Here is a 72,089-nt window from a genome sequence, read left to right on the forward strand (position 1 = left end):
AGTGGCTGATTCAACTTGCGAATCAGAGTATATAGCAGCAAGCGAGGTAGTGAAGGAGGCTATATGGCTAAAGAACTTCATTGGAGACCTTGGATTTGTACCGGCTATAAAGGAGCCTATGGAGATTTTCTATGATAGTGAAAGTGCAGTTGCCTTAGCCAAGGAACCAAGGGATCATGGAAGATCCAGACACATTGATAGAAAATATCATTTCATCAGACATCGAATAGAAGAAGGACTCCTTGTGGAAAAGAGGATATCATCGGATGAGAACCCAGCAGATCCCCTCACGAAGGGACTGGGTAGGGTTAAGCATCTCCAGCATGCGAGGCTTAAAGGGTTGAAGGATGATATTAGTTTTAGTAGTTATATAGCTTTGAAATTTGTAAAATATAATTGACATTTGATGATACAGAAAAGATGTTGTTTATTTATAAGTATAAGTGTTTCTATCTTTTGTCAATCGTTTACTATCATTTCATTTTGCATGTTTTGACTTCAAGAATAATTATGTTATGGTATATCATATTATTCAAATTCTCCACAATCAGTCATATGTTAGAAGTAGATATGAATCAAGACAGTCATGAGTTAGCTTGTAGATGTCTAAGTTGTTGGATATATCAAGAGGTGCTACAACACTCATGAGTACTTATAAGTTCTGAGTATTGGATTCAACCCACGCTCACTTGTATCACTTCATGGAATTTATATCGAGTGATCGCGAGACGGTAATATCATATAAGTCTTCAAACCTAGAGATATGAGTTGTTGACTATAAGTTGGTTATACATTGATTATACGAAAACGCATTGGTAACTCGATGTTATAAAACATGCATTTGTGTATAATTCAACCAGTAGTAGAACAAGCATATGAGTCAAAGTTTATATGTTCCTTCTTGGATTAGCAGCGATATCTAGGCCCCTCGATGATTTTGTTTTGACCTATGTATTGGGCCTGATCAGAACTAAATTGATGTGTTCGATTAAGTTCTATGTCAAACAAATCGAAAATCGGAAAACAAACTGCTGGACAATACGTAAGACATTGTTCCATGTATTTGTCCGACTGATATCTAGAATAAAGGATTATATGATCACTAATCTTAAATGTCTCATCATCATCATCTCAGTTCCGCGAGACCTTGAAAGGGCTACGATTGTTGATCGGTTCCTGAAGTCATTCTTGCAAATATAGTTATTAGACTTATCTAAGTGGGAGACTATTGGATTACGTGTCTAAGTTCATAACTATTTGTGGAATGTACTTGACTCGGTTGGCATGGTCCATTTGGGTTGCATGGAATTGCAACACTTTGATAGACTAAAAGAGAGAAATGACACTTAAGGATTATTAATATATATTATAAGCTCTAATATATTAATAATATTATTTAATTAGTATTGATCAAATAATTAATTTGGAATTAATTAAGTGATCAAAAAGAGATTAATTAAATATATGGTGTTGATTGTGTAAATCATCCATTCTTGTATAGTGGGCTAGTGATCAATGGTTTATATGAATTGGGCTAAAACCCATAAGGTGCTCCATGGATAGTCCATGGGAGTTATAAACCCATGGATCATGGAATATGGAAAGCCATGACAATTAGGGTTTACATGGTGTAACCCTACTTGTGACTATATAAAGACCCAATGTCTAGCAAAATCATCCACTACAAGCAAGTACTAGAGGGCTAGCCGAATTTTGAGTGTTAGTGAACTTCTCTCAAGGTTATTCCAAGTGCTATGGTGTTGTATGAGACATTTGAGGCATCACACTTGAGGTGCTAGGCTCACAAGGTTCTCAAGGAATCCCAACAACAAAAGGTATGTTCTTCTACTAGCTATTATGTTTAAAAGTTCCTCATGCCATGCTAGTTAGGTTAAGAACCTTGGAAAATCACATTTGCATGTATCTTAGTAAAACATAGATCCAAGGTTTCTAGGGTTGCATGTACACCTTAAGAGTGTTAGAATGCTCAGAACCCTGTAGTTTAATCAATTGAATCTAGCACCAAGGGATGGATTGGGGTACCCCTATGTACGGAATTGGGATGAGCGAATAAGTCAACACAATAGTGGAGCTAGAGATAGTGGAGGTGGAGGAGATGAAGACGAGGATGAAGATTAAGTTTTTATTTTTGTTTATTTGGTTAAAGTCAATTTTTTATTTGTTTTTGTGTGTTTGTGTTTGGTTATTAAACTTATAATTAGAACTTTTAGGATTTTATTGGTTTTCTTTTCCTATCACATTTTTGTTTTTGATGTTTTCAGTTGAGAGTTAGGAAATGCATGCAAGGGTATAGAGTCAAGGCTAACCAAGCAAGAAATCGAGTCTAGATGTGAGAGAAAACAAAGTTTGAGTCATGTTATGAGTCTGATTCAGAGAAGAGTTATTGAGTGTGTATTTACTGAAGACAAATGAGGGGAAATGTCATTCTGATATTGCCCACATACCTCAAAAACGGACCTGGGAAAAATACAATTTTTTTCTCACTCAGCTGTCTACTCGCCTAGTGCACATATTGGACTTGATGAGTCTAAGTGATATTTCACGATTTTTATACCAATTACGCTACAACTTGCCGAGTTTACATAGCTACTCGACGAGTTGCTCATTCTTCTACTATCAATCTTATGATTTGATGACCTTTAATACATGCATCGGCTATATTCTTTGAAGATCATTTACTGAGCATTTACGAGACTTTTTAATTCTTGCACAATTAGAACTGTACCCCACAAGATGAATTACACCCAAGACATGGATGAGCTGTTCCCATGTCTAAAGTCAAATGAAGAAGGAAGCTTTAAATAAAGAAGATCAACCTCGCCACTACTATCCCATGGGAGTTTGTTCCAATTCCCTCTTTACTTTGTTATTTTCTTTATCATGAATAATATGAAATGGGGACATTTCATAAATTAAGTGTGGGGTAGGGGGTTGGTTACACTATTTAAAATTTTAATTTTTTTTGCATTAAAGTTGCTAGGACTAATTTAGAAAATTTTGGTAAAGCAATTAGGAAATCATGCTAGTATTGTGTTTGATGATTTTATGAGGAACCAAATGTTTAGTTGAGCCTATACACGTTATAATGCATTTGTGGTCCCTTTTATTCTAGTGAAATCATGGGACAAAAACACAACCTTGCTTAGTTTGAGGGATGCAATATGTTTAGCATCGTGTACTTGAAATGTATCCACGAAGACTAATATCTTTAACCAATAAAGGTTGAAGTTGAGTGCCCCTGCTTAAGCATGTAGGTATTGAGTGAAAAAAAAGTGAGATACATGTAAAAAGAGAGAGAGAGAATTACAAGAAAAGTTGTAAGAATTTTGGAGCAATCAAAGTGAAGACAAAATATCAAATTTCTAAAGAATTTCAAAAGTTGAAGATACCAAAAATAAAAAAGATGGTGAATTCAAAGAAATCAAGATCAAATCATCAAAGAAGTGAAGAATTCCAAATAAGCTCCATAGTGGTATCAAAAGGTTGTAATTTTATAGATTATGTATGCTTGGGTTGCTTGACCAAAAATACCTTGAGGTTAGGAATTTTTCTGCGGATGGATTCAGAGGGATGCATAAAATGAACATTTTTCAAAAGAAGTGGACGAGTGTTTATGAGGATTGTTAGTATTTACAATTGAGGGGTCCTTAGGAAAAAATTTAGACACAAATGCATGTGTTGCAGTCATGGCATAATGGTGGGGTTTGATTGGAATTGTTTTATGTGATGCTAGTATGTTTAAAATTCAGTTTTGCTTGGGGGCAAGCAAAACTCAAGTGTGGGGTATTTCGATATGTGCATATTTAGCTATATATTTCGTATAGAATTTTATTACTTTTTGGCTAATTTATTGCAATTTATGGACAAAAGGTACTTAATTATGTTTAAATTATATTTTCAATCTAAAAGATGTGCTCAGAAGCAAAAGGAAGCGGGAAATGCAATTGGGAGCTCGAGAATTGAAGAAAGAAGAAAAAGAGTAAAAAAACCATGTCTACTCGGCGAGTCGAAGGTCTACTCGACGAGTAGACACGGACATTCGCGAAGCATACAAAATACCTTGCCGTACATGGGTTTTTAATGAGGGACTTGGTGAGTCGGTTACTGGACTCGACGAGTAGCCTCCGTTTTCTGAAATCTATAAATAGAACACATAAGTCTGAAATTTGGAGCTTCTTTGGAACCCTTGGGGATCACTTTGTGACTGAAGGTATAGCTGGAGCTCTGGAAATCGTGGAACAACACTAGCTTTCAATCTTGAGAAGATCAAAGGTAATTTAATTTACTCTTTACTTAATCTCTTGTTTAAACTATGTGCGAACCTCTAGATTTCATTTTTGAGTTACTTCCTGCTGTAATCATGAGCTAAAACTCATATCTTCTATTTAGGGTAGATGGATTTATGACTATGGTTTAATTTATGATTGGATTAATTGCAAATTGGTGAGTTTAGTTTTGTTAAGCTTGTCAAAGAACCTTATGTGTTTAACAACAACTATTTTATGTTAATTACCAAGTAAATTAAGTTGCATGATCGTCTCTTAATTGCTTATCTCATATGATTTATGTGAAAACATTGTTATATGCCTAGGAATAGCAAACGTGAAACTAGGGTTAACTAGAGAATATGTAAGTAAATGTGTGAGCTTGTATGATGAACCATCAACATGAGTTTAATTGAATTAGTAATTTGATTAACTACCTACAAGTCTTGCTTCATCCGAATCAATTAACTAGGAAACTAATTAGTTTAACCAATTGGCCACTGTTTGAATTGATTTGTTTTCTAAGGATTAGTATTAGCGAACGTAAACCTAGTCACTTTAACCGGTAGCCACTTACAATTAATCCATTGCACTTGCCATGAAATCAACCATAGGAGTAAATAAATTGAACCTAAATAAAATTCTTCTCCATTATTAAATTTAGTTGATTATTTATTTGCTTTAGCTGTTAGTTTCTTAGTTTGATTTGTAAATAAATTGAACCTAAATAGAGTCTTCTCCATTATTAAATTTAGTTGATTATTTATTTGCTTTAGCTGTTAGTTTCTTAGTTTGATTTTTGTTTAATTATTTAAGTTTCTAGTCTTGCAAAACTAGAGAGAACCTTTCCCTTTTATTACTTGTTTTAGATAATTCTAGTAATTAGCTTAATTGATGTTCCCTATGTTCAATACCCTATTATTTCAATTATACCACCAATTGACAGGTCCACTGCCTTTGTGTGTCTAAATATATTTTAAAAGTAGGACTAAAAGTAGTGCATTTCACACACATCAGTCTCAAATGTCGATTTCTACTCAAGGCCCCATCAGAAATCCACCCCTTCAACGTCAGACGAGTGAGGGGTACTACAATCTTGGAGAAATCCTAAATGAATCTCTGGTAGTACCCTACCAAACCCAAGAAACTCCTTATATCCGAGGGAGATTTCGGAACCTCCCACAGTATCACAGCCTCGATCTTGGCCCGAATCGACCAATATCCCATCCTGGCTAATGAGGTGTCCAAGGAAATGAACCTCTTGTAACCAAAACTTGCACATCGAGAACTTAGCAAAAATCCGTTCTCACCTAGAAACCCCAAGAAGCTCACAAAGATGCTCCTCATGCTACTCTCTGGTCTAAGAATACACAAGGATATCATCAATGAACACAATAACAAAATGATCAAGTGTAATGCCTGTGTTTCTGGGCTTTCCATTTTTAGAAATGTAATGGTCTAGGTTAACCTTTGTAACCCATTTTGAAATAATAGAAGTGTATTATTTGAGTATTATGTGTTTTGTGCTTAATTGCTTAATTATGTGGTTTGATTAATTAAGAATAAAAATAAGCGTTAAAATTTAAGTGTAAAATAAACTCGATATCTTTAGATAATGTTGTAGTAGTTGAAACAAGGTTTCCAAAGATATAAAGAATGCCGAAATCCGAGTTATAACGAAGAAGTTATGACCTGTCGAAGTTTCGCGACAGAACCGGAACGACCCAGCGCGACCCAGCACGATGTAAATAGTGAATTTAAGGTAGATAGATATCTATCCTTAGTGATCTAAATGAGAATTGAAGATCTCATCGATAGTAGTGCAACGACGGAAAGACGGACGGAATCGGAGTTCAGATGAAGGAGTTATGAATTTCGAACGGAGTTTTCCTGTCCCGGCCTACTAAAAATAATATATAAGTAATATACTTATAATATATTAAAAATAAAGTCAAAATTAGCCAATGTAGTCTAAACGAGAGTTGTAGATCATGATCTCACCTTCGCGGCGATATAAAGAACGTCGAAAACGGAGTTCGTATGCGAAAGTTATGAATTTCTGAAGTTCGGGGCGCGAAACCCCAAAACTGTCAGAGACCACGACGTGGCAAGCAGTGCCACGACGTGGCAAGTGTCCTGACACCTCCGGGAGGCCCCCAGATGCAACTTGGGATGACGCATGCAGTGACGACCAAGCCCACGACGTGGAAAAAGGTTGCCACGACGTGGCAAGGGCCAAAATTGCCCTATAAATAGATTTGAAGGGCCAGCCATTTAGGGTTGCTATTTTCTCTCTTCTCTCTCCTGTTTTACCTCGATTTGCGTGCCAGAAGTACCCCGAAGCCCCGGTAATATCCCCGAGTCCCGAAGCAAGTCCCGAGATCCCGAGAAGTGCGGTTTCCGAGCCGAAGCTCTGCCCGCGAGAAATTCGACTTTTGTAGAGATCTTCCAGATCTGCTGAGGATTACTACTTCTGCAAGTTGTAGTTTTGTCCGATCATCTTCTGATCAAGTGAGTGTGTAGTTACTTTCTTCTAACGCATAATTATGAAGTATTTTATACGAAATACGTGTTATGTGTATAGTTTTGTTGTTATGTAAGTGAATGTATATTCACTCTCTTTAATCACATAGATCTGATTTGTTTTCTATGAAATACGTGTTATGTGGGTATGCCTCATCTGTTGTGTGGAATATATATTGAATGAAAATGATATATACAGGTTTTAAACTATGTATAAAAATATATATTTTTATCTACTAATATGTTGGGTAGGACATGGGTAGATAGTTGGTGTGTAATAAACAGATGAGAGGCCTCGATGTTGTTGTTGTTGTTGACCTAGTTATTCAGCGGAGTATGGATAACGACCACAGACTCCTTCTAGACAGTCTCGTGGAACGCTAGTAGGTTCATAACCTGTAGGTGTTGTGAACGATGTGTTCACCGGTGTACTCTATCCCCCTCATGGTTGCCTTTAGGATATCTATTGTTGAGGAAACCCCTTAGCAGTAATGTCCATCCCAATGAAAATCCTAGATTAGGTCCCTTGAGATAGATGTTGTTTTAGGGACGTAAAGTGAGGATAACGGGAATGGGTAATCGGGATAGTGATTGGTTCATGAATTTAAATATAATTTATTTATTGTGGGTTGAAAACCCTATATGCTCACCAGGCTCCCAAGCCTGACCCACTCAGTTTTATTTGTATTACAGGAAGTGGCACAAGGGCGTAAGATGGACGAACCATCAAGTCATTTTGTTTACAAGTCTGTATATGTATATATTTGTTGAATGACTTGTAATGTTATTGTTTATGCTTAATGGTCTGTATCGGAACATGACACCCCGAGTTTTAATTATATAATGAAATTGCATCTCTTGATGAAATACTTTGATAAATATTATTTTATCATGTTTTGTTTTGGGAACAAATTCCGCAACTCTTTCTAATCAAAAGGATTTACTCTGAATTTATTTTAAAAGCATAAATGAAAATTGGTCTTTTCTGGCCGTGATTTTAGGGATGTCACAGTTGGTATCAGAGCATTAGTTTAAGCGAACTAGGAATTTGTAGGATTTCTAAACTTAAACTTAGGATGCTAAGTGGAAATTGAGATGTGTGTCTATTGGATTTTTGACACAAGCACTAGTTTATTTTAGGAATGTTGCCTAAAATGCTTTTATGTGCTAAATGTTATATGTTGCCATATATGATATTATTTGTTCGGATCTACGGTTTGTTGCCAACCGGATCTGAAGGTTTATGTGTTTAGGATTCTAAGCGTATGTATACGATATTAGAACTAGCATGTAATCGTTTCGGAGTGATAAGGATGATTTGAAATCTATCATGAACGAAGATCTAAATTTCACCTTATTCGGTGTGTAGATAAAAAAAATGGTGAGAACAAGGAGTGGCGTTGGAAACGCAGATGAAAACAGGAATCAACCGCCAGTGATTGAGCAAATACCTGTTGTAGCAGCAACACCAGAACAGATCACCATGGCTGGAGTACAAGCCATGATTCGGGCTATGTTAGCCGAACAAAGGGAGGAGATGCGGCAAATGTTGCATAATAATAGGGACGAACCTATCATACCTATTGAGGAACCTGAATTGATTCCCGAGCAATCGGAGGAAGGGAACAATAGTCGCATTATGAGTCAAGTTGGGACTCAAGAAGAACGAAGGAACAATCCGGAAAGGAGAAACAACAACGATGGGCGAATGTATAAGAATTTCTTGGGCGCCAAGCCTCCAAGTCTTTCTGGGAGCCCAAATCCTGTTGAAATAATGGATTGGATCTCCGAAATGGAGATGGTATTTGAAAGTTGCGACTGTAGCAACAAACAGAAGACTGTCTTTGCAGTCAGACAACTGAAGACTGGAGTATTAAGTTGGTGGAAGTTGTTGGCAGATACAATGCCACGAGGAGAAGCTCTGAAAATGTCATGGGAAGAGTTCTTGGAACAACTAAGGGTGCAATATTGTTCAGAGATAGATCTGATTGATCTGAACAATGAGTTCCAAAACTTGAAGAAGGGGAGGATGAGCGTAGAAGACTATGCTATGGCGTTCACTGAGAAAATGAAATTATTTCCGTACCTAGTGCCAACGAAACTCTCCAAGATTGAGAGGTTTGCTAATGGACTGCCTGCCGACTTTGGTCTGACAGTCAAGATGGCAACTACTCTGAAAACGGCTATTCGTGCAGCTAAGAATGTGGAGGCCCAACAGAAGGAAAAGGGTCTAGAAAGGATAGAAGTTGGTGAGAAGAGGAAGTTCGATGGAACTTCAAGGTCCAATAAGAAAAACAAGTTCTCGAAGTCTGGTTCGAGGGGAAGTGGAGGCGAAGCGAAATGGTGCGACAAATGTAAGAAAAAGCATCATGGAAAGTGTGAGGTAGTGACCACATGCTACAAGTGTGGAAAGCCAGGTCACTATGCCAATGAATGTACCCTCACTAAGAAAGTTTGTTATGGTTGTGGTGAGGAGGGACACATGTCGAGGGACTGCCCGAAGAAGAAGGAGGCAGCTAGACCCAACATTCTGCCAAAGCCAAAGGCGAGAGCATTCCAGATGACACTGGAAGCTGCTAAGGATGAAGCTGATGTCGCTTCAGGTACCTTTCTCGTTAACAATTTGCCTGCCCAAATTTTATTTGATTCTGGAGCCAACTACTCCTTTATATCGCATGAATTTGGTAGAAAACTAGCTTTGCTTGTTGATAGACTAGATAATGCATTATTAGTCGAAGTTGCTAGTGGCAAGTTTGTACCTGTTACCCATCGTATGAAAAACATCTTAATCGACTTGAATGGGAATAAGTTCTGCGAGGAATTATTGCCTATCGAACTTAATGGTTTCGACATCATGTTGGGAATGGATTGGCTCAGCGCCAATGATGCCGAGATTTTATGCAAGAAGAAGATAGTGAAAGTGAACCCGCCAGGGAAGGAATCGTTTATGGTATATGGGGACAAACACCGAGTGCATTCTAGAATCATTTCCCTAATGAAAGCCGGAAAGTGTTTGACCAAAGGATGTACATCATATTTAGCATTCGTGATTGATGCTAAGAAGGAAAAGAAGGTGATGCAGAGTATTCCAGTGGTGTGTGATTATCCGGAAGTATTTCCCGAAGATCTTCCTGGATTACCACCTGATAGACAAGTAAAGTTCAGAATTGACTTGTTACCAGGAACAACGCCAATATCAAAAGCACCTTATCGATTAGCACCGACGGAGATGAAGGAGTTGATGATGCAACTTCAGGAGTTGTTGGACAAAGGTTTCATTAGACCTAGTTCATCACCCTGGGGAGCTCCGGTGTTATTCGTGAAGAAGAAAGATGGAAGTATGAGAATGTGCATTGATTACCGAGAGCTGAATAAGGCAACAATAAAGAATAGATATCCGTTGCCGAGGATTGATGACCTATTCGATCAACTACAAGGTTCGAGCTATTTCTCAAAGATCGACCTAAGGTCAGGATATCATCAGCTAAAAGTGAAAGAGCAGGATATAGAGAAGACTGCGTTCAGAACTAGATATGGACACTACGAGTTCTTGGTTATGTCGTTTGGACTAACCAATGCTCCGGCAGCATTCATGGATTTAATGAATAGGGTTTGTAACCCGTTCCTTGATAAATCTGTGATAGTGTTCATGGATGACATTCTGATTTACTCGAAAAGCCAGGAGGAGCATGGCAGACACTTGCGAGAAGTGTTAGAAGTCTTGAAGAAGGAGAAGTTGTATGCTAAGTTCTCCAAATGCGATTTTTGGATTCGTGAAGTCCAATTCTTGGGTCACGTGGTCAACCAAGAAGGGATAATGGTTGATCCAACGAAGATCGAAGCTGTGATGAAGTGGGAACAACCGAAAAGTCCCACGGAGATCCGAAGCTTTTTAGGATTAGCCGGATATTACCGAAGGTTTATCCAAGGCTTTTCTTCGATTGCTACTCCATTGACAGCTTTGACCCACAAAAGAGCTACTTATGCTTGGAGTGAGAAGCATAAAGAATCATTCGAGAAGCTAAAGAAGAAGCTATGCTAGGCACCGATACTTTCTTTACCCGATGGAGTTGAAGATTTCGCTGTTTATAGCGATGCGTCTGGGGTTGGATTGGGTTGTGTTTTGACCCAAAGAGAAAAGGTGATAGCATATGCGTCTCGACAGCTTAAGGAGCATGAAAAGAATTACCCGACTCATGATTTGGAGTTGGCAGCGGTAGTTTTCGCTCTGAAAATATGGAGGCATTACCTCTATGGCACGAAGTGCAAACTTTTCACTGATCATAAGAGTCTCCAATACCTCTTTAATCAGAAGGAATTGAATATGAGGCAACGACGCTGGCTAGAATTACTCAAGGACTACGACTGTGAGATACTTTACCATCCCGGTAAAGCTAATGTAGTTGCTGATGCTCTCAGTCGAAAAGTCAATCTTGAAAGGAAAAGGCCAAGAGCGTTGAGAATTGAAGTTGTCTCGACTATTTTAGAAAGTATAAAGAAAGCTCAAAGCGAAGCTTCTGAGAAGAATGACCGGAAACAGGAACGTTTGGGCAAAACATTGGTTTTTGGTACAAACAGTCATGGATTGAAGGTGTTCCAAGATCGGATTTGGGTACCTAAGACAGGAGGAGTCAGAGATCTTCTGATGGAAAAAGCTCACAAGACCATGTACTCGATTCATCCCGGTAGCACTAAAATGTATAGGGACCTGAAACCCTACTACTGGTGGCCGACGATGAAGCTTGATGTTGCAAAGTATGTGGCCGAGTGAGTGACTTGTGCGAAAGTCAAGACACAATACCAAAAACCGTATGGGAGTTTAGAACCTTTAACTGTGCCTATGGGTAAGTGGGAAGACATTGCTATGGATTTTGTCACTAAACTACCCAGAACAAAGAATGGTCACGAAATGATTTGGGTGATCGTTGATCGATTCACTAAGAGTGCGCATTTCATAGCAGCCAGGGAGAAATGGTATATGGAAAAGCTTGCGAATTCTTATGTGAAGGAAATTATGAGACTTCACGGTGTTCCGCTAACAATTGTGTCGGATCGTGATAGTCGTTTCACCTCAAGGTTTTGGAAATGTCTACAAGAAGAAATGGGTACCAAGTTATGTTTAAGTACAGCTTACCATCCGCAGACTGATGGTCAAAGTGAAAGAACGATACAAACACTTGAAGATATGTTGAGAGCATGTACCTTGGAATTCCTAGGTAATTGGGATGAACAATTACCATTGGTAGAATTTTCCTATAACAATAGTTTTCACTCGAGCATTAAGATGGCACCTTACCAAGCTTTGTACGGACAAAAGTGTCGTACGCCGTCTTGTTGGCTTGAGGCTAGGGAAAAGCAGTTTATGGGACCGGAGATGGTTCATCAAACTGCTGAAAAGTTGAAAATAATTAGGGAAAGAATGTTAGCGGCTCAGGATCGTCAAAAGAGTTATGCTGACAAAAAGCGAAGACCGATGACTTTTGAAGTTGGGGATTCGGTTTTGCTTAAAGTCTCGCCGTGGAAGGGACTTATGAGATTTGGTAAAAGGGGAAAGTTGAGTCCAAGGTTTATTGGACCGTTTAAAGTTCTTCAGAGGATTGGGAATCAAGCTTACAAACTCGAACTACCAGAAGAACTGAATGGAATTCATAACACTTTTCATGTGTGTTATTTGCGAAAGTTCACGGGGGAAGTTCCCGACATGATTCCACTTTCGGAGTTGAGAATCGATGAGAACAAAAGGTTGATTGAAGAACCAGAGGCAATTCTTGACCAAAAGACTAAGAAGTTGCGACGCAAGATGGTCGAGTTAGTGCTTGTCCGATGGAAACACACGAATGGGCCGAATCTCACCTGGGAGACGGAGAGTGGCATCATGAGTCGCTATCCGCATTTGTTTGTTGAGGTGTGATTCCAGGGACGGAATCATTCTAAGGTGGGGAGAATTGTAACGCCTGTGTTTCTGGGCTTGCCATTTTTAGAAATGTAATGGTCTAGGTTAACCTTTGTAACCCATTTTGAAATAATAGAAGTGTATTATTTGAGTATTATGTGTTTTGTGCTTAATTGCTTAATTATGTGGTTTGATTAATTAAGAATAAAAATAAGCGTTAAAATTTAAGTGTAAAATAAACTCGATATCTTTAGATAATGTTGTAGTAGTTGAAACAAGGTTTCCGAAGATATAAAGAATGCCGAAATCCGAGTTATAACGAAGAAGTTATGACCTGTCGAAGTTTCGCGACAGAACCGGAACGACCCAGCGCGACCCAGCACGATGTAAATAGTGAATTTAAGGTAGATAGATATCTATCCTTAGTGATCTAAATGAGAATTGAAGATCTCATCGATAGTAGTGCAACGACGGAAAGACGGACGGAATCGGAGTTCAGATGAAGGAGTTATGAATTTCGAACGGAGTTTTCCTGTCCCGGCCTACTAAAAATAATATATAAGTAATATACTTATAATATATTAAAAATAAAGTCAAAATTAGCCAATGTAGTCTAAACGAGAGTTGTAGATCATGATCTCACCTTCGCGGCGATATAAAGAACATCGAAAACGGAGTTCGTATGCGAAAGTTATGAATTTCTGAAGTTCGGGGAGCGAAACCCCAAAACTGTCAGAGACCACGACGTGGCAAGCAGTGCCACGACGTGGCAAGTGTCCTGACACCTCCGGGAGGCCCCCAGATGCAACTTGGGATGACGCATGCAGTGACGACCAAGCCCACGACGTGGAAAAAGGTTGCCACGACGTGGCAAGGGCCAAAATTGCCCTATAAATAGATTTGAAGGGCCAGCCGTTTAGGGTTGCTATTTTCTCTCTTCTCTCTCCCGTTTTACCTCGATTTGCGTGCCAGAAGTACCCCGAAACCCCGGTAATATCCCCGAGTCCCGAAGCAAGTCCCGAGATCCCGAGAAGTGCGGTTTCCGAGCCGAAGCTCTGCCCGCGAGAAATTCGACTTTTGTAGAGATCTTCCAGATCTGCTGAGGATTACTACTTCTGCAAGCTGTAGTGTTGTCCGATCATCTTCTGATCAAGTGAGTGTGTAGTTACTTTCTTCTAACGCATAATTATGAAGTATTTTATACGAAATACGTGTTATGTGTATAGTTTTGTTGTTATGTAAGTGAATGTATATTCACTCTCTTTAATCACATAGATCTGATTTGTTTTCTATGAAATACGTGTTATGTGGGTATGCTTCATCTGTTGTGTGGAATATATATTGAATGAAAATGATATATACAGGTTTTAAACTATGTATAAAAATATATATTTTTATCTACTAATATGTTGGGTAGGACATGGGTAGATAGTTGGTGTGTAATAAACAGATGAGAGGCCTCGATGATGTTGTTGTTGTTGACCTAGTTATTCAGCGGAGTATGGATAACGACCACAGACTCCTTCTAGACAGTCTCGTGGAACGCTAGCAGGTTCATAACCTGTAGGTGTTGTGAACGATGTGTTCACCGGTGTACTCTATCCCCCTCATGGTTGCCTTTAGGATATCTATTGTTGAGGAAACCCCTTAGCAGTAATGTCCGTCCCGATGAAAATCCTAGATTAGGTCCTTTGAGATAGATGTTGTTTTAAGGACGTAAAGTGAGGATAACGGGAATGGGTAATCGGGATAGTGATTGGTTCGTGAATTTAAATATAATTTATTTATTGTGGGTTGAAAACCCTATATGCTCACCAGGCTCCCAAGCCTGACCCACTCAGTTTTATTTGTATTACAGGAAGTGGCACAAGGGCGTAAGATGGACGAACCATCAAGTTGTTTTGTTTACAAGTCTGTATATGTATATATTTTTTGAATGACTTGTAATGTTATTGTTTATGCTTAATGGTCTGTATCGGAACATGACACCCCGAGTTTTAATTATATAATGAAAATGCATCTCTTGATGAAATGCTTTGATAAATATTATTTTATCATGTTTTGTTTTGGGAACAAATTCCGCAACTCTTTCTAATCAAAAGGATTTACTCTGAATTTATTTTAAAAGCATAAATGAAAATCGGTCTTTTCTGGCCGTGATTTTAGGGATGTCACATCAAGCATCGGCCTGCATACTCGATTCATCAAATCCATGAATATTGCAGGTGGATTGGCGATCCTGAATGACATCACCACGAACTCGTAACGCCCATAACGAGTCCGAAACGCGGTATTCTCCACATTATCCTCTCTCACTCTGACCAGATGAAATGCAGTCCTCAGATCTATCTTAGAGAACCAAGATGCACCTTGCAACTGATCAAAGAGGTCATCAATTTGCATGAGGGGATATCGGTTCTTTACCATTAACTTGTTTAACTCCATATAATCAATGCACATCTAGTGTGAACCATCCTTCTTTTTGACGAACAAAATCAAAGCTCCCCACGATGAACTTCTTCCCTAGCAGCTCATGCAGTTGAGATGAAAACTCATGCATCTCAGGCGGTGCCAAACGGTATGACACATTGGCAATTAGGGTCGGAGCTGACAAAAGTTCAATCCTGAACTTGACCTGCCTCTCGGGAGGTACACCGGATAACTCCTCCGGAAGCACATCTACAAACTACCTAACAACTGGGACCTCTGATACTGAAGTCTGATCCCCAACACGCGTATCCACCATATAAGCCAAATAACCCACATACCCATGTTGAATATAGTGTCGAGCCGTGGCTGCAGAACAAAACCCTAAACCCATCCTAGTTCCCTCTCCATAGATAAACAGTTCTTCGCCACTTGGGATTCGAACTACCACACGCTGGCCCTCACAATCAATTATAGCACCAAAATGGCTCAGCTAATCCATTACCACAATCACGTAAACATCCCCCATGGGATAGGGATCATATAGGTCAGATAAGGCACCCCGAAGATCTCCAGAACACAACCCTGATACACTGATGCAGAAACCCCGTGTTCGTTGGCGATAGAAACTCGCAATGGAGACACTAACGCCCCAATGGGCATACCAAACTCCCTACTGAACGATCAAAATGCAAAGGACCAACTCGCACCCGAGTCAAACAACACTAGAGCGGGCAAATATTTCACTAGGAACGTACCTAACAGAGGCACATAGATAAGCACAACATAAAACATAATCAACAAAATAATGGATAGAAACATACTAGTCACAACGTTTGGATCTGTTCTGGACTCCTCGACAGTGAGCTGGAAAGCGCGACCTTGAGCCCTCGGGTGCTCCACCATGCCCTGTCTCCTATTAGTGATCCTCAAAGTAATCGGTGTTGGAGCCTACGCTGTCCTAGAAGCAAGCGAGGCATAATTGGCCTTCACATGGACAACCTGATCGTAATGGAAATAAAATCCTAGAGCTGAGTTTCGGGGACTACTGGCAGCAATCCCTAGCCACATGGCCTTGTCGGCCACAATTGTGGTGCCCAGAAGATAGACGACACGCTCCCTCATGAACCTTGCTGCACTTCCCACAAGTGCAGCCCTTCTGGCCCCTAGATCTAACATTAGCAGTCTTAAAGCGCATTGGCATAGGCTGCGACTGCGTCGGGGCCGATCTCTCTGCTCCCTCATATGCACCTTAATCTCAATCATAGATCGCCTGGCAGCCTGCTGCAACTCCAACAAGGAACCATAGTGTTGGGTGGATACAAAATGACGAATACCCATATTGAGCATGCTCAAGTGATGGATCATTTGAGTTTGTTCAGATGCAACAAACTCAAGGCAAAACATAGCCCTCTCTGTCAACATCTTGGTGATCTCCGTCATTGACTTCGTCCCCTGCCTTAGGTCCAAATACTCATGGTCCAACCTCTCAGGCTCTACCAGCAACACATACCTAGAATGGAACATCTTCGAGAATTGATCCCAATACATAGCAGCTCTATGTTCAGGAGAATATGAGATGGTAACAAGTCTCCACCAATCCTTCGCTCCGGACCTCAGAAGGTTTAGAGCGCACCTGACCTTCTGGTCAGCTGGACAAGACTAGGTGAAAAAGCATCCCTCAACATCAGATAGCCACATAATGGCTATGACCGGAACCTGAACTCCATCAAACGTCAAGGTCTTCGTATTTTCGAAGTCTCGATACTGAAAAACCCAACCTGATCCAACCCTTGCAGTCGCAACAGCCACGGTGGCTGTAACAACAACAGCCTCAGACAAAGTAGCATAACACTCATCAAAGTATTCGAATATGGAGGTATTAATAGACCCAAACATCTCTGGCAACCAAGATCAAAAGCGAGCGACAACCTCCTCCAGTAGGATCTCCCTAATCTTGTCTTCAGACGCAGCTGGCCCACCCTAACTGCCACCTCCCGATCCCAATCCAAACCTAGCCTCAAATCGTCTCATCGTCACAATATTGAAAATAAGCGAGGGAGATATCAGATACCGCACATATCATAACAACGGAACCAACTCCCAATCAAGCCCTAAGGATTGTGACTTCCTTGATATGCGCATGGGTCTTGTACTTTCAGCAGTATGGGAAAATAATACCTTCCACACCTTTCCATATTTGTCTCAGAGGATCATCAAAACCACCCTAACAATACATACTAGCATGATCACACGAGATCCTAACATCCTAGAGAAAGACTACACATCTCGATCCTGGCCAGGTGACCCCACACAATTCATCCTAGCACAAACTGCCACACGACCCTCCATTGGTGCCAGATAACTATCGCATGAATACGATCACATGCTACACAGTTTAAATAATCTTAGACTAAAAGACACAACCTTACAATTGTTGGACTCAGGCAAGAGCTTCACAGTAGGACCAAACTTGTTATCCTAAGATCATTTTTAGCATGTGACTTAGCGTATTCACACAATAGCTTGTTCACACGCAAAAGAGTCAAACAACAATAAATCAGGGATTTTATAAGAGATAAGGCATCATATATCAGGAAATTCTATCATTTAATTCCTGAAGATCCCTATCCTTATACTAGCATGTTGTTCTAACATATCAAAGCATAATCTCAAATAACTGTGTGGTAATTTGAGGTCTACTTATTGGCTCCGGTTGATCATACACATTGCATCCTCCATGATTATTTTGAAAACCATTTGAAAATTGTTTGAAAAATATTTTTCCTTAGTTTGAGACTGGATTCACACGAGTGCTCTTCCAATTCACTCAAATTAAGGCTCTAATACCAACTTGTACCATCCATAAAATTCATGAAAAAATTAAACTTTTAAAACCAACCCACAAGTCATCATTGTTTACAAATTAGTTTTCAAAACATGTTAAATATCATAGTTTTCCTAAAATCATAAAACAAAACACGATGAGGTTCACGATCATGCCTTTGCCATCCCGTGATCCTTTGAGGTACCTGAAACATAACCCAAAACTGTAAGCCCAAAGCTTAGTGAGTTCCCCCAAAGTACCAACAGATATACAATAACAACATGCAATGGTCCATAACTAACATACTAGATTACCCCTAAGCCCACAACATAAGTCTTGTTTGCCCTCGGCCCACAACTTATGTCTGGCTTGCTCCCCGACCAGACAAGTCCTCGGATTGAATATCACTAAGCCATCAGTACGAGTCTGGCATGCTCTTCTCGGCCCTAAGCTCGTATCTGGGATGCTCATGAGTCATCAGTATGAGTCTGGCATGCCCTCCTCAGCCCTCAGCTCATATCTGGATTGCTCCAAGGTTTGTTAGCTACCACACGGAGCAGTAAAACCTCAAACCAACCCACACAATATGTTGACATATAAGAGATAATCATACAGTATCATAGGTAGTCCTACAGATCTACCAGACTATCATATCAAAACTAGCATGCATATTTATTCCATACTCAACATATCAACGAATATTAGGTTATCAAACTAATGGCCCGGCCTTGGTGCCTTCACCCGTAAGAACAGTGAGGAAAACTCACCTCGCAGACTGAACAGAACTGATGAGGTGCGACTTTGAAATCTCAGTTCTCTAACCGATACATGTGTCCACCAAGTGACCAATTTCATCAAGAACCCAAAATAACCAAAATACCCTCAAGGTCCAACTTCGTCAAAGTCAACAATCAAGGCCAACAGTCCATGTTGACCCATCACGCCGTGTTCCCCTTGGCTACGTCGTGTTCCACGAGCATCCAAATAGTCAGAAAGACCTTAGCCAACACGTCGTGTTTACTTGAAAACACGTCGTGTTCGCCTGAGTTCCAATCAACTTAATACATTCTGCTACCTTTTCGACTTTAAGAGCTCCAAAGCTCAGATCTAGACCAAAATGTGATTACAAAGGGTAAAGTTTCCAACTTTATCCATTGGGACTACCAAAAAGGTCCAAAAACCTAAATCAAAAGCTTGATAAAGCAAGGGCTTAACCAAAATACTCTTAATCCTTAAGATCTAAAGTCCATCCTTTCCAGAAGTGTTTCTAACACCCAAACCATCCCAAAGGTTGGTGGTTTTTATACATACATGTCCAATGTATGACTTGAACCCATATTTGGTCAAAAATGAGGATTTATGACCTAATCTCTATGCATGGCATCAAAACTTGATTATAGACCAGATCCAAGACACTACTAGATCACCTTGACCTGGAGATTCATAAAGTTGCAGACTTTTATGAGATCCAACCATTAAAACATTCAAGAACAAAGAGAAAAGGGACAAAACTCAAGATATAACAATTTTAAATGATAAAAATCGGGTCTTGGACACTTACAAAGGTCCAGAAGAATGTCAAACTGAATAATGGGGCTTGCTTGTTGGATCTTTGCTTCCTTCTTTCACCTTCTTCCTTCAAAACACCAAACTAGCTTCACAAATAAGAGAGAAAATGATTACGTTTTCTTTAAGAGCTTAAGGGGCTGATGGGGGTTGAGGGTGAATAAACCATAGCCTCCATATTCCTTTAAATAGGGAGAAAAACCTGTAATATTATGGTTTCATTTCAGCGGTCAACTTGTCGTGTTCCAAGAGGAAACACGTCGTGTTGTCCAAATAAAACCCGCGCCTTGTCATATCCAGACACGTTGTGTTGGTGCCTCCAACACGCCGTCTCCAATCCTCAATTATACTAAGAGTGCTACCACTTCGTCAATTGACATGAAATAGAATTATAGGGATGAATTTAGAAGTACCTGGATATCAGGATGTTACAATGTTGGATCTAAGAAAGTGTCAATGATAAAACTATTGGGTCCCAAAATCCCATCCCCATTCCTTTACCCTTATTCTCTTTTTTGTTACAGGAACTCCAAAGACAACTATCGATTTTCTCATTCACTCATAAAATCAAGAATTTTCTACTATAGATATAATTACTTATTCTCCTTTGTCTTCTCCTTAACATTGCAACCCAAAAAACTCCCCATCGACTTTAAATTGTAGTCTTTAAAAAAAACAGTACCTTTGATATATTCAACCCAAACCATCAACCCTACAAGATGAATTAGATTTTGAAAACATAAACCATTTGATTTCAAACCCAGAAAAAAGAAAAATGATTCCAAAATACAAAAAACGATTTCCATCCTCACGATTTCGTAGTTTTCCAACTCTTACTGCGTTCGTGAGTTGCAACTTCAGTTTCGATTTCAATAAAACAACAATCAAATGTGTGGGGTTGACTTTAGTTTCGATTTCAATAGGCGAATTTGAATCAGAGCTTTTTTCTTTCTTTATATCAGTGATTTAGAATCTTCAAATCCTTAAAGTGATTATCGAGACATTGACTGAGATGGATTCGATCATGATGGTAAAGATGGTATCGTCGGATCTATCGATTTCGGACTTTTACACACCGATATTTCAAATGAATTGGAGATGAAGGTGGAGCCATAGCCTAGGGGTGAGCATTTGGACCGGTGAACCGGACCGAACCGGACCATTTTTTTGGACCCCGGGCCGGTTCTCAATTCTAGGAATCCATCAAAATCGATCCGGTTTTTACCGGGTTTAGAATCGGTTGGTCTCGATTTAAAAAAACAATTGTAATTTGTGAAAATTTTTAAACAACCATAAATCATTCGTTTAAGTCGGATTGACACGCGATTTTTTTTCAACGTTTAATTTACAGTTTGTAGATGCATTTAGACTATAATTTTTTTAATTTTGGTATTATATTCAATGAGTTACAGTCTTTCAAAGTTAAGCTATCGAAGCTGAAAATTTTCAGCTTTTCAGCCATATTTTTAAAATTTTGTGATCTGTGAAAATTTTTAAACAACCATAACTCATTCGTTTTAAGTCGGATTGACACCCGATTTTTCCAACGTTTAAGTTACAGTTTGTAGATGGATTTAAATTATAATTTTGTTGATTTTGGTATTATATTCAATGAGTTACAGTGTTTCAAAGTTGATCTATCAAAGCTAAAAAATTTCAGCATTTCAGCAAGATTTTTAAAATTTTGTAATCTATGAAAATTTTCAAACAACCATAACTCATTCGTTTTGAATCGAATTGATCTGCGGTTTTTTTTTTTTTTCCAATGTTTAGTTTACAGTTTGTAGATGAATTTAGAATATAATTTTGTTGATTTTGATATTATATTCAGTGAGTTAGAATCCTTCAAAGTTGAACTATCAAAGTTGAAATATTTCAACTTTTTAACTATTATTTTAGACTATAATTCTGAATTTTATGTATCTTTGACAGATAAATCATATGAAAGGGATCTTGATGGACTTGATTTATACGTTAGTTGATTTTTTTTGGAAAATTAATTTTGCAAGTTATAATATTATAACATCAATGTAGATTAGTTATGCATGAAATGGAAACGTAATCATTTTTTCAAGTTGTATCGTATCAAACATAATAACATATTCGTTTTAATGAGTTCTATTAAACCCAAAAACTTATTTTAACGACTTGTACTCTATGCAATTCAAGTTGTACCGGTCCAAACGGGTCTAAGAACCGGAAAATCCGGACCCGAACACAATTCATCCGGTTCAGTTCACGGTCCACAATATTCTCCATAACTGGTCCGATCCAAATGCTCACTTCTACCATAGCCCTAGCGGTGGTTTTAAAGCAGAAAAGGTCCAGGCTTGAAGCTAATAGTCGTCAGGGTGATAATTGGGTGGTAGGGCCCACCATACTTATTAATATTTTCCATTTTTTTGTAAAAGGTATATAACATATAATCAATAAAAATAAATAAAAAACGGTAACATAATATTTTTGTTATAGCAGAACTAGACGTTAACCAAACCAAACTATAACTAAAAAAAAAAAAAGGAATAAACTCGTAAATTATCTCTAACTTAGAGGGCAATTAATTTTAATTTACTCTTATATTAATAAAGAAGGTAATCAAAGGAAATTTTTGTTGGAGTGTGGATAAAGACAGTGACAAAAAAGAAGAGTGGGGCAGAGTTTAAAGACTTTGTCTCTCACAGAAGAAAGAGAGAGAAAATTCAATTCGGTGAAATTGGTATTTATTATTATTTAATGTGAAGAGCGATGGTGTCCGATCAAGAGATAGCAAAAGGGATTCAGATTCTTCTCACCCAATCTCACCCCAAATCATTCACTACTCTCGATCATGTTGTTAATCAGCTTGGTGAAAAACTAGGGTTTGATTTGACTCATAAGGCAGCTTTCATTCGTGACCAAATCAACCTACTCCTCTTCCACTCCCACTCCCACTCCCAATTCCGCAACCCTCCACCGCCGCCTCAACCCTCCGTTCCTTCACCGGTGACCACCTCTGGGATACCTAAAGACCAATTTTCCTTCCAACATCAACAGCCCCAATTTCATTTCAACCAACAACAGCCTCATGCGCCTCCTCCTCTTCGGCCTCAATATCACCATTCTCATTTTGCCACTGAACATCAAGAACCACGCCAGAGACACCCGGTTAAGCTTAACTTCGGTAACCCTGAGCCGCCGCCGCCGCCTCCTCCAGAGCAGTCACGACTGCAGACGTTACCGGAGGTGAAATATGAAGGATTCCCCATTCAAAATGCGGTTTGGAAATCGCCCGAAAAGATCAAGAAAGGGTACGGATTTCTACTTCTTCAGTTTAAACTATTTGTCTATGTCATTTTTCATTTTTATGCAATTAGGGTTATGTTGAAATCGGGGGAATAGCCTCTAAATTGACCATGTAATGTACACACAAGTTGAATTCCCTCTTCACTTAGCTTCTTTTCCTTTTTTCCTTGATTCCATAATAAAGAAAGAACATTTGATTCTACATTTCTACTATAAATATCCATGAATCTCCCCGATGTAATGAAGGGTTAAAATCAAGAAAAGCATCATACTTTCATCTCTTTGAATCTTCATCTCAACATTGTACATTCACTTTCTTTTCTTTCTACCTCGACGACATTGCTATAATGTTTTCAATGAACACAGGCCTTCAACCAACAAAAGAAGAGGTGGGCCCGGGGGGCTAAATAAGCTCTGTGGTATTTCACCTGAGCTACAAGTGATTCTAGGAAAATCATCCTTATCAAGAACCGATGTATGAATCCTACTTTCTGCATAAAGAATTTGCTGTATTCAAGTAAAAACACTCATATAAAGCTTATATCTTTCAGATTGTGAAGCAACTATGGGCCTACATAAAGAAAAACAACCTTCAAGATCCTGAAAACAAGAGAAAGATAATTTGTGATGATGCTTTACGAGTTGTATTTGAAACTGATTCCACTGATATGTTTAAGATGAATAAGTTGCTTGCTAAACATATCATCCCACTTGAACCTACAAGTAAACTTGCACAAAATATAATACTTTTTCTTCAATTTGCCTTTTTGATTTTAATTTAAATTACAAAAATGTTGATTTTTCAGAGGCATCATCTCGTAGGAAACCAAAAGTGAAGGTTGAAAGTAGCGATTTTATTCCATGTCAAGTTATAATCTCTGAAGCGCTTGCAAATTGTTTGAATATGCAAGAAAGACAAATGTCTCAATCAGAGGCTTTGAGACTTGTTTGGGAATACATAAAGGTTAATAATCTTGAGGTATAAAATATAAAATATTAAATAACATTTCAGATCCTGAAAATGTATATAAATGTAGGGATTATTTGATTGTTTAATGTTTAATGATAGGATCCTGAAAATCCTGTGATGATTATATGTGATGCAAAGCTTATGGAGATTTTTGGATGTGAAAGCATTTCTGCAATGGAAATACCCGAATTGTTGGTCAAACAACATTTACTAATCCAATGATCTATGTTGACTGGTGGGTATTTTAGTAATTTAGTCTTTTCTTATCTCGTTTCTTTAATGTAACCTTTTTTTTTTTACTATTTGTTTTAGGTATACAAGCGATTCATCAACTAATGATTTATGGTGTTCTTTGACTTAGTGAAGAAACTTAGTGGATTTGTGTTTGATTTTGTTGTTTTATTCTTTCCATGTGGTTTCTAATAGTGTTTTTACAACCCCTTTGTAAAAAATGTCTAACCTTGACTACAATTTTCATGGTTTGCAACAAAAAAAAAGTAGTCTTTTTAGGTAATATAAGGATTAAACGTGTAACAAAAACATAACCAAACAAGCAAATTACCTCAAACCATAGGGACCATTTGTGTAATTGACTCTATTTTTTACAACTCGGAACAATGTACTTATATTTTTATGTCTAAACGAATTCACGTATGTAGATATTATGGACTACAAATTGCTATCATTCGTAAAAATGTAAGTATATGTTGTTATTATGGGTAAAAAAATGAAAATAATATACATTTTTAGGATAAAAAGAATGTATGTTGCCTAATAATTACGACTCCTAACTCCTATAAAGCCTTAGAACAATGAAGAGTATAACAAAAGCTACTACGATGCATATTAAATAAATAGCCTTTTTGTTGTCACCCTTGAAGATTGCCTTTGAAGCCATTTGTCCCATTATGCTTGCAATAAATCCCACCATTTTCTACCAAAATATAATCATAGAGTTATTTTAACCATGGACATAAAGTTTATTTACAATTAAAATGCACAAAAAAGATAAATAATGCTAGAACGACCGATTTTAACCATTTTCTTAATCATTGTTGTATAGTTTTGTTCTAAAGTATCACTTTTTGTTGCCTTTTAGTTTTTCATTTTGGAAATAAAAATGAATGTGTTTCTTTTTAATTATAATAACAACTTATATGTAACATGGAACTTGCAATATGCTTATAACTTATAAGTTTCATGTTACGTATTGTTATTATTGTAAATAAATAAAAGTAGTCGTTGTTATGAGAAATATAAGCATGCTTTGCTATTATAAGAGAAAAATAAAGTGTAATTTACTTGTTAATATTGTTCATCTAAAAAAGTATAATGAAATTTTAATTTTTTTAAAAGACTAGAGAAATAATTCTCACCAATACCGGGGGATCAATATATGAAAGTGGCTCCAAAAACATCTCTACGTTCCTGGAAAATAAAACATAAGTCGAGTTTATTTCAGAATTGGGTATTCCAATTGCATTGGATGCTTGTACTGTACAAGCATTAGAAGCTGTGAAGTTACCTTATAAGCACCTTCCCTTGATACATATGACACATATGGAGACTAAAACCCTTTCCTAAAGGTTTATGTGTCTTGCAACATTCTACACAAAAGGTAGAAGCACTTGTTACAACACTCGACAAAATTAGGCATAACAAACTTTTTAAAACTATTTTTGATGATGAATATGGGTTTTTGCGTATGAGAGATTACATAGGGTTTTTATTCCATCTTTTTGGATGAGATATATTTGACATTAATCTAAGTCCCAAAACAAAAATTAAAAAATAAAAAATACCATATGATGTTATGTTACATCATGTCAATGTCATGTATGTCAAAGAAGTCCACTCTTATATTTATATATTATTGAAGAATTTACATAAACACGTTAACAAATGAGTGATGATGAAAGTCTTTGACCATGTCTAATTACAATTTGACTAGGATTTTGGTGTTAAAAATGTTGAGATGAGAAATAGAGACCTAGTTTCCAAGAAACTCCAACAGTCATTCCATCATGCATCGTGGGTTGTACCACGAACTCGAACTTTTGTCCTAAGTTACTCATCAAAGAAGAGAAGAAATCCATCACTTGCTGATAAAAAAAGTGAGTTAGTATAACAAAACATAAATCTATGTTTTTTTAACAAATAAATTTTCATTAACTAGCAAAGAACCCTATATATACAAAAACAATACAGTTGCAACACTGGGTTCCATAGAAAAATAAATGTGAAAACATCATAAGAACTAGTAACTTATTCTAAATATCACATGGCGTACCTTCTTTCCACGAAAGGTTTGGAAAGTGGAGACAAACCTACATATGCAAAGACAATCGTGTCCAATGATCTCAGACACTTCATTAAGTTTTTTGTTCTTAATTGCTTCATAAAATCTGAGAACTGTCTCCATGGCTTTGTTATCTCCATCATTTGATCCTTTAGACGCCAATAATGGCAATAATGGTGTTTGTTTTCTAGGACAATATCTTTTGAAACCAAAAGTAGAAAGCTTTGATGATTTAAATGGATTGAGTTGATGGTGGTAGATGGAATTTGTATGTGGAATCTTGTTATGGAAGGTGAAGGGAGTAATGAAAATTTTGTGGAGGGGTAATGTGGTTGAGGGGAAAGATTTTTGAATCATTTTGGAAGATTTCTACAAAAGAAGAAAATATCGAATATAGTTTTTTTAGGATGTTGGATGTTTAAAGGTTATAAGGTAGGAATCTTTGTTGTACAAGTTAAGAATAAATAGGGGTTTTCTATAAGTATCCCATCCCTTTTTCAATTTCATCCCTTTGATTTGAGTTTTTTTTTTGTCTTTTGTTTTTTTTGTTTTTTTTTTTTTTTTTTTTTTTTTTTTTTTTTTCTTATTTTGATTTTTTTGTTGTTTTTAATTTTTAATTATTATTATTATTATTATTATTATTTCGAACAAAATTTTATAATTCGGATGATTTTATAAAATTCGAACAACTATATAAAATCGGTTTTTAATTATTTTTTTATATCTTATAATAATAATAATATTATTATTATTACTACTACTACTATTATTATTATTATTATTATTATTATTATTATAATGACATTATCAATTCGGATGAAATTTTAAAATTCGTAAGAAATTATAAATTTGGACGACATAATAAAATTCAAACAACTATATAAAACGGAACAAAAGCAAAGTTTGTCTTTATTTATCACAGATATATTAATTGGTTCGTTATTACATTTGTGTGGTGCGTTACGCGGATTGAAAATAAACTTTACTTTTGTTCCATTTTATATAATAGTTTAAATTTTATAATGTCGCCCGAATTTATAATGTTGTTCGAATTTTAAAATGTTGTCCGAATTTTATATGGTTATCGAAATTTATAATAATAATAATAATAATAATAATAAACCTTTTACATTTGAAATTTATAACAATCCTCCATTTATAGCACAACCCTAAAAAAAGGTTTTCCAAAAAAAAAAGCTAAAAAATGTTGTCACGATTTTTAAAAAAATATTTAAAAACCGATTTATATAGTCGTACGTATTTATATTGTCGTCCGGATGTTTAAATTTTATATGAAATTTATAATAATAATAATAATAATAATAATAATAATAATAATAATAATAATAAAAGAATTAAAAATAACAAAAAAAAACAAAATTGGAAAAAAAAAAAAACAACAACAAAAGACAAAAAAATATATATATATATCAAATTAAATGTTAAAATTTTGATTTGATTGATTTAGAGGTAAAAATAGTGAAGTAGGGTGGGTTACTTATAGCACAACTCACAAATAGTTTAACGAGTAAGCATCAAAAGGATGACCTTTTAACAATGAATTAAAGTATTGTATTTTTCGAAAGGTGTTAGAAACGGATGATGGATCTAAGAATTTTTACAAGTTGGGGAAAAAATCCATATTTGTAGTGGACTATTTGGCCATAGTAGTAGAAGCGAATTATGTAAATGACATGATCTATTTTTGTAATTTACAATAAATCAAATAGAATTGTATTATTTATATAATATTAAACTAAAACTTCTACTTTAAGACAAATTACATCGAATAGGTAATTTTTAGTAAGGGCATATTATGGTATTATCATTAAAATGACTAAGGCACAGAGTGGATATGAGGAGAGTAGTGTCGGTAGGATGTAACATAGAGTGTAAGACCCTCCATAGTTTAGGGGTTTAAAATGTAAATATATGTTTGTCGTACTGCAATCATACGATTATAACAATAATTGTAACCGGTTCTTTCGAGCCTATAAATGGGGCCTTTGCTCATAAGAAATAATAAACAAGAGATATTTGAGTGTCTAAGACTTGAGTTGAATCTCAAAGTTCTTCCTCTGTTGACATAGTTGTTTTATTTCTCAATAGTAGAGTCATATCCAAACATATTCATATAATCATTCATATAATTTAAACAATCCATCCCGACGCATCATTCAGGTATAATCATATCCTAACTTTCTATTAATTTCGTCATGTTTTTAATTTTGATATCAGAGCTAAGTAACGTTCTTACTATTATTATCCATATTCAATCTTTTGTTTTTATGAATATATGCATCATCAAGAAACATTATTATGAATATTCATATGTTCATACATACTGTTATTCATAATCATCGTTATAACTCAATATTAAAATCAATTCCACCAACAATTTCAACATATATCGTAAGAGGTTTTTAATATAATTATAACTATGTACCAACAAGTTAGAAATATTTTTCAAAAAGTTTTTAATTCTCCGTATGAAAAGTTTGGTATCATCACTACCATTATAAATATAAGAGTAATAACCAAACCCAACCATCAACCTCTTATTAAAATTTATAACTTTTAGTTGTAACTTTGAAAAAAATTACTATTTTGTTTTTAAAAGTTTTAATCATGAGTTTTTCAAATTTAAATATTAATAAACAAGAACTAATTTTTTTCGTACTGAAACAATCTAAGAAATTTCTTTTAGAATTAAAAACAGATTCTAAAATATCAATAATCAATTGCGTATCTAATATTGAAGCAATACAAATAATAGATAATAGTATAAATTAGAAACAATAACAAATAAAAAATCTTGAAGATAAGATAACGAGATTAATTTGTTAAAGATATCTCAAGAAATAGAAAAATCACTAATAGTAACTACTTCGTTAATAAAAAAAACTAAAGATTTCATTTACAAAATAAATACAACTTATTAATATGGAAACTTTACAAGAAAAAGTAGACCTTTTAACTAAATTATTTGTAGCATTAGAAATTCCATCTGAAATTTAAAAAAATAATACAGAAACAGAAAATAATTCAGATAATAATGATGACGCAAAAGTAATATATGATTTTTAATCCGATGATGGAAATCCTTATTCAAATCCATAGAGAAATTCACAAAATAATTTTGGATTAAAACGAAAACAATCATATGTTGAAGATGATTATCAAAGTCAATATATTTATGGACCACCTTTATTAGAAGAAAATTTTCTATATAGACAATGAATGGTTAAAAATAAACAAAACAAATAGGAACAAATACCTCCTCAATACATACCCAAATTATTTACTTTTCCAACAAATTCAGATATTCTTTTTATTGACTGTGATCAAAATCCCGAAACAAAAATTCAGGAATGGAGAAATAAAATGGGAGTACAAATTCAGTTAACTAAAGAATTAAGAAATTTACACCCAACACATTTTCTTAATTATATCATTCATAAAACACAAGGTAATGCATATCGTTTTCTCTCATCTCTTGATGAAACTAAAACAATGATGATATCTACTACTGATACTATGGAAACATTTAAAAATATATTAAGTCGTCTTATTCAGGAATTCATAGGAAAACAAATTGAAGATAAAGTATCATAGGAAGCTTTTCAATTAGAATCATTATGGCATTTAACGCATCTACGAATCTGTAATATATGCTATGTAGACCCATTTATATGTGAATATTCTGAACATTATTATAATTTAGATTCCACTAGAAAAAAGGTAACATTAGATATGTTTTATCAAAAATTACCATCGTTGGTAAGCCAAAGTGTAATAAAAGATTTTCAAGAATCCTTACAACAAAATAAAATTGCAGACACTTTAGGAGCACGAATAAGTACACTAAAAACATGGATGCAAAAAAGATATTTAGAACAAAAAAACAACACAAGATGCAAAAATTGATTTATGTTGTGAAGCCCTTTCTAATAAAGTTAATCAATATTGTTGTAAAGATAATAATAGACAACGATATAATAATAAAATCTGGAAAAAAAAACAAACTTATAAACCTAAATATAAACAATATTATAAACAAGGAGAAAGAAAATATTTTCAAAATAGAAAACAATATAAACAGAAATATCAATCTAAAACAAACTATTTCCCATCGAATAAAAAAGATTGTAAATGTTGGATATGTCAAGAAGATGGACACAAAGCTTATGAATGCCCAAAAAAGACTAAAAAGGAAAAAAGAAACAAATCTATTAAAAATTGCATATGATCTAGGATATGAACCTATAGAAGATTTCAGATATAGATTCAGACATAGATATTTATGCCTATACAACTGATTCTGATTCAGATGTAGATAAATAATCCTATGGTGAAAGTATTATTGGAATTAGGACGTAAGGGAAACCTTATATCTAACCCATACGATGTATACATTGAAAAAGCATATAGTGGTATGAAGACACCATCAAAAAGCATAAAATAATAAAGTATACAGTGATATAAATATATCACCAGAGCATACATTGATATGAAAATTCTCATATCATCATTTGAAATATTAAAAGCAAACAAATATGAGCACACATTCAGGTACTCAAGAAGCACATGTATTCAGACATCAGGCATATTGACATGGTAGCAATCATGAAGCAAATACAACACCAACTCAAACAAAAGCAGGAGCAAAAAGCATCATTAATTAGACAACTTGAAGCAGCCAATCGTGAAGAAGAGCAACTACAACAGATACAACAAATTCTATCATCTTATTTAGCAGTTAAAGACGAAGCAACTCGCAGCTCAACAACAAAGCAACCAAAAGAAGACATTCAAGAAATATCATCTGATGATAGTCAGTCACAAACAATACATAAAACAGAAAAACAACCTATGGCATCAAACCAAGAAGAATACTTACCACTTCAAGCTGATCATAAAAACATAAAGAAACGGTATGTAATTATCAATGAAGAAAACAAATAAATATATGACGATTGGGGAATTGCTAACTCATATATTCTTGGAAAAAATGTCATTCACAAAAGTTACAAAACAACGAATGAAGTAGAAGTCGCATACAACGAAGCATACAAAGCAGTCATAAAAGATAATGTCAAATGTTCAAAAACAGCTCTCCTTACACCAAAAAACCCATATCTAGTTTTACCCCACGAAAACATGTATCCATCCCAAAGTCTCTTAACCAATTAAACACAAAAATTGCCCTTGAAGCCATTCCATCAACCAAAGAAAAAGAAGCCATGAAATAACCAACTACTCAAAATTTTGCTCAACTATGGAATAGTCTCATTAAATAAACCGAAGTCCATTCTTTGATGGGCTTTTATCCGGTAGCCAGGCATCCAGGCCCCAAAGCAGTTTTTCTAGTTGATTTATCAGATCCTATGACTTTATGGGATTATTTTATCCGTGGATTTATTGACACCATTTATTTTGAAGGCACCAATCTCCACTGCATCAGTGAATTTCCATCTGCTGTGCAAACAATAATCAGAAATTATAAAACACGTTTTGCTAAACAAGAAAGAGGATTATTCATCAAAATGCATTCTAATTACCCCATTTTTTATGAAGAATCTCAAGTACTTATCACAAGCATTACCTTTGCAAATATGGGAATAAGTAATGGCTTGAAACCAACAAAAGATGATCTACCTCATGAAACACCAACACAGGGTCATCTAATTTTTGCACTAACCGGTGTCTATCTAGCATCATCTCGCATAGGCAACGGAAAAGATCAAAAATCAAGAGTCAGAGTGAACTATGTCAGTAAAAATTTCGTTATCTATTCTCTAACAGACAGTGAAATCACTCCAAAAGCATTAAAAACAATTGAAACTTTCGAGCAACCATTCAAAAAACTTTCTCATCATCTAGCCGAATTACTCATTGATATAAAAAACAACTTTGTAAACACATAATGCATGCACCACGACATAAATTGCAGTCACTGTATAGAAAATACGGAAGAAACACCGTTCATGGAAGACTAACATTAGCAATAAACAAACATCATTCAAAATTATATGTCCTTCGGTGGTGGGAGAAATAACGCAAGCAATGACGTAAAAAGCCATTATTATTGAAGAATTATTGAAGACACTTGTCTTTTCAATGTGTAAGGGATTATATTATTAATGTAAATATTGTGTCAGTAGAATTATTTGTATTTGTTGTTGTATAATTATTATTTGTATTTGTTGTTGTATAATTATTGTTTGTATTTGTCGGTAGAATATGACATAAAGTAGTGTCGGTAGGATGTAACAAAAAGTGTAAGACCCTGCATAGTCTAGGGGTCTAAAATGTAAATATATGTTTGTCGTATTGTAATCATACGATTGCAATACGAGAAACATATATTTACATTTTAGACCCCTAGACTATGGAGGGTCTTACACTTTATGTTACATCCTACCCACACTACTTTATGTCATATTCTACCGACAAATACAAACAATAATTATACAACAACAAATACAAATAATTCTACCGACACAATATTTACATTAATAATATAATCCATTCCTCATTGAAATGACAAGTGTCTTCAATAATTCTTCAATGATAATGGCTTTTAACGTCACTGCTTGCGTTATTTCTCCCGGCTTTTTACGTCACTGCTTGCGTTATTTCTCCCGCCACCGAAGGACATATATTTTTGAATGATGTTTGTTTATTGCTGATGTTAGTCTTCCATGAACGGTTTTTCTTCCGTATTTTCTTTACAGTGACTGCAATTTATGTCGTGGTGCATGCATTATGTGTTTACAAAGTTGTTTTTTAGATCAACGGGTAATTCGGCTAGATGATGAGAAAGTTTTTCGAATGGTTGCTCAAAAGTTTCAATTGTTTTTAATGCTTTTTGAGTGATTTCACTGTCTGTTAGAGAATAGATAACGAAATTTTTACTGGCATAGTTCACTCTGACTCTTGATTTTTGATCTTTTCTGTTGCCTATGCGAGATGATGCTAGATAGACACTGGCTAGTGCAAAAATAGATGATCATGTGTTGGTGTTTCATGAGGTAGATCATCTTTTGTTGGTTTCGAGCCATTACTTATTCTCATATTTGCAAAGGTAATGCTTGGGATAAGTAGTTGAGAGTCTTCCTAAAAAATGGGGTAACTAGAATGCATTTTGATGAATAATCCTCTTTCTTGTTTAGCAACGTGATTTATAATTTCTGATTATTGTTTGCACATCAGATGGAAATTCACTGATGCAGTGGAGATTGGTGCCTTCAAAATAAATGTTGCCAATAAATCCATGGATAAAATAATCTCATAAAGTCATAGGATCTGATAAATTAGCTAGAAAAACTGCTTTGGGGCTTGGACGCCTGGCTACTGGATAAAAGCCCATCAAAGAATGGACTTCGGCGTATTTAATGAGACTATTCCATAGTTGAGCAAAATTTTGAGTAGATGGTTTTTTCATGGCTTCTTTTTCTTTGGTTGATGGAATGGCTTCAAGGGCAATTTTGTGTTTAATCGGTTAAGAGACTTTAGGATGGATACAAGTTTTTGTGGGGTAAAATTGGATATGGGTTTTTGTGGTGTAAGGTGAACTGTTTTTGAACATTCGACATTATCTTTTATGACTGTTTTGTATGCTTCGTTGTATGCGGCTTCTGCTTCATTCGTTGTTTTGTAACTTTTGTGAATGACATTTTTTCCAAGAATATATGAGTTAGCAATTCCCCAATCGTCATATATTTCTTCGTTTTCTCCATTGATAATTACATACCATTTCTTTATGTTTTCATGATCGGCTTTAAGTGGTGGGTATTCTTCTTGGTTTGATGCCATAGGTTGTTTTTCTGTTTTATGTATTGTTTGTGACTGACTATCATCGGATGATATTTCTTGAATGTCTTCTTTTGGTTGCTTTGTTGTTGAGCTGCGAGCTGCTTCGTATTTAGGTGCTAAATAAGATGATAGAATTTGTTGTATCTGTTGTAGTTGCTCTTCTTCACGATTGGCTGCTTCAACTTGTCTAATTAATGATGCTTTTTGCTCCTGCTTTTGTTTGAGCTGGTGTTGTATTTGCTTCATGATTGCTACCATGTCAATATGCCTGATGTCTGAATACTTGCGCTTCTTGAGTACCTGAATGTGTGCTCATATTTGTTTGCTTTTAATATTTCAAATGATGATATGAGAATTTTCATATCAATGTATGCTCTGGTGATATATTTATATCACTGTATACTTTATTATTTTATGCTTTTTGATGGTGTCTTCATACCACTATATGCTTTTTCAATGTATACATCGTATGGGTTAGATATAAGGTTTCCCTTACGTCCTAATTCCAATAATACTTTCTCCATAGGATTATTTATCTGCATCTGAATCAGAATCAGTTGTATAGGCACAAATATTTATGTCTGAATCTATATCTGAATCTTCTATAGGTTCATATCCTAGATCATATGCAATTTTTAATAAATTTGTTTCTTTTTTCCTTTTTAGTCTTTTTGAGCATTCATAAGCTTTTTGTCTGTCTTCTTGACATATCCAACATTTACAATCTTTTTTATTTGATGGGAAATAATTTGATTTAGATTGATATTTTTGTTTATACTGTTTTCTATTTCGAAAATATTTTCTTTCTCCTTGTTTATAATATTGTTTATATTTAGGTTTGTAAGTTTGTTTTTTCCAGATTTTATTTTTTATATCGTTGTCTTTTATTATGTTTACAACCATATTGATTAACTTTATTAGAAAGGGCTTCACAACATAAATCAATTTTTACATCTTATGTTGTTTTATGTTCTGAATATCTTTTTTGCATCCATGTTTTTAATATACTTATTCGTGCTCCTAAAGTGTCTGCAATTTTTATTTTGTTGTAAGGTTTTTGAAAATCATTTATTACACTTTGGCTTACTAACGATGGTAATTTTTGATAAAACATATCTAATGTTATCTTTTTTCTAGTGGAATCTAAATTATAATAATGTTCAGAATATTCGCATATAAATGGGTCTGGATAGCACATATTATAGATTCGTAGATTTGTTAAATGCCATAACGATTCTAATTGAAAAGCTTCATGTGATACTTTATCTTCAATTTGTTTTCCTATGAATTCCTGAATAATACGACTTAATATATTTTTAAATGTTTCCATAGTATCAGTAGTAGATATCATCATTGTTTTAGTTACATCAAGAGATGAGAGAAAACGATATGCATTACCTTGTGTTTTATGAATGATATAATTAAGAAAATGTGTTGGGTGTAAATTTCTTAATTCTTCAGTCAACTAAATTTGTACTCCCATTTTATTACTCCATTCTTGAATTTTTGTTTCGGGATTTTGATCACAGTCAATAAAAAAATATTTGAATTTGATGGAAAAGTAAATAATTTGGGTATGTATTGTGGAGGTATTTTTTCCCATTTGTTTTGTTTTAACCATTCCTTGTCTATATAGAAAATTTTCTTCTAACGAAGGTGGTCCATAAATATATTGACTTTGATAATCATCTTCAACATATGATTGTTTTCGTTTTAATCCAAAATTATTTTGTTAATTTCTATATGGATTTGAATAAGGATTTTTATCATCGAATGAAAAACCATATATTACTTCTGCGTCATTATTATCTAAATTATTTTCTATTTCTGTATTATTTTCTTGAATTTCAGATGAAATTTCTAATGCTGCAAATAATTTAGTTGATGTTTCTACTTTTTCTTGTAAAATTTCCATATTAATAAGTTGTGTTTGTTTTGTAAATGAAATCTTTAGTTTCTTTTTACTAACGAAGTAGTTACTATTAGTGATCTTTCTATTTCTTGAGACATCTTTAACTAATTAATCTCGTTATCTTATCTTCAAGATTTTTTATTTGTTTTTGTTTCCAATTTATACTATTATCTATTATATGTATTACTTCATTATTAAATATGCAATTAATTATTGATATTTTAGAATCTGTTTTTCATTTTAAAAGAAATTTCTTAGGTTGTTTCAGTGTTTTACGAAAAAAATTAGTTCTTGTTTATTAATATTTAAACTTGAAAAACTCATGATTAAAACTTTTAAAAACAAAATAGTAATTTTCTTTCAAAGTTACAACTAAAAGTTATAAATTTTAATAAGAGGTTGATGGTGGGGTTTGGTTATTACTATTATATTTATAATGGTAGTGATGAGACCATACTTTTCATACGGAGAATTAAAATCTTTTTGAAAAATATTTCTAACTTGTTGATAAATAGTTATAATTATATTAAAAACCTTCTTACGATATATGTTGAAATTGTTGGTGGATTTGATTTTAATATCGAGTTATAACGATGACTATGAATAAGAGTATGTATGAACATATGAATATTCATAATAATGTTTCTTGATGATGCATATATTCATAAAAACAAAAGATTGAATATGCATAATAATAGTAAGAACGTTACTTAGCTCTGATACCAAAATCAAAATATAATGTAAGTAATAGAAAGTTAGGATAGGATTATATCTGAATAATGTGTCGTGATGGATTGTTTAAATTATATGAATGATTATATGGATAGGTTTGGATACGGCTCTGCTATTAAAAAATAGAACAACTATTTCAACAGAGGAAGAACTTTGAGATTCAACTCAAGTCTTAGACACTCAAATATCTCTTGTTTATTTCTTATGGGCAAATACCCTATTTATAGGCTTGAAAGAGTACAATTATTGTTGCAATAGTATGATTGCAATATGACAAACATATATTTACATTTTAGACCCCTAAGCTATGGAGGGTCTTACACTTTATGTTACATCCTACCGACACTTCTTTATGTCATATTATACCGACACATACAAACAATAATTATACAACGACAAATACAAATAATTGTATTGACACAATATTTACATTAATAATATAATCTCTTCCACATTGAAAGGACAAGTGTCTTCAATAGTTCTTCAATAATAATGGTTTTTTTAAGTCATTGCTTGCGTTACCTATCCATATAATTTAAATAATCCATCACGACGCATCATTCAGGTATAATCCTATCCTAACTTTCTATTAATTTCGTCATATCATTAATTTTGGTTTCATAGCTAAGTAACGTTCTTACTAGTATTATGCATATTTAATCTTTTGTTTTTATGAATATATGCATCATCAAGAAGGATTATTATGAATATTCATATGTCCATACATACTTGTATTCATAGTCATCGTTATAACTAAATAGTAAAATCAAATCCACCAACAATTTCAACATATATCGTAAGAAGGTTTTTAATATAATTATAACTATGTACCAACAAGTTAGAAATATTTTTCAAAAAGTTTTTAATTCTCCGTATGAAAAGTTTGGTCTCATCAATACCATTATATATAAGAGTAATAACTAAACCCCACCATCAACCTCTTATTAAAATTTATAACTTTTAGTTGTAACTTTGAAAGAAAATTACTCTTTTGTTTTTAAAAGTTTTAATCATGAGTTTTTCAAGCTTAAATATTAATAAACAAGAACTAAATTTTTTTTTGGTAAAACACTGAAACAATCTAAGAAATTTCTTTAGAATTAAAAAATGATTCTTAAATATCAATAATCAATTGCATATCTAATATTGAAACAATACATATAATAGATAATACTATAAATTGGAAACAAGAACAAATAAAAAATCTTGAAGATAAGATAACGGGATTAATCTGTTAAAGATGTTTCAAGATAGAAAGATCACTAATAGTAACTACTTCGTTAGTAAAAAGAAACTAAATATTTCATTTACAAAATAAACACAACTTATTAATATGGTAACTTTACAAGAAAAAGTAGAAACATTAATTAAATTATTTGTAGCATTAGAAATTCCATATGAAATTCAAGAAAACAATACAGAAATGAAAAATAATTCAAATAATAATAACGCAGAAGTAATATATGATTTTTAATCCGATGATGAAAATCCTTATTCGAATCCATATAGAAATTCACAAAATAATTTTGGATTAAAACGAAAACAATCACATGTTGAAGATGATTATCAAAGTCAATATATTTATGGACCACCTTCATTAGAAGAAAATTTTCTATATAGACAATGAATGGTTAAAAATAAAAAAACAAATAGGAACAAATACCTCCTCAATACATACCCAAATTATTTATTTTTCCAACAAATTCAGATATTCTTTTTATTGATTGTGATCAAAATCCCGAAACAAAAATTCAGGAATGGAGTAATAAAATGGGAGTACAAATTCAGTTAACTGAAGAATTAAGAAATTTACACCCAACACATTTTCTTAATTATATCATTCATAAAACACAAGGTAATGTATATCGTTTTCTCTCATCTCTTGATGAACTGAAACAATGATGATATCTACTATTGATACTATGGAAACATTTAAAAATATATTAAGTCGTCTTATTCAGGAATTCATAGGAAAACAAATTGAAGATAAAGTATCACAGGAAGCTTTTCAATTAGAATCGTTATGTCATTTAACAAATCTACAAATCTGTAATATGTGTTATCTAGACCCATTTATATGCGAATATTCTGAACATTATTATAATTTAGATTCCACTAGAAAAAAGGTAGCATTAGATATGTTTTATCAAAAATTACCATCGTTAGTAAGCCAAAGTGTAATAAAAGATTTTCAAGAAGCCTTACAACAAAATAAAATTGCAGACACTTTAGGAGCACGAATAAGTATACTAAAAGCATGGATGCGAAAAAGATGTTTAGAACAAAAAACAACACAATGTATATTTTTTCTTATAAACGAACGTATGAATAATGATAAGAACGAGACTTAGTTCTAATACCAAAAAACTTTCATTATCATTTTTAAAACTATAAACTATTAAATATGTCTCAAGAAATAGAAAATTCACCAATAATTATTAACAATGAAGAAAATGAGTATGGATATACTTTTGACGTTTTAATTAATAAAAATAATATCAATAAAGATGCTGTAAGAAAATCAAATTTTACATTGTCCGAAAAACATAATTTTTGAAATAACACATTAAAAAACTTCTTTTCTAGAAAAAATATTATATATTATGGAAAAGTTATAGGGGAAGAACCAATACCCATAGAATCAACTCAAGAAATATCATTATACCTATAATAAATAAACAACAAATTAGAAATAGATTATCTAATATTAAAGAAATAGATAGAATAAAAATTGCTTATATTCTCATATCAACTATTCAAGTAATTTTAAAAAGTACTTTTAGTGACTTAGATACACCATTAGAATTAGAAATCAAAGATGATCGCATAATTAATAATCAAGAAAATATTATTGCAAAAGGAAAAGGTAACTTAATTGAAGGAAAAATAAAATTTAATATTAATATTCAACTAGGATTAAGTCTTAAACATAAAAATTTAAGTAATAGTATTACCGTGCGATATAAATTATTAAGACAAAATTTTATGTTAAAAGGTAATCATCCATTTACTATTACATATCAAATAAATTATGCATTAACAAACTCTCATCATAGTATTACGTTTAAAACAGAAGATAGAATTTATATTGATAAATTATTTACACATTTATTATCAATTGAATCACCAAATATGACTAATAATAGAATTTTTAATGAAACTAATTTTCAGTTAATAATAACTACTCCGTTAATAAAAAGAAACCCAATTATAGAACCTCCAATTTCAACTATTCTTGGTAGATCTTCCTTTGCGGAATGTCAACCTACAACATCTAATGAAAATAACGATGAAAAACTTGAAGATATTAAAGAAATGATTAGAGCATTAAGTTTAAAAATATTACAGAATCATCTAGTAATTCCTTAAAATATTTTAAAACACTTGAAGGTTCATATCAAAATATAAAACCATGCATACCAGATAAAGAAATGATTATAGAGATACCGCAAAATTTACCACAAGGAACATTAGATAATATTGGACTTAGTTCTGAAGACGATAAATCAATATGAGATAAATTAAATATAGTTAGTCAAAAATTAAAAAAAAATATAAACAAACTCCTGAATTATTACAAAATCTAACTCAACAGAAAATGTTACTTGAAAAATATTTAAAAATAAAAACTATTAAAGAAGAATCACTTAATGAAAAACCACCACTTTGAAAAAACCACTTACTATTAAACGACCTTTCACGTGGTAAAATTATGAGCAATAAAACTCAAGTATATTGTAATTTCAATAATAAATATAAAATTAATTTATTTAAAAATTATAGAAAAATTTAGAAAATCCCACAAAACATTTAAAGGAAAAAGAATATGAAATACACGAATTAATTTCTAAAAACAAAAATTATACTGCGTATCAATTAACTAAAATCGGAAGATTAAGAACTCAAATTAATCATTTTAAAATAGTAATAAAAAATATTAACAAATCAATTAATTTTCTTTCAGACGCTTTAATATTTTGTTAAAATGAATTCAAAAGTACAAATTAATTCTTCAAAAGATAACATGCTTTGGACTAATATAATAAAATACCATTGGAAAATAAATTCTAACATCTCTAATACTATTCAACATTTAGAAAATACTTTATTGTATGAAGAAAACTATTTATTAAAGATTACAATAAAAAAAAATCAAGAGGATAATAATCAATTAAAAAAGATATCTCGATTACAAGAAAGAATTAAGAAATACAAAAAGTCACAATATCGTAATTTAAAAACAATATGCAATGTTTTAACCATCCTAACAAAAACAACTTGTTAATATAAAAACTTTACTAGAAAATAGTAAAAATATTAATTAAAATACAAATATAAATGAGCAAAAGAAAAACAAATATTAACCCAAACAGTACATTTATTACATCTAAAATACAAAATAAAGAACTAGTTTCATACATAGATACAGGAGCTACTTTATGTTTCGGAAGAAAAAAGATATTAAAAAATTTGAAAAATTCGAAAAATCATTAAAAATTAAAATTGGTAATAAATCAATTCATAAAATTTGGTTCGTAGAAAACAAATATGTTTCCTGATAAACTTGAAAATAGAAAACAAATACAACGATTTCTTGGTTGTTTAAATTATATTGCAGAACAAGGATTTTTGAAAAATTTAGTAAAAGAAAGAAAAGTTTTACAAAAGAAAATATCAGAAAAATACATTGGTCTTGGTCCAATACAAATACTATTTTGGTACAGAATATAAAACAAAAAATTCAAGTTATCCCTACTTTATATACTGCAAAAATCGATGATTTTCTAATTGTGGAAACAGATGCGTCACATGACACTTGGGCAAGATGCCTAAAAGCAATTATACGAGGAAAAGTATTATTAGGATTAGATAGTGAGGGAAACCTCCTATCTAGCTCATCAAAAGTACACAATGATAAAGCATACATTGGTATGAAAATACCATCTGAAGTAAACAATAATATGAAAATATCACCAAAAGCATACACTGATACAGATGTATCATCTGAAGTATTAAAAACAAATAAATATGACCAAAAATTATGTAAGTATATATCGGGAACATTTTCCCAAACGGAGCAAAATTATAGCAGACATGAACGAGAAACACTAGCATGTCTTAGAACACAGAAAAAATGGAAAGTCGAGTTACTTCAAACGAGATTCGAGTTACGCACAGATTCCAAGTATCTACTTGGCTTTTGGCGATATAGATTACAAGAAGATTATTATCGTGGACGTTTAATCCGTTGGCAATCATAAATACATCAATTTCATCCATACCTCAAGTATATCAAAAGCACCAACAATCATATAGCAGATACATTGACAAGAGAATGGAAGCCATCATAAAGCAACTCGGATATAGAAGAAACACTATTCCTGGAAGACTAACGTCAGAAATAACTAAAGCAAACATCATTCAAAAATATCTGTCCTTCCATGGTGGGAGAAATAACGCAAGCAATGACATAAAAATCCATTATTATTGAAGACACTTGTCCTTTCAATGTGGAAGGGATTATATTATTAATATAAATATTGTGTCGGTAGAATTATTTGTATTTGTCGTTGTATAATTATTTTTTGTATCTGTCGGTAGAATATGACATAAAGTAGTGTCGGTAGGATGTAACATAAAGTGTAAGACCCTCCATAGTCTAGGGGTCTAAAATGTAAATATATATTTGTCGTATTGCAATCATACGATTGAAACAATAATTGTAACCGGCTCTTTTGAGCCTATAAATAGGGTATTTGCCCATAAGAAATAAACAAGAGATATTTGAGTGTCTAAGACTTGAGTTGAATCTCAAAGTTCTTCCTCTATTGAAATAGTTGTTCTATTTCTGAATAGCAGAGCCCTATCTAAACCTATCCATATAATCATTCATATAATTTAAACAATCCATCACGACGCATCTTTCAGGTATAATCCTATCCTAACTTTCTATTAATTCCGTCATGTCATTAATTTTGAATCAACGACATGACGGAATTAATAGAAAGTTGGGATAGGATTATACATGAATGATGCGTCGAGATTGATTGTTTAAATTATATGAATGTTTATATGGATATGTTTGGATAGGGCTCTGCTATTCAGAAATAGAACAACTATTTCAATAGAGGAAGAACGTTGAGATTCAACTGAAGTCTTAAACACTCAAATTTAACTTGTTTATTTCATACGGGCAAAGGCCCTATTTATAGGCTCAAGGGAGCCGGTTACATAATTGAGTTGCAATCGTTTGTTTGCAAAATGACATACATATTTACAATATAGCCCCCTAGACTATTGAGGGTTATACACTTTATTTTAATTCTAACGACACTTACTTTATGTCACATTCTACGGACGAATAATAACAGCAAATACAAATAATTCTACCGACACAATATTTACATTAACAATATAATCCCTTCGACATTGAAAGGACAAGTGACTTCAATAATTCTTCAATAATAATGGTTTTTTACGTCATTGCTTACGATTGTGTCGGTAGAATTATTTGTATTTGTCGTTGTGTAATTATTGTTTGTATTTGTCGGTAGAATATGACATAAAGTAATGTCGGTAGGATGTAACATAAAGTGTAAGACCTCTATAGTCTAGGGGTCTAAAATGTAAATATATGTTTCTCGTATTGCAATCATACGTTTGCAACAATAATTGTAACCGGCTCTTTTGAGCTTATAAATAGGGCATTTGCCCATAAGAAAAAAGCAAGAGATATTTGAGTGTCTAAGACTTGAGTTGAATCTCAAAGTTCTTCCTCTGTTGAAATAGTTGTTCTATTTCTGAATACCAGAGCTCTATCCAAACTTATCCATATAATCATTCATATAATTTAAACAATCCATCACGACACATCATTTAGGTATAATCATATCCTAACTTTCTATTAATTTCGTCATGTTTTTAATTTTGGTATCTATTGGTTGATTTTTTTTATTTTTTTTATTTTTTAAGGCAACAGATATATATATATATATATATATATATATATAGATAGATAGAGAGAGAGAGAGAGAGAGAGAGAGAAAGAATTAGGGAATCATTTTTAACCACTTATTTATTTTTGCCGCAAAAGTTTTCATTGTATCTGCGAAAATGGGAAATGAATACACTTATGTTTTTCAACAAATTTTTTTTCCTTAAACTATGCTAATCATTACAATAATATATACAAAAACATAGTTTTTTTAAAGGAGCTATTTTTATCAAAAATGATTTTAAACATATTTTATTCTCTATAAATAAACATCCATATTGATATAGTTTTAAGTTCAAATAAAGTTTTTATTTTTTTTATAGTTTTAACTATCATTATTTATAAATAAATAAAAATGCATCAAATTTTCACTACAATACATTTGTTATTCACTTATGAATAAAAAAATATGATTAATTTTTTTCTGTTACAGTTTAAATATTATTTATATATGAATATGAATATAACATATAATAAACTTTTTTACAGTTTACAGCAGCTCTCATCACGTGTTATATTAACATATAAATAAAACGTGTTGTAACACCCGGTTCCCGATACGTATTTAAATTTAAGTAACTGCATGTTTTACACTGGGACTCAGCGAGTTGGAGGCCCAACTCGTTGAGTACACTAGACTCTTGGACGCAGGTTTTAAGTAACCTACTCGACAAGTCGGAGAGCCCGACTTGGCGAGTAGGACTGTCTGGGTGAAACCCTAATATTTAGGGTTTTCACCCTATTTAACCACATTATCTTGTCCCATTTCAACCTCCATCGTCTCTCATAGTCCAGAAATGCCCTAACTCGAAACCTTAAAACTTGTTTAGTGTTCTTGAGCCATTTGTGTGTGTTTAAAGTTGTTTGAAGCTTGAAGAAAGAAATGGAAGTGTGGGGGTTCTTGAAGAAGCAAGTAGATCCAGAGTCTTGGTTGCATTTCCAGCTTGATTGAGGTAAAAAGCTTCAACCTTGGCTTCTCATTTGTTAGATCTTCTTTAAGGCTTGAATCTTGCCATTTTTGGGGCATTTTTAAGCCACCGTCAGGTTTAAAGCATAATGTAGATTGTTAACCTCAGATCTGGAACCATTGGGATTCCCATGGCATAAAGGTGCCAACTTTATGGCCATGGAAGCCCCATACATCATATAACTCTCATTTTTGAGCCTTGTGAGTCAAAGACCCCATGCATGAACATCAAGTTCGTAGATTTACGTTTAATATGGACCCTAAGAGGTCAGATCTGTGTTTTGGGTGCTTTTAGACCATCTGAAATCGACTGTATAGTTTTGGACATAGAGAGACTCGGCGAGTCGGGTCGTATTTTCTTCAAACCCTTTTGATATCGAGTAGGATGTTGAGTCAGAAGAAGACTCAACTATTTGGGTACGTAATGAACCTGAAGAACAACGTACTCAACGAGTTCCATGAAAAACTTGGTGAGTTTAAGGTAATATCCCAACCATATGAAGATGAACTCAGCGAGTTCAAGGATGAACTTGGTGTGTCAGATCGTAGAAGGTCCTAACTTTGTTTAAAGGAGAACTTGGCGAGTTCTTATAAGGCTCGACGAGTAGGGTCGAAGTCTTAGCGTTTTCATAATTTCGAAAGTCGACGAGTTGTAGGGCCAACTCGACGGGTTGAGTCAACTGGATGTTAACTTTGACCTAGAGTTGACTTTGACCAAGTGTTGACATTGACTTTGACTTTGACCTGAGTTGACCAATAAATGGTAATTTAGGAAGATTGTTATGTGTAGGACCTGAAAGGGGTTGATTCCGGTAGCCAGGACAGTTCAGATACTTTACGACATCGAGGAGAGTTACTTTCTAATAGAAGTGGGTCGAAGGCACCAATGCCGGCCCACTAGTAGTTGATTATAGTTGAGATGATTGTCTAGTTTGCCACTATCTGTTATGTTTTATGTGCTAGTATGATATGATGATATGTGATAGTGGTAGTAGGGGGAATAATCCCCATATCCGGCCGATAGGGCCAAGGGGTAGATCGGATACCCCAGTATGTCTGACAGTATGATTATGTTATGCTTTTATATGGTAGTAGTAGGGAGTGAAATAGTCCTCGTAACCGGTTGAGATAAACTGGAGGGGTAGGTTAGACTCCCTGGTATATCTGACAGGGGTAGGTTAGGCACCCCGGTATGCCTAGCACGGGTAGGTTGAGCACCCCGGTATGCTCAGCAGGGTAGGTCGGGCACCTACATATGCCTGGCAGTATGTGATATGTATGGTATGTGGTATGATGGGGGAACTCACTAATTTTTGTGCTTACACTTTTTAGTTTTGGTTTCAAGTACCTCTTCGCCGAAGGGGAAGGAGTCGGCACGGTAGCAGCACATCGCACACACATGATTCCGCATTTTGAGATCCATGAGATTGTACTCTGACATCATTACTATTTTGATGATATTAATTTGGGACAAGTGATTACGGTTTTATGAATTGGAATGATGATGATGTTTTTCAGTAACTATTTTATAAATTATATGATTAAAAACAAAAATTTTGGTCTTGAAAATTAGGATGTTACACGTGTATTAGTTTTCCTCACATGTTATTTTCATATACAAAGAACACATTTATCATAATTTTGTTAAAGTTCAATTGTTATTCATAATATTAGGGGTGAGCATGGTGTGGTTTGATGCGGTTTTACAGCCAAACCGAACCGCAAACCACAAAGTTTGGGTACGGTTTTTTAATGGTTCGATTTTGCGGTTTTTTAGTGCGGTTTCAGTTTGTACCGGTTTGGTGTCGGTTTTAAACCGAGTCAAACATATGATGCGGTTTTTTATGTTCACATGTACCGTGATGTTCATGTGAAGATTTATGATTGTATGGCGTGGTGTCATTTCGTTTCCTCACATTTAGATGCTGTAATTTTGAGTTTTTTTTATGTTGTTTACTTGATCACTTCATTTGCAACCCATATTCCCAAACTCATTTTTTATTCAATTTGTGCTTAGAAGTTACAAGGTTGCAAGTTGTAGCCTACATAGTATTTACACTTTACACATAATTATTAAGTTACAAACACAAAGTGACAAACTCACATATTAAACTTATTACCTAATTACTAATTACCGTCAAGTTCAATATATAATGTATGTATATTTAAAATTTAATAGTTTTTTAAATAATATGTATAATACAAATTAGTGATTTATTTTATTGTTAATAAGCTTGCGGTGCGGTCCAGTTTTGGTGGTCTGGTTTCTAGATAAAACTGCATTGCACCAATAAATTTTGTTTTTCAAAAAAAATAAAATCCGCACCATCAGTTTTTGTTTCGGTTTCGGTTTTTCAGTTGCAGTTTTTCTTTTATCGGTTTGGTTTTTGCTTACCCCTAATTCATATATGAATAGGCAGTTCAAATTTTCAAAACACTTTGTCTTTTATTAACATACTACTTATTCATATATGAATAACAAATTAACTTTAACAAAAATCTGATAAATGTTTTATTCATATATGAATATTACATATGACAACAACTAATACACGTTTTATTCATATATAAATATAACATGTGATGAAAGATAATGTAAAAAATATATTTTAGGTAAAAAAAACTTTATTACGTGTTATATTCATAAACGAACAATATTTAAACTATAAAAAAAAGTTAATTATACGTTTTATACATAAGTGAATAACAAATATACTGTAATAAAAATCTGCTTAATTTTTATTCACTTATGAATAACGAGAATCAAAACTCTAAAAAATAAAAAATTTTGTATTTTTTTTATATCAATATGGATGTCTATTTATTAAGAATAAAAAATTATGAATTTTGATATATCTAAAATAATTTTTCGATAAAAATAGCTTTCTAAAAATCAAAATAACGATAAAAATATGTGTTTGTATATATAAAGGTAATGATTAAGATAGTTTATGGAAACATGTTTGGTTGGAAAACACATGTGTATCCGTTACACATTTCTATTTTTGCCGGTACGTTAAGTGTTTTGCGGAAAAATAAATGTATGGTTGAGAATGATTCCCTTATTCTCAACTTTTTTTTCTCACTTGAACACTCATCTCTCTCTCTCTCTATATATATATATATATATATATATATATATATATATATATATATATATATATATATGTGTATATATATATATATATATATATATATATATATATATATATATATATATATATATATACATTCCCCTTATAAATACCATCCCAACCCAACATTATTTTTAACCCATTTCATCATATTTTCTCCAAAAAAACACTAATATATAATGTCTTCATCTTCGTCATCCGATTTGATGGCTCAAGGGGGGGGGGGGGGGCAATGTTTATCGGTTCCGTCATGGAGAAGATCGTTGCATACTTTCAAAACGGTGAGGCCAAACTTCATGTCCATGACCTAAAACAAGAAAACCGCCGATATTGAGAAATCGCGAAGCCGAGCACGATCGTCTTATAGAAGACTAATTTATAGATAATGTCGTATACGCTAACAAGTTTCGACGGTGGTTTCGCATGAGGAAGGAGCTATTCTTACGTATTATTGGCGATTTGAAAGACCGATTTCCATATTTCAAATGGAAGATGGATGCGAGAGGCAAAAAAAGGTTTCTCTCCAATTTAAATATACACGACCGCAAATCGTCAGTTACCATACGACATTGGCGCAGACAAATGGGACGAGTATTTTAGGATGTCCGAGCGTACCGTACGAGAGTGTGTGTAAAAGTTCTGCAAAGCTATTACTTTGGTTTACGGGCAACGATATTTGCACAAACCAACTATCAACAATGTCCATCAATTATACACGGTACATGAAAGCAAGCATATGTTCCCAGGAATGCTAGGTAGTATCGGTTGCATGCATTGGGTTTAGTCATTATGCCCCAATACGTGGTGTGGCCAGTACATGTGAGGCAATCGCAACGAGTCGAAAATCGTTCAACAAGCAATCACATTACATGATCTTTGGATATGTCATGCATTCTTTGGTCCAGCCGGTGCAAACAACAACATCAATGTTCTAGACCAGTCGCCGGTATTCAACGATATCTACCTTGGAAAGTCGCATGATGTACCTTTTCAGGCAAATGAGATAGCATATAAGCGTCGGTACTATCTTACTGACGGTATATATTCTCCCTTATATGTTTTTGTGAAATGATTTACATGTCCAAATGAAGAAAAAAGAATAAAGTTTAAGGAGGCACAAAAATCAGCTAGGAAGGTCGTGGAGCGGATATTTGGTGTACTCGAGAGGTGTTGGCAAGTACTAGCAGTCGGGGCACGATCATATAAAGCGAGAAGGTTGCAACACGTAATGTGTACGTGCATCATATTGCATAATATGATTCTTGAAGATAAAGGAAGAGCGATATGTTGATACAATGAAAACGAAGTTTTGCCAAATGTCGAATGAGTGATTGTTGGTACGCAAGACTATGCGGCAAATAGAAGAGAAGTATACAATCACGACATTCATCACACTCTTCATGCTTATTTGGTGGAGCACGTTTATAGGGCTCATATTCAGCCGCCGACAAAGTATTGGCACGATGATTTGTTTGACGAATCAGATGATGATTCGGATGTGTTTGTCGAGAGCAATGATTTCGATGACAATGACGGAATGACGTTGATGAGAATGAGAATGACAATGATCTCGATGAAAAGGATGGTGATTCCAAGTGACGTATTTTGGTTTTCTAAAATTTCATATATTAATTATGTTTTCTAGGTTGTGGTTTTTTAATAATTTTTTTTTGTTTTCTAGTTTTTTTAATATTGCTTAGTTTAATGTATTTTTTTATTTTTTAATTAATGAATTGGTTTTTATTTTAATTCATTTTATGTTTATTATTCACTTAAAAAATTATACATCATCAAAATTAATTATATTTGTTTAAAAAAAAATACAAAGTGTGAAGGAAGATTCCCGTATACACCCTAACTTTTGGTGAACGAAAGGAAAGTGGAAGGAAGGATGACGTGGCAGAGAAAAAGTGAGGGAAATTTTACACACACCCTCCAACCAAAATAGGGTGGCGTCCCATATAAATAACATTTTTTGAACGGTTATCATAAGATAAAACTAAGCAATTTCATGAATAGATTTTGAAATTTTAATATTTTTAAGAAATTACATTTAATATGTTTTAATGAAATGACTCAACTAAGTAGGTAAAAGATTTAGATAGTGAAGTTTCATAAATAAAATGAAAATAAGATGTTTGATGTAAAACATACGTAAAAAAACGAAAATAAGATGTTTGATGTAAAACATATGTAAAAGTTTAAATTGCAAATAATATAAATTAAAATATAAATGAGCATATAAATAAGTGTATTAAACAGTGATTTTTTTTTTATATTTATAATTTTTTACTTATTTATAAACTACATATGTTTTATAAATAATATGAATGGTTATTAAATTCTTAAATGTTTTGTATTAAGGTATGAATAGTGTCTAAATTAGTGATTTAAATCATGAATGAGTGTGTGAATGAATGTATTAAGTTGTAAATGATGAATGGAAGCTTTACGTGACATTCGAGCTTGTATTGGCATTATGGAGAAAATATGTCATGCATAAACGTAAAGATCGAAGCTTTACGTGACATTCAAGCCTTAGGAGACTAGATCTAGAGTTTGGAGTGGTGGATCTGCCTTAAAACGTCTGAATGAGGATACAAACTGAATGGACTCGCCGAGTCAATGAGCTGACTCAACGAGTCGGCTAGGGTTTTCCCTGATGAGTCTGGACATGGGTAACTCAACGAGTTGATGAGATAAATCGATGAGTTAAGTTGGGTTTTCGCGATGTTCTGAAGGAACAATGGGGACTCGGCGAGTCATATAGATGCACTCGGCGAGTCAGGTCAACATGGATAGTTGACCCGAGTGTTGACTTCTGTTGACTTTAGGGTTTGGTCAAGGCAGGGATTATGAGGACCATGGAGGGGTAAAATGGTCTTTTACCCATTCCAAGAGTTTGAGAGAGAGAGAGAGAGTAACTTAGTTTATTTAGAGCCGCGATTTAAATGTTAATTAGAGATAATTATATTATGTGTTAGGTGGGGCTAGTTCGAGATTCGTGTACGAGATTATTTACTTGCTTGCTTACGAGGTGAGTCTTCTCACTATACTTACCTAGAGTGGTAATCTTTATGTGAGCGGAGGGTCTTATGTGTTTATATTGAGTATTGTAATATCATGCATTATGTCTTTGTGATTTGTGTTGTGTATTATTTTGAGCTTACTGAGTTGGGACCGGAGGGTCCACCCAAGATGTGGGACTAGAGGGTCCCACTAAGACACATTGACCGGAAGGTCTTATTTGAGCATAGTCATGAGAGGTTAATGAGATTTGTGTGGTATTTTGGGGAACTCACTAAGCTTCGTGCTTACTGTGACATCCCCATTTTCACGGCCAGAAAAGACCGATTTTGTTTATGCTTTATAAAAATCAGAGTACTTCATTTTATAAAAAGGTTGCGGAATTTGTTCCCAGAAAAACACGATAAATACGTTATTAAAACATTTTCGAAGAAACGTATTTTTATTCATTTAAAACGTTTGGGATGTCATCGTTAATACAGAAACATAAGCATAAACAGAACTTACATGTATTTACACTAGTGATCTACATCTCTTTAAATCTCTCAGTGTAAAGTGACTTCGTATCAACACCTGTGATATAAATAAACTGAGTGGGTCAGGTTGGGAAACCTGGTGAGTACATAGGGTTTTCAACCCACAATAATATAATTATTATGTTCAATCGAAGAATCAACCCAATTACCCATCCCCGTTATCTTTTTTTTTTTACTCTTTAAGGATTTATCCTAAGAGTCATCTATTCTTCATTCGTTTATTCCGAAGTCCCTTACTTCCAGGGTTCTAGGACTGGCACTAAATCCATAGCTGCCAATGTTCGTTCATAAAGCACTAATTCCATAGCTGCTATAGTCTATTCATCAGGTACTAAATCCATAGCTACCAGTCTTTATCTAATAGGTACTAAGTCCATAGCTACCAATGTTCAACAGGTACTAAATCCATAGCTACCAACGTCTAACAGATACTAAGTCCATAGCTACCGGTGTTTGTCCCATAGGCACTAAGTCTATAGCTGCGAATGTATACTCACATCATCTTTTATCTATCATCATTTATCTACCCATCATCATACCCAACATATTCGTATATATAAAATACGTATACAGTTTAAATCCTTTAAAACATGTATAAAACGTTCATCCAGCATAGACAGCAAGTATTCAGATAATATGCACACATAGCACGTAGTTTATATAAAATACTTCATATCTATGTGTAAGATGAAAGAGACTATGCACTCACAACACGTAAATTATATAATAAATACTTCATATCTATGTGTAAGATGAAAGGGACCATGCACTCACAACACGTAAATTATATAATAAATACTTCATATCTATGTGTAAGATGAAAGGGACCATGCACTCACCTGAGAAGGTGGTGACTCGGTACTCGGACAGCGCTTCGTTTACTTTAAAATAATTTCTTTCGACGAAACCTAGTATTATCACCAATAGATTTTAGTCTATTATTCGCCGAGACTAATTAATAGTCTAGCTATTATTACTATTATATAAGCGTTAAAAAAATACTTATATAACCCATAATAATAGCCCAAGTATTTATTATATGTTCTTAATAACGTTAATATAATTAAATAAAAACTATATTAAAAATAGCGTAGGCGTAGCTCACTTACAGCGGGTTTTATAGAAAACCAGGCTTTGCTTGGAGCAGCGTTTCCAAGCCGAAAAGCTCTTCTTCTCGGAGCCGTCCAGCACTCCGGGGCTTCCACCTCGTGCTAGGAAGGTTCCCTAGGCTTTTCGGGGGATTTTGGGGCTAGAGAGAGGTTCTAGAGAGAGAGTAAAGAGAAGAAAGAATGGGAAAGGTGTGAAGAAAATGAGGGTGGGAGAGGTGGTATTTATAGGGTGAAAATGGCTGAACTTGGTGCCACATGTCACCATCTAGTGGCAAGACTTGGGGAGAAAGCAATGGCCAAGATTGTGCCACATCACCCATTTTCGCATAGCACACTTCCGACTTCTAAAATCCGTAACTTTCACATACGACCTCTGTTTTTGACGTTCTTTATATCCACGCGTAGGTAAAAATAATATCTACAACTTTCATTTTGACTCCGTCGGCTAATTCTCGACCGATCTTAAATTTAACAGTACGAGGCGTTTAGACTGTTAAATGACCGTGAAGAATTCGTAACTCCTTCATACCGACTCCGTTTTCGTCTGTATTTTTACCGTTGAGTTCCTATTAATGAGATCTTGAACTCTCATTTAGGTCACGTAAGCCAAAAACCGCTCGAACTAAAATTCGAGTTTCGGGTCGTGCACTGCTAAGCCGAATCTTAGAAAAATCATAACTTCCTCATACGAAGTCAGATTTGGGTGTTCTTTTTATCGACGCTCTTAGTTTAACATATTCTACGACTTTGGTTTAGATTGCTAAGGATAAATCTCGCTCTATCGTAAATTCACTATTTACGCTTCCCGGTGCCGTGCCGGTTTTGCCGTAAAACTTCGACGGGCCATAACTTCTTCGTTATAACTCGGATTTCGGCGTTCTTTATATGTACGGAAACCTTGTGACATATTCTACAATTTGGTTAAGATTATTTATTCTAAATAATCTTTTGTCGAAAAGTCATTTTCAACCCATATTGCCTCTAAATTGACTAGCCCGGGTCTGCGGGCGTTACAATTATCTCCCCATTAAGATGATTACGTCCCGGAATCATCAACGAAACAGGGCTCGTATATTGACTCCATACGTCATCTCTTCATCCTAGGTAATAATTATAACTTCTTTATTCATTCGAGTCTATCTTTTAGACTTATTGTCTAAAAGTAGTACTTAATTGTGCACCTGCTATCTTCTTCAGGTTAGACTCCAGATTACGACGTATCATCATGTGATGCTCGTTTAGACTTAGGTCTTTTAGAGTTAAATTCTGAAATAAACTATTCCTTCCTTCACGTTCTAATGTGATATAATCACACTTTAACATGTAGCATTTCTAGCTACCAACTTCTTTAGCGTCGAGCCGATACTTCTATTGGTCTCTTTGATTTTTAATCGTTTGGTTTAAGTCGGACGCTATATCAAACTTGGTTCTCTGAACCACGTAACCTACTCATCGTAGTCGGACTCAATGTGACATGACCACTAGGGTTGGGATAACAACAATCTTCTTAGTCATTACCGAAACAATGGTAACGGCATACTTGAATAAAACGAAATCAATTACTGGCTTCTTGGTAACCTTGTGACTTTCCCTGATCCAAGTGTGAGTCCTGTGCTTCCGGTAGTATAGGCCTCTACTACCATTCACACCTACTCATACTCGTCCCAAGTATTGTCCCGCAGTTTCCCAAGTCACCATGCAACAATTCATACAATCATTCAACACATCAGATAACAAAACGAAGGTTTTATATCATTTCTTGAAACGATTACATAGGTGTTCAAGTTCACCCTAGACTATGCCTCTACTAGGCTACATCATACGAAACTATGACTACTGCATAATCCGATCCTCGGGTAAGAAGTCCTCATTCTTGATTCCTCGCATGGTTCTCTGCTTCGTCGAGGATCATGTGAAATGCCCTTGGCCTTGGTGGCGTTTCTGGTCTTGCTGCTTTATTTTTCTTTGGGCAGTCTCTGGACATGTGCCCCTTGCCTCCACATCTATAGCATACTTTGTCATTATGCGTGCAGTCTTTGGAATAGTGACCAGTCCTCCCACACTTGTAACAAGTCACTTCTTCGTTGCACTTTCCACCATGCTTCTTCTTGCATCTATCACACCATCTTGCTTCACCTCCATTTGCTCCTCCAAACTTTGAGAATTTGCTTTCCTTGTTCGGCCTCGAAGATCCTTCAAACTTCCGCTTCTCTCCTACCTTATCTTTTTCTAGACCTTTTTCTCTTATCTGGGCCTCTACGTTCTTAGCTGCCCTAACAGCTGCTTTCAAAGTAGTTGCCATTTTGACCATTGGGCCAAAGTCAATGGGTAGTCCGTTAGCAAACCTATCAATCTTGGAGAGTTCAGTAGGCACCAAGTAGGGGAATAGCTTCATCCTTTCGGTGAATGCGGTGGCATACTCGTCAATACTCATCTTTCCTTTCTTCAGGTTCTGAAACTCGTTGTTTAGGTCTATCAGATCTATCTCCGAGCAGTATTGCATTTTCAACTGTTCCAAAAACTCTTCCCACGACATCCTTAAGGCTTCTCCTCGTGGCATCGTATCTGCCAATAGCTTCCACCAGCTCAAGACTCCAGTTTTCAGCTGTCTTACTGCGAAGACAGTCTTCTGTTTCTCGTTACAGCTGCAGCTCTCAAACACCATCTCCATCTCAGAGATCCAATCCATAATCTCAACCGGCTTCGGGCTTCCTGAGAGATTTGGGGGTTTCACACCCAAGAAATTCTTGTATATCCGCCCATCCTTGTTGTTTCTCCCTTCAGGGTCATCCCTTTGCTCACCTTGAGTCCCTACTTGACTCACTTGGCGGCTGTAGTTCCCTTCCTTTGATTGCTCGGGAACTGGCTCTGTCGGTTCAACATGTACGGTAGGTTCGTCCCTATTTAACATTTGTCTCATTTCTTCCCTTTGTTCAGCCAACATAGCCCGAATCATGGCTTGAACTCCAGCCATGGTGACTGGATCAAGCGCAACTTCTTCTACAATAGGTATTTGCTGAACCACTGGGGGTTGGATCCTGTTCCCATTTGCGTTTACGTTTCCGCTACGGGTTCTTGCCATCTTGATCTATACACCGAATAAGGTGAATCTAGATCTTAATTTAGGATTGACGTCTTAAATCATCCTTATCACTCCGAAACGTTTATATGCTAGTTCTAATATCGTAGTCGTACATTTAGAATCCTAAACACATAAGGTTTCCAGATCCGGTCGGCAACAGACCATAGATCCGAACAACTAACAGCATATCAGGCACAAGTATTTAGCACATAAAAGCATTTTAGGCATAATTCCTAAAATAAGCTAGTGCTCACACCTCACAGTCATCGCTTAGCATTCTAAGTTTAAGTCTAGAAATAGATTCATATTCCTAGTTCGCTTAAACTAATGCTCTGATACCAACTGTGACATCCCCATTTTCACGGCCAGAAAAGACCGATTTTGTTTATGCTTTATAAAAATCAGAGTACTTCATTTTATAAAAAGGTTGCGGAATTTGTTCCCAGAAAAACACGATAAATACGTTATTAAAACATTTTCGAAGAAACGTATTTTTATTCATTTAAAACGTTTGGGATGTCATCGTTAATACAGAAACATAAGCATAAACAGAACTTACATGTATTTACACTAGTGATCTACATCTCTTTAAATCTCTCAGTGTAAAGTGACTTCGTATCAACACCTGTGATATAAATAAACTGAGTGGGTCAGGTTGGGAAACCTGGTGAGTACATAGGGTTTTCAACCCACAATAATATAATTATTATGTTCAATCGAAGAATCAACCCAATTACCCATCCCCGTTATCTTTTTTTTTTTACTCTTTAAGGATTTATCCTAAGAGTCATCTATTCTTCATTCGTTTATTCCGAAGTCCCTTACTTCCAGGGTTCTAGGACTGGCACTAAATCCATAGCTGCCAATGTTCGTTCATAAAGCACTAATTCCATAGCTGCTATAGTCTATTCATCAGGTACTAAATCCATAGCTACCAGTCTTTATCTAATAGGTACTAAGTCCATAGCTACCAATGTTCAACAGGTACTAAATCCATAGCTACCAACGTCTAACAGATACTAAGTCCATAGCTACCGGTGTTTGTCCCATAGGCACTAAGTCTATAGCTGCGAATGTATACTCACATCATCTTCTATCTATCATCATTTATCTACCCATCATCATACCCAACATATTCGTATATATAAAATACGTATACAGTTTAAATCCTTTAAAACATGTATAAAACGTTCATCCAGCATAGACAGCAAGTATTCAGATAATATGCACACATAGCACGTAGTTTATATAAAATACTTCATATCTATGTGTAAGATGAAAGAGACTATGCACTCACAACACGTAAATTATATAATAAATACTTCATATCTATGTGTAAGATGAAAGGGACCATGCACTCACAACACGTAAATTATATAATAAATACTTCATATCTATGTGTAAGATGAAAGGGACCATGCACTCACCTGAGAAGGTGGTGACTCGGTACTCGGACAGCGCTTCGTTTACTTTAAAATAATTTCTTTCGACGAAACCTAGTATTATCACCAATAGATTTTAGTCTATTATTCGCCGAGACTAATTAATAGTCTAGCTATTATTACTATTATATAAGCGTTAAAAAAATACTTATATAACCCATAATAATAGCCCAAGTATTTATTATATGTTCTTAATAACGTTAATATAATTAAATAAAAACTATATTAAAAATAGCGTAGGCGTAGCTCACTTACAGCGGGTTTTATAGAAAACCAGGCTTTGCTTGGAGCAGCGTTTCCAAGCCGAAAAGCTCTTCTTCTCGGAGCCGTCCAGCACTCCGGGGCTTCCACCTCGTGCTAGGAAGGTTCCCTAGGCTTTTCGGGGGATTTTGGGGCTAGAGAGAGGTTCTAGAGAGAGAGTAAAGAGAAGAAAGAATGGGAAAGGTGTGAAGAAAATGAGGGTGGGAGAGGTGGTATTTATAGGGTGAAAATGGCTGAACTTGGTGCCACATGTCACCATCTAGTGGCAAGACTTGGGGAGAAAGCAATGGCCAAGATTGTGCCACATCACCCATTTTCGCATAGCACACTTCCGACTTCTAAAATCCGTAACTTTCACATACGACCTCTGTTTTTGACGTTCTTTATATCCACGCGTAGGTAAAAATAATATCTACAACTTTCATTTTGACTCCGTCGGCTAATTCTCGACCGATCTTAAATTTAACAGTACGAGGCGTTTAGACTGTTAAATGACCGCGAAGAATTCGTAACTCCTTCATACCGACTCCGTTTTCGTCTGTATTTTTACCGTTGAGTTCCTATTAATGAGATCTTGAACTCTCATTTAGGTCACGTAAGCCAAAAACCGCTCGAACTAAAATTCGAGTTTCGGGTCGTGCACTGCTAAGCCGAATCTTAGAAAAATCATAACTTCCTCATACGAAGTCAGATTTGGGTGTTCTTTTTATCGACGCTCTTAGTTTAACATATTCTACGACTTTGGTTTAGATTGCTAAGGATAAATCTCGCTCTATCGTAAATTCACTATTTACGCTTCCCGGTGCCGTGCCGGTTTTGCCGTAAAACTTCGACGGGCCATAACTTCTTCGTTATAACTCGGATTTCGGCGTTCTTTATATGTACGGAAACCTTGTGACATATTCTACAATTTGGTTAAGATTATTTATTCTAAATAATCTTTTGTCGAAAAGTCATTTTCAACCCATATTGCCTCTAAATTGACTAGCCCGGGTCTGCGGGCGTTACACTTACCATGTTATGTGTTATGTGTTTCAGGTACCTTTGAGGATCACGGGAAGGCATCGACTTAATTGTACACACGCGAGTTGGAGATTTGTTTTGGAGGATCCTAGATTGTGTTGTAAACAACTTTTGAACATGTGTTTTTGATAACTTGATATAAACTGATGATTTTTATGATTATGCTAATGATATTAATGTGTTTTTAAATGAAAAATTTATTTGAAAATTTACGGTGTTACAAATTGGTATCAGAGCCTTGGTTTAAGGGATTTGGGTACATCTCCGGGTGCGTCTGGACTCAAACTGAGGATTTGAATTTTTTTTGAAAATAAATGATCTTTCTAAAACGAGAAAGAGTTTAAAGAGAAAAACGAGTTGGAGCAGTGTGTACAATCAACTAGTGCCCGAACGGTGATTTCCTAAAATACCATTACTTAATTGTGTTATGAGATATTTGTGTGATGTTAGCAATGCATGCTAGAGGACAGGCTAGGTATTTCATATTTAGGGCTAAATTTGCCTTATTTATGATGTCTTAGCCTAGGAGTTGCTGCTATCTGATATTTGCTTTGAGTATATGCTGAATAGGAGTATTTAGCAGGAATCACTTAGAGAGAGGGTTCTGAGTTGAGGGATAATCTAGGAGATATACCTAGATGAGCATATGAAAGGTCTACTGAGAAGGTAGTCTGTTATTTGTGAGATCTAGAGTACTTGTGAATTGGGATCCTAGGAGGAGGACTTGGGGTGACTATAGGTTGGTGTGTAGTATTGGGCCCGTACCACTGAAAGCACTGGATCTGTATGCAACCCAAGTAAGAATCCTTATGATGCTAAGGAACAAGTAGGGATGGGTGATCGAGTATGAGTATGCTCAAACGAGTCTCTGATGATTTTGTGTTGGGTTTCAGAGACATCGTAGTGGGTACACGCCACAACCCTGGGAGCAGTGGGACTAGTGATGATGAGATTCACAGGATGATTCATGAGGAGGTGGCCGCAACCATTCGAGAGGCAATACCTAAGATGTTTGGGTCACCGCAACTATCACCGCTGCTAGGTGAGGTGACTCGTTGTTGTTCCGAGAGTTCAGCAACATGAAGCCACCAGAGTTCGATGGGACACAGGATCCGATTGCTTCCATGAGATGGATCTCTGATATTCAGGGATGCTTTTACACATGTTCATGCCCAGATCATTTGAGAGTTCGGTTTGCACTGAACCAGCTTTGCTTGGGGGCGAAGGACTAATGGAAGTTTGTGACTACCAGTTTTACTCCTACAGACCATGCTGCAGTGATGTGGGAGAGGTTCACGCGGTTGTTCCAAGATGAGTATGTTCCCACGGTGGAGAAGGGAACGTTTAGCACAAGAGTTTTTGTCTCTCAAGCAGAAGACAACGTCAGTGACTGAGATTATGAGGATGTTCCATGAGAGGGCATTGTTCTTCCCTAAGCACGTGTCCACCGAGCAGGTACATGTGAACCGATATCTAAGCATACTGAGGAGGGATATACGAGAGTTCGTGGGGAACTCATCATACCATACATTGATTGAGCTTCAGACCAATTCCGAGAAGAGGTAGATTGAGCTAGAGTTATAGAACAGGGAGGAGGAGCAGTCTCGGGGTAGGGACCGGAGACCAGTGTAGTCGCAGTCAGCGATGAAGCGGGCTAAGCCCGCTGATACGAGGACTGGGGGCCAGAAGGGTCGCACTTGTGGCAAGTGCGGAAAGAGTCACGAGGGATCGTGTCAAGCAGGGATTTGCTACAAATATGGCAAAGAGCGGTACATGGCGAAGGATTACCCCAAGGGGTTTGCAGTTTTCTTTTACTGCAACCAGACCTGCCATCGGAAGGCAGAGTGGCCACAGGTCCTTCAGGGATCAACACAGGGATCTGCACCTGCTGCTTTACATGCTACTGAGAGTCGGCCAACGAAGGTCGAGACACCGAGGGTTCGTGGGAAAGCCTTTCAACTGACAACAGAGGAAGTCCGCGCAGCACCTGACGTCGTGGGTGGTACATATTTCCTTATTTATGTTATTTTGAGATATGTTGTGCTTATATTATGTTGTGTATAGGTACTTTTCTTGTGAGTTATATACATGCTTTGGTGTTATTTGACTCGGGTGTGAGTTAATCATTCGTGTCTTTAGCTTTTAGTCATCACATCGGTATCCGACATGAGGCATTGAGATGACCTCTAAGGCTTTCTATAGCCGACGAGCAAGCGGTTTTCGCTACTGACGTGATCCGGGGATGTGTACTATATATTTTTGGTGTTGAGTTCCCAATAGACCTGGTAGCGATCGCGATTGGTGATATCTGAGTCATAGTGGGTATGGACTAGTTGAGTCGGTTTGGAGCTGTGATCGACTACGAGCTTTAGATGGTGACCATACCAGAACCTAGTGGGGGAGTTCTTACGGTGTATAGAGAGGGTACCCGATATGGATCTGCTTTCTGCTTTGCTTCAAGATCGAGACAGAGTTTAAAGCAGGGTTGTATGGGCTTTTTGGCGAACGTGATGGATACGCAGGTTGTTACTAAGAGGTCGAGTTCTATCGCCGAGGTTCCGATAATGTGCGAGTATCTGAATGTTTTTCCCAAGGAGTTTTCGGGTGTGCCTCCCGAGAGGCAGGTGAAGTTTCGGATTGATTTGGTTCCAGGAGCGTCACCTATTGCCAAGGAACCTTATCGCCTTATGCCACTAAAGATGCAAGAGTTATCCTCACAGCTCCGGGTGCTACTGGGGAAGGGTTTTATCAGACCGAGTAGCTCACCGTGGGGAGCATCGATCCTTTTTGGCAAGAAAAAGTATGGTTCACGCCAGATGTGTATTGAATACCGACAGTTGAACAAGCTGACGATCAAGAACCGTTATTTACTACCAAGGATCGACGATTTATTCGATCAATTGCAGGGTGCGTCTTGGTTTTCCAAGATTGATTTGATATCTGGATATCATCATATGAGATTCTGCGAGGAGGATATCCAAAAGACGGCCTTTAGGACTTGTTGTGGGCACTACGAGTTCATGGTGATACCTTTCGGACTCACCAACGCACCGACAGCATTCATGGACCTCATGAATCAGGTGTGCAGCCTACGTTGGATCGATCGGTGATTGTGTTTATCGACGATATTCTGGTGTATTCGACATCCAGAGATCAGCATGAGGAGCATCTTAGAGAGATTCATGGAGTACTGAGGATGGAGGGGCTTTATGCCAAATTCTCCAAGTGTGATTTCTGGTTACGAAAGGTTCAGTTCCTGGGACACCTCGTTAATCAGAATAGGATATTGGTCGACCCGGACAAGATTAAGGCAGTTATGAGATGGGAGGTATCGAGATCCCCGTCCGAGATCAGGAGTTTTTTGGGTTTGGCCGGCTACTATCAAAGTTTTATCAGATATTTCTCCAAGATTTTTGTTCCTCTCACCAGGTTGAACCAGAAGGGTGTTACTTTTGCTTGGGGGCCTGAGTAGCATGCCTCATTTGAGATCCTTCGCCAGAGATTGTGCGAAGCCCCAGTGTTAGACCTTCCCAATGGAGTGGAGGACTTTTTGATTTATTGTGATGCTTCTATATCCAGGATGGGTGCGGTGTTGATGCAGAGAGGACACGTGATAGCATATGCATCGAGGCAGCTGAAGCCTCATGATACGAGGTATCCCACCCACAATTTAGAGTTGGGGGCAATGGTGTTCTCTCTCAAGATCTGACGCCACTATCTATACGGAGTCTGTTGTACCATATACACAGACCACAGTATCTCATGGATCAGCCCAAACTGAATATGAGACAAATGAGGTGGTTGGATGTAGTGAAAGACTATGACTATGAGATCTTGTATCACCCAGGCAAACGGGCAGAGTGAGCGGACGATTCAGACGCTTGAGGACATGTTGCGTGCATGTGTTATGGACTTCAGAGAAAGTTGGGACACCTATTTTCCCTTGGCTGAGTTTTATTACAACAACAACCACCATTCCAGTATTGGCATGCCTCCCTTCGAGCTCTTATATTGGAGGAGGTGTCGGAATCCCATTTGTTGGGGAAAGGTAGGGTAGTGAATGATGGGTGGCACTGAGATAGTGATGAAAATGACCAAGCATATTCAACAGGTTAGACAGAGGTTACTGACATCCTAGAGTCTCCTGAAGAGTTACGCAGATCGGCGACGATCCGAGCTAGTGTTACAGGTTGGAGATTTTGTCCTCCTGAAGGTATCCCCATGGAAAGGGGTTATCCGATTAAGGAAACGGGGAAAACTGGGGGCCCGATACATTGGTCCTTTCAGAGTGATCGTCGGAGTGGGTAAGGTAGCTTACCGGTTGGAGATACCTGTAGAGTTGAGTCAGATTTATAACACCTTCCATGTGTCTTAGTTGAGGAAGTGTGTAGCCGATGAGACGGCGGTCGTACCATTAGAGGACATTAAGGTAGATGCGAGTCTGAATTATATTAAGAGGCTGATAGCTATCTTGGATCGAAAACTGAAGATTTTGAGGTATAAAGAGGTGCCCCTAGTCCAGGTTCAGTGGACACATCGGAAGGGATCTGAGTGGACTTGGGAGTCAGAGTCCGAGATGCGCAAGCAATATCAAGAGTTATTTCCGAACCATGACTTCGAGGGCGAAGTCTGATTCTAGTGGGGATAATTGTAACCTCCCGACTCTCATGTAATATATTTATATATTTATGTTTGGGATTTAATGAGTGAATCGGCGAGTTGTGTGCCCGACTCATCAAGTAGAGTCGGATTGGTCACGTAGGTTTAATGACCAACTCGACGAGTCAGAGAGCTGACTCGCCGAGTTGGCACTATGTGAGGGAACCCTTTGTGTCCTGTTTAAAGGGCCTTAAGTCCTCATTTCTGCCTCCCTCATCACCCTTGAGCCCTGTGAAGAACCCTAATCGATTTTTAGCTTGTTGTGTGAGAAGGAGAGGCTATCTTGAGCGTTTTGGTGCACTTGGAGAGAAGAAGAGGAAAGCATCAAGGCTTGGAGCAAGGAGGGATGTTTTTTTCTAGAGTTTCTTAGTGGATAGATTTTGTTTGAGGTAAAAAGATGTTATCTTGATCATTTTTCTTTTGAGATCTTCGTTTGGGGAGTTCTAGGGCTTTTCCCCATTATTCTTGTGTTATTGACTCCTTTGAGCAGATCTTGTGGTTGAAACCTCGGATCTAGATTGTAGGAGGTCTTAGGAGCCTAAAGACCCAAGCTTTATGGAGCTAGAGGCAAGCCTATGAGTTCCAAACCCTTGTTGGAGCTTGTATTGGCATTATGGAGAAAATATGACATGCATGAATGTAAAGATCGAAGCTTTATGTGACATTCGAGCCTTAGGAGATTAGATCTAGAGTTTGGAGTGATGTGTAACAACCCGATATTCTTCAAGTCGATGTAACGTTCTAAAGTCAAGTATTGTGACCTGTTTTTGAAATAATAAGAATAGCATCAAAAATGAAATGTTCAAAAATCTAAATTTGGATATATAAAGTGATAGATATTGTAACAAGGTTTTCAGAAATACAAAGAACACTAAAATCCGAATTATAATGAAGAAGTTATGACCAATCGAAGATCCGCAACAAAACCGGTAAAACACTCTTAAACATAAAACGCAAAATTTCAATAAAATACTCTTTAGCCTTAGGTATCAGAATGAAAGTCGTAGATATCATTAAACCGTAAACGTATATGAAAAGACTGTCTAAATCTGATTTCGTATGAGGAAGTTGTGATTTTTCTAAGTTTCAGATATAACAGTAGACAACTAAAAACTCGAAATAGACATCGAGTGACTTTTAACCGACACAACCTAAACGAGAATCGAAGATCTCGACAATAGTAGTACAATGGTAAAAAGACAGACGAAAATGGACGTCGGATAAAGAAGTTATGAATTTTTAATAGACTTTCTAGTCCCGACCTATTAAAAATATAATATTAAAAAGAAAAGTCAAAATTAGTTGACGGAGTCTAAACAAAAGTTGTAGAGCATAATATCACTTACGCGTGGATATAAAGAACGTCAAAATTGAAACTCATATGCGAGAGATATGAATTTCCAAAGTTCGAGACACAAATTTCCACACTGTCATAGGACTCATGACGTGAGCCGGTAATAGATAAGGTTCCAGGGTCGAGGTGTCAGAAGTCGACTCAGCGGATGCATAGGATCGAACTCACGATGTGAGGCACTCCATGCTCACGAGGTGAGCTCCAAAATTACTCCCTATAAATAGAAACCGAAGGTCTCAGGTTTAGGCTGCTCAACTCTACTTCCCTCTCTACTTTTACTCTCTGTTAAGCATCCCGAGACTACCCCGACACCCCGATTACGTGTCCAAGCCCTGACGGAATCCCAAAGTTCTCAAGAAACTAGCGTCTCTCCGGTCGAAGTGTTGCCCGACCAAAGTATCATTTTCATCCAATCGTCACTTCTAGCATGTGAGTTCATACCCCTAACTTATCTTATTATGATTTAAAATGATTTTATGAGGGGGCTACAAGTAGAAAACATTACAGTTATCGAACCAATCACATGTGATTTATAGCTATCAAAACAAGTAGATCCCTTATACTTCAAACTGTGTTATCAAACAAACTATTTCAAAACATTTTATAAACTCAAGTCAACTATAACCATTTAAATTATATGCTAAAATATTTATTAAAACTCTTTTTAAACATATATTGTCAAAATCATGTTTATATAGATATAGTTATATAAGTAGGGTTGAAAGGGCTTAGGACTGATAACTCGTTTTATTTCCAGTTCCTTGTTTAGTTATGGACTTAGGGTATCCAGTTGTTTGTCCGAGTTTCGTTCGAATCTTAGTTATATATTATGTATATGTATATAGATATAAAAACTTTTATCTCAGTTCAACACCTTTGGGTAGATAAGGTGTATAAACATACACAATCATTCAAACAACACTACTAGTAAAACTATAATAGGTATAGTTTAGAGGTTTACTACTCACTATTTCTAAGAACAATGAAACATACAAGAGTCATTTCATACATGAGTCAGTTCAAACATACTATAACGAGAAACAGAAAGAAACATACTATAATGAGAAACATGGAGGAACATACTATACACTATGCATAGAGAACACACAATACGCTAGAACAGACCGAGCATACTATACAAATACAAGAATACTATAACATTAATGTGAGCCACTACTTCATGGCATGGCATAATACTGTTGTGTCACGTTTTGTAACCAAAGTCTTCTGGAGGGAGAGCGGGCATTGTGAGTATAGATCTATACGAGACTGACAATCCCGCATCCCGATTGTTCGCTACAGTTTGGCTGGCAGGCCAACGTGTGACAAATGTCACATCAGTTTCGATGCCAGTAGGTCGTCGTGTTATCCACTAGTCAATCAGTATGGTTATAATTATCTCACATTTTACCTTAATTAAACAAATTGGTTTAAGGTAGTTAGTATATCGGTAGTTACTTATATACAATACTACAATACATCTTTATTTTCCCATTGCATTCACATTGTGATCTTCTCACATAAACGAAAATGTAAACTATATTTTGATAATGATAGTCATACTTGGGAAAAACACTCACTTTTACAAATGAAAGACATACAAAACATTCGGGTCTTGGTAGAAGGCTACACTTCTAGTAGAAAATATAGGATTTTCTAGGAGATACAAACATTTACTACAAACACTTACAAACATTTACAACAAACATTTACAAACACTTTCATCAAATTTATACAACATTTGACACTAAATACTTATTAACTCACCAGCTTTAATGATGATCTACTCTTTCAAAATAACTTGTATTCTCAGGTCACCAGTAGACGAGTACATCTGGACCAGACTTTTGAGAAAACGGAGTGTGTTCAAGACTCGTCTTTCATTTTGATTCATATTTTGAGTGTCTTTCAAACTATACAGAATACACTTGTATTAAATTATTCTATTAATGCAATGGATGATGTTGTTGCTTATTTACTATTATGCATTGATATGACACTGTACATGACGTCCTCCGCCCCTGAATGTTTCCGTCATTCTGGTTTGGGGGTGTGACATGGTGGATCTGCCTTAAAACGTCTGAATGAGGATACAAACTGAATGGACTCGCTGAGTCAATGAGCTCACTTGACGAGTCGGCTATGGTTTTCCTTGATGAGTCTAGACATGGGTAACTCGGCGAGTTGATGAGACAACTCGACGAGTTAAACTGGGTTTTTTTGATGTTCTGAAGGAACAATGAGGACTCGGCGTGTCACATAGATGCACTCGGTGAGTCAGGTCAACATGTATAGTTGACTCGAGTGTTAACTTCTATTGACTTTAGGGTTTGGTCAAGGCAGGGATTATGGGGACCATGGAGGGGTAAAAATGGTCTTTTACCCATTCCAAGAGTTTGAGAGAGAGAGAGAGAGAGAATAACTTGGTTTATTTAGAGTCGTGATTTAAATTTTAATTAGAGATAATTATCATATGTGTTAAGTGGAGACTAGTTCAAGATTCGTGTACGAGATTATTTACTTGCTTGCTTACGAGGTGAGTCTCCTCACTATACATACCTCGAGTAGTAATCTTTGTATGACTAGAGGGTCTTATGTGTTTATATTGAGTATTGTAATATCTTGCATTATGTCTTTGTGATTTGTGTTGTGTATTATTCTGAGCTTACTAATTCAGGATCGGAGGGTCCACCCGAGTTGTGGGACTGGAGAGTCCCACCGAGACACATTGACCGAATGGTCTTATTTGAGCATAACCATGAGAGGCTAATGAGATATGTGTAGTATTTTGGGGGACTCACTAAGCTTCGTATTTACCGTGTTATGCGTTATGTGTTTTAGGTACCACTCAGGATCACGGGAAGGCACCGACTTGATTGTACACACACGAGTTGGAGATTTGTTTTGGAAGATCCTGGATTGTGTTATAAACAACTTTTGAACATATGTTTTTGATAACTTGCTATAAATTGAGGATTTTTGTGTTTGTGCTAATGAGATTAATATGTTTTTAAATGAAAATTTACGGTGTTACAATATAAATACATATAATACTTATTTATAGATTTATATGTTTTTAGATGTTACAATATGTATAAATATGTAAAATACATATTATTGCATTTTTTATATATGAATATGTATAATGTCTTTTTCTTTGTGTATGAATACATATAATATGATTTTCTTTGTAATTAATATAGAATAACATGTAATTTTGTATATTTATATAGTTTATTATGCATTTTTTTTGCATAAACACTTATTTTTATGACAAAATAATATTATACATATTTATATGTATTTAGATGCATTAATCTGTATTTTTTTCATAAATACTTATTATGCACATTTCTTTTTTGCATAAATACTTATTTATATGCATTTATAAACAAAAAAATACATATTATTACATATTAATACACAAAGAAAAGTATATTACATGTATTTATATACAAATAAACACATGTTATTCATATTTATACACAAAAAATATATTAATACATGAAAAAACCTATGTATATAAAAAAATATATTTTTAATTTTAAAATGAGACAATAATCGCTTGTCAATACACAAAATATTCAACCAAAAAGCATAGAATTAACAAAAATGTTATTCGGTTCAGTGGCTAAGGTGTTTGTAATGATCCATACAAAAAATATTCAATTAAAAAAGATAAAAGTCAAAAAAGTTGTTGCGGTTATGTCTTCGAATTCGTATAGCTTTCTTTTTCCTTGTTATGTTTTAAATTATACATCATACATACTTATACAGCTAGCATTTTTCTTTGAACCTCATTCATTTGAAACCCCCATAAAATTTTGCAGACGCCTTATGCATTTGAAACCTCCTATTTTAATTAATACCACTCAAAAGTCTCTTAATAATGATTAATAATTCAACGGTTTAATAACTTATATAATATATTTAATAAACAATTAATGGATATTCTACTATAAAAAAGGTCAAACTTTTTTAGTAGACACACAAATACAAATTACATACAAAATTCACAAAGAAAACAAGTTTAAAGTTTTTTATGTTGGTTTGAGGGCTTTGACCAATTTTTCGAGCCATGTTATATGTTAAAGTTTTTAATTTGTAAGTTTGTTATATACAAATTCTTTTTTGTATAATCTTGATTTAAGTATTCTTTTAAGAATATCATTGTATGTTGTGGTTGAAATTTTAATGTAAATTAGATCAGGTTCATGTTATCGATCATGTTATGGAAGGTGATATGTATAATATTTAATTAACTATTATATACATGTTTGTATTCTCATATTGTTTCAAAACAATAATTAATTAAAATCATGGATATGTCATATTATCCATATTATCCATGTAAGCCTTTTTTAAAATGCAAATTTTCTATCTTACCACTTTATATTTTAGTATATGTTTAACATTTTAATTATAATAATAAGTGATTTTTAAAAGTATCTTTCACTTACTAATAATAACAAGTGGTTTTAAAATTAATAAACAATAATTATAAATAATTAAATCAAATTACATAGATATGTCATATTATCCATGCAAGTCTCTTTTAAAATGCAAATTGTCTATCTTATCATTTTATTATTTAGTGTATGTTTCACATTTTAATAATAATATTAAGTATTTTTAAAAGTCTTCTTTAACTTATTATTAATAATAAGTGGTTTAAAATTAATGAATAACAATTTTAAATGAGAATAAAATGAAATTATAAATTACATTTAGCTATAGATAAATTGTATTTTAAATGGACATCATTATTGAAATTAGAAAATGATTGCATAAGTAAAAATATAATTAATGAATAATAATAATTGTTAAAAATAATACTAAATAGATAATTAAATTTAATTCTATTAATGAGGAATGTGGGTTGATGTCAATGAATATTATTGTTCAAAATAATTGAGAATATATATATATATATATATATATATATATATATATATATATATATATATATATATATATATATATATATATATATATATATTAGTGTAAAAATATTATCTCAAAGTTAATGTCAATAACATAACCATTTTAAACATATATATTTCAACATTTTAACAATATATTTTTAATCTTTGTTGCGCAACACGCGAGAATTCGTCTAGTTTTATATAAAACGTGAATAAGATAAAATACAACTACACGTATTGGTTGGAGTGGGTAGCGTGTTGTTGTCTATCCTTGAGTTAGTATGATCAAATCTCCGACAAAATCCATTTGTTGTTAAATTTTGACACATTGGCAAAGCAATCCACTTAATCCAAGATAAAAGTCACCTGCCATGTGGCATAATGTCACGCAGGTTGTTGAACTAGATGAATTGCAAAAGTGATTTCCATTAATTATTGAACAATCAAATGTGATTCACTAACTCTAGTTAACTAACTGTTACAAATAAATTCTAACATTTTCGAAGTCTATTGTAGAAACTCTGACCATTTTCGTTCTGATTCTAATCTTACGTTTTGATTCTAATCTTCCTAATTGTCTACTTGTGATCCGATCCGTTGCGTTTAATTCTGATCGTTCGGAAGCCATCAGAATTGTAACATTAATACCCCCCCCCCCCAACTTGGAGGATGATGAATCATTCCAAGCTTAGAAATAGCATCAACATGATCAACTCCTGATAAATATTTTGTAAACACATATGTTGTTTGTTGTCTTGTTGGAACATGAGACAAGGATATCAAACCAGATTGTAACTTTTCTCTGATAAAATAGCAATCTAAATCGATATGCTTGGTATATTCATGGAAAAGTGGATTTTTGGTTATGTATATTGCAACCATGTTGTCACACTTTAAACAAATAGGCTCAATGTCATGTATTTCAAATTCTTTTAAAAGTCTACTTAGCCATGCTAATTTTAAACAAACACTTCTCATAGATCTATATTCTGCTTCAGCAGAAGACAAAGAAATATTTGCTTGCTTTTAGACTTCTAAGAAACAGGGCTTCTTCCCATTATGATGAAATAACCACTCACGGATCCTCATGTTGATGGACATGATGCCCAATCTAAATCATAAAAATATTCAATCTTGAAATCTTGTTTATTGTTGAGAAAAATAACTTGAAACATTGTTCCTTTCAAGTATTTTAGAACATGCAAAGCAACATTCATATGACATTGAGATGGATTACTATTAAACAGACTCAGAAATTGAGTAGTGAAAGCAATATCATGATGAGGATGTAGTAGAAAGTTCAATTTGCCTACTAACTGTCTGTATTATGTTGGATTAAACAAAGGTGTATCACTGATGAATAATTGTCCCAGTTTACCTGGAAATAGAAAAACGAAAGATTTAGAATTTGTGATTGAATAAGATTTTAATAGATATTTGATTAACTTGTGTTGATGTATGATCATACCATATTTAACATGTACGAATTCCAATCCCAAGAAGAAATTTATAACACCAAAATCTTTGATTTTGAATTTGTCATCAATAATTTGTTTGAGAGAGTTAATTTCTTTAACATTATCTCCTATCACCAACACATCAGCAACATAAACTACAACAATAACAATGATATTATCAACTTTATTGGTAAACAAAGAATTATCATTCTTTGATCTGATGAACCCTTTATATGTTAATGTTGAGAAAAGTTTGCCATACCATGGAATTGATGCTTACTTAAGACCATATAGTGACTTTTTGAGTTTACATACCAAAGAAGAAGATGTAGAATCCATACCAGGAGGTAATTTCATATAAACTTCTTCATGCAAATCTCCATGAAGAAAAGCGTTATTAACATCAAATTGATGAATCTTCCAATCTCTTTTAACAACCAAATTGAACAAACATCGAACAGTATTGAATTTAACAACAGAAGAGAGGGTTTCATGATAGTCAATACCTTCTTTTTGAGTGAACCCTTTGGCTACAAGTCTAGCTTTGTATCTTTATATTAAACCATCAGCCTTGTATCTAAATTTTTATACCTATTTGCAGGAGATTGGACATTTTCTTTTAGGAAGAGGAAAAACTTCCCAAGTATTATTAGCAACAAGATCAACATACTCTTTTTGCATAGCTTTTTCTTAAAGATGATTGCCTTTTGCTTGATAATAATAAAGGGGTTCAAAGATTTTGGAATTGACAGTGAAGGCTAACAATTCTATTTGATTAACATCATGATGGCAAATTTTGTCATTGTTAATGAACAAATTGGTAATGGTATGTGGAAAATCATAGAAATGATGATCATGTTCTATTACATTGTAACAAATATAATCATTGAATTTTGTAGAAGGATTAATTTTTCTAGTTGATCTTCTGATATGAAGAGAAGAAGGAACCGTTGGATGTTGATCTTGCTAAAGGTATTATGTTCATTTGGTAAAACAGAGTTGGAAATGAATTCTTAATGTGGAATTTATGTGGGTAGATCGAATCAGCATAATCATGCGGAAAAGAAGACCCATAAGTATCCATTGAATGACCATTATGCAAATGAAAAATATCCTCAACAAATTTGACATTTCTTGAAACAGAAATATCATTTGTTTTAATATTCAAGACTTTGTACCATTTTTACCCAAAAGGATAACCAACAAAAATACAAGGTTCAACCCTTGACATAAACGTGTCCCTGTTAGTTGAAATTATGGAAACATAACAAAGATATTCAAGAAGATGCTTATGTTTCCTTTATACTAGGGGTGTGATAAAAAACCAAAACCGAATAATCAAACCAAACCAAATGATGTTTGGTCTATTTGGTTTCGGTTATTTAGTTATTTGGTTAATTCAGTTTGGTTAACTGAATAAGGGTACTTTATTTGGTTTGGTTTTGGTTAAATTTTCATGACTTTGGTTAAACTGAATAAGCTATTTAATTAATATAAATTTTTATAGTTTACATCTATAAATTAACATTTTGTATTTACATAAATATATAGTCACTAAAAAGTATTTTCATAACTCATTATTTA

General features: G+C 34.7%; 2 protein-coding genes and 1 long non-coding RNA gene across 3 annotated transcripts; 2 read left to right on the forward strand and 1 right to left on the reverse strand.

Annotated features, from left to right (window-relative positions):
- The first annotated feature begins 22,190 nt into the window (after window positions 1–22,190).
- Window positions 22,191–24,450, forward strand: LOC145042197 (uncharacterized). The gene is made up of 6 exons (XM_078990582.1): window positions 22,191–22,809; window positions 23,171–23,279; window positions 23,356–23,527; window positions 23,611–23,783; window positions 23,874–24,009; window positions 24,087–24,450. The coding sequence occupies exons 1-5, from the start codon at window positions 22,268–22,270 to the stop codon at window positions 23,994–23,996; spliced, it is 1,119 nt and encodes a 372-aa protein (XP_078846708.1). The 5' UTR covers window positions 22,191–22,267; the 3' UTR covers window positions 23,997–24,009; window positions 24,087–24,450.
- A 1-nt stretch (window position 24,451) lies between these two features.
- LOC145042198 (uncharacterized) lies at window positions 24,452–26,593 on the reverse strand. The gene is made up of 5 exons (XM_078990583.1): window positions 26,065–26,593; window positions 25,765–25,876; window positions 25,300–25,381; window positions 25,151–25,202; window positions 24,452–24,708 (listed from the first exon to the last, which is right to left on the reverse strand). The coding sequence occupies exons 1-5, from the start codon at window positions 26,428–26,430 to the stop codon at window positions 24,562–24,564; spliced, it is 759 nt and encodes a 252-aa protein (XP_078846709.1). The 5' UTR covers window positions 26,431–26,593; the 3' UTR covers window positions 24,452–24,561.
- A 15,730-nt stretch (window positions 26,594–42,323) lies between these two features.
- On the forward strand, window positions 42,324–58,251 carry LOC145038641 (uncharacterized). The gene is made up of 3 exons (XR_013679475.1): window positions 42,324–43,415; window positions 44,390–44,482; window positions 58,126–58,251. It is a non-coding gene; the product is annotated as an uncharacterized LOC145038641 (long non-coding RNA).
- The last annotated feature ends 13,838 nt before the right edge of the window (window positions 58,252–72,089 follow it).

Source organism: Lactuca saligna, chromosome 4 (genome assembly GCF_052625555.1).
Source record: "Lactuca saligna cultivar CGN05327 chromosome 4, ASM5262555v1, whole genome shotgun sequence".
Classification (NCBI taxonomy): Eukaryota; Viridiplantae; Streptophyta; class Magnoliopsida; order Asterales; family Asteraceae; genus Lactuca; species Lactuca saligna.

Bases quoted from the DNA above. Each gene is read 5' to 3' on its own strand.
- LOC145042197 (XM_078990582.1), top strand. From the start codon at position 22,268: ATGGTGTCCGATCAAGAGATAGCAAAAGGGATTCAGATTCTTCTCACC. The intron at 23,280-23,355 runs GTATGAATCCTA...TATATCTTTCAG, and splicing joins CATCCTTATCAAGAACCGAT to ATTGTGAAGCAACTATGGGC. The intron at 23,784-23,873 runs GTATAAAATATA...GTTTAATGATAG, and splicing joins TAAAGGTTAATAATCTTGAG to GATCCTGAAAATCCTGTGAT.
- LOC145042198 (XM_078990583.1), bottom strand. From the start codon at position 26,430: ATGATTCAAAAATCTTTCCCCTCAACCACATTACCCCTCCACAAAATT. The intron at 25,877-26,064 runs GTACGCCATGTG...TTTTTTTATCAG, and splicing joins AAACCTTTCGTGGAAAGAAG to CAAGTGATGGATTTCTTCTC. The intron at 25,382-25,764 runs GTCTCTATTTCT...CCTTTTGTGTAG, and splicing joins TGGAGTTTCTTGGAAACTAG to AATGTTGCAAGACACATAAA.